A 72,089-nucleotide genomic window follows, 5' to 3' on the forward strand; every position below is an offset into this window, starting at 1 on the left:
AAAACAGCCCTTGATTGAAGTTTACGGTCTGTAAAGCCTTTTTTCGTATGTTGTTTCTCTTTATTTTCACAACCACCCCATGAGTACTGTATAATTGTTATGTCTAATCTCTTGGAAACTTGGTTCTCAGTAATATTAAACAAATTAACAGCATTGTGTAGCTGGCAAACGGTGGAAGAGGTTTTTTCAGGCATCGGACTCCTGTGTGCTTTTTTTTAAAAAATAATTATAACTTCTTTTTAAAAACTTTAAATTTATTTATTTATTTATTTTTACATTCTTTGGCTGTGCTGGGTCTTCACTGCTGCACAGGCTTTTCTCCAGCTGTGGCAAGTGGGGGCTACTCTCTAGGTGCGGTGTGCGGGCCTCTGACATGGTGGATTCTCTTGTTGTGGAGCACGGGCCGTAGGGCATGTGGGCTTCAGCTGTGGCTCCTGGTCTCTAGAGTACAGGCTCAGTAGTTGTGGCACACGGGCTTAGTTGCTCCGTGGCATGTAGAATCTTCCTGGACCAGGGCTCAAACCCTGCATTGGCAGGGAGGGATTTTTCACCACTGAGCCACCAGGGAAGCCCCCATACTTCTTATTTAAGGGGAATCTGTGATAAAATTCTTGCGGAAAACAAAGGAAAACAATTGGTCTTTTTTTTTTTTTTTTAATTCAGGATTCCCCTTTTTCTTTAAATTGTATTAATGTAACAGAAGTAAAATAGAGAACCTTGTATGGTAATAAGTAGAGAGTCATGTCAATCCCCTATTAAAATGAGTTTATAAGAACATTATTTAGAAACAGTAACTAATAAAAGCCAATTTTTACTTGCCATAAATATCTATAGCTCAGTAATTTATTCTTATGCTCACTAAACATACTTCCTGGAGTTTTTGAAGTTTCTTGCCTTAAAATATTTTATGGGATATGCTCTAGAATTTTAGCACAAACAAAGGAAGATGGAAACTTTTTGTTCAGGTGTGAGTTTTAATTTCATGAGCTATTTAACAGCTTCCAAATAGAATTTTCTCAGTGCCAGAATCCAATACAGAGGTTTTCTTTGTCATGTTTTCAGCTTAATCTGAACATGATTTGGATGATGGAGAGAAGGCCTTGTCTAAACAGTACTGTCTAGACCCTCTTGATGCATTTGCATCAGTTTTCTACATGTCTCCTTGTTCAGCACCAGCACCAGGGCACTCTGTACACAGTGTGGTCGTGGCCTGCACAGCCCTCCTCTAGTTTCTGTGTGGTGCATGCTGTCAGTTGAGATTTTCTACTCGTCCTTTATGCCCCTTCCTCCTCATTCTTCTCTTTTGAAATTTATTGCAGTTTTGATTTCCTGCCATGGTAATGGGTTATCTTTTATGATTGTGCAGATAAGTGCTTTCATGTGGAGAAACTCTTCAACATTCCTATCTCTCTCCAGATAATAGCTTAGAAGCGCTATTCATGGAGGTTCTTAACTGTGTTAATAGAGCAGGACATCCTGTCATCTATTTTACAGGGTCTCTCAGTGTTTTCAGTCCTTACAGTCCAGGTTTGGAACGTTATTGAGGCAAACAGCTCTACAAGCTTTACAGCTGGGTACAGAAGAGGATGATACCTACCATGACACAGGTTGGTTGGGAGGATGGGGCAGGCTCATTATGTACCGTATTCTGCTTTCATTTTGACTATAAACATTTGGAGCTGAAAGGTATCATCTAGTGGCTCCACTGCAGTGGTTCTCAACTGGGAGCGATTTCTCTCTCCCTCTAGGACACTTGGCAATGTTTTGAGTCACAACTGAAGGGGTGCATACCCCTGGCACGTAATATGTAGAAGTTAGGGATGCTGGAAAACCTCCCTCCATGCCCAAGAACCCCTCTGGCCACCAACAGAGAATTACCCAGTCCAAAGTGTCAAGTCCCAAGGTTTAGAAACCTTGCATGTCAGCTCTATTTTTTAAAAGAATTTGTTTATGGCTGCACTGGGTCTTCGCTGATGCTCGGGCTTTTCTCTAGTTGCATCAAGCAGGCTCCAGTGTGCGTGGGCTTCATAAGTTGCAAGTGAGGGTTCAGTAGTTGGGGTTTGTGGGCTCGGGAGTGTGGGCTTAGTTGTTATGGTGCCCAGGCTTTGTTGCTCTGTTGTATGTGGGATCTGCCTGGGTCAGAGATGGAACCCGTGTTTCCTGTATTGGCAGGTGGCTTCTTTACCACTGAGCCACCAGGGAAGCCCAGTCTATTTTTAATGGCTCTTAGTGGAAATGGCAATCCACTCCAGTACCCTTGCCTGGAAAATCCCATGGACAGAGGAGCCTGGTAATGTAAGCTATAGTCCATGGGGTTGCAAAGAGTCAGACACGACTGAGTGACTTCACTTTCAGTGGCTGAAGCTGTACTAAGACCAGTCAGTATTCCAAAGTGGGGGAATCTGTCAGAACCTAGATTCAGGCTGATTGGAAGCCAGAGGCTCAGGCAGCAGATTTTAAAACATGCAAATACAAACAGTCCTGTGGGACTGAAAGCAAAGGCCCCACCGGCCACGAGTCAAGTGATGTAGAGGTGTCCCTTGGAGGCAGTCTCAAACACCAGAGGACCAGATGTAAAACCAGAGCATCAAACAAGTCTGAAATATTAAATGAAAAATTTTCAGATATATGCAATTTATAAATTTTAAATTGGGCACCTTTCTGAGTCTCATGATGAAATTTTGTGCCCTCCTGCTCTAAATTGTAGAGCATCCGTTATTTAGTACCCATCTTGGTTATCAAATTGACTGTCACTGTGTTACTGAACCACACTTGAGTCCGCTGGCCCATGCACAGTAAGCCAATCCACTGGTACTGGATTGTGGTGAAGGAAAAGGCAGTGTTTATTGTAAGGCACCAGCCAATAAGTCCAGGACAGCTAATGTTCAAAAACACCTGAACACCCCAATGGGTTTCAGGGAGACATTTTAAAAAGCTAGTTGTAGGAGACCCAAGGTATGGGAGTGTCTCAGGGCACAGTTCTCTGACAGGTTGATGGTGAGGTAAGAGGGCAATGTTACAGGGGTTAACATGATCAATCCTGAGGCTCCAGTACATCTGGGGGTCTATGTGCTTATGGTCATCAAGTAGCTAACTTCTTCCATTCGGTGGTGGTTTTAGCATCTGTAAAGCAAAGCAGGAAAATGTGCATCAGATACTGTTGTCTAAGTACTTCAGAGAGGAGGCAAAGCCAAGGACTTATGGGGAGGATTCTCTCACTGAAGGCCTCATAGGTCCTGCTTAGTTACAATAGCATCACAATGCTTGTGTACTAGAAACACTTATTTTACTTAATAATGGCCCCAAAGTGCAAGAGTAGTGATGCTGGCAATTCAGATATATAAAGTTTTTCCTTTAAGTGAAAAGATGAAAATTCTTTACTTAATAAAGGAAAAAAAAATCATATGCTGAGGTTGCTAAGATCTAGAAATAACAAATGTTTCCTCACAATGAAATTGTGAAGAAAGAAAAAAGAAATTTGTATCAGTTCAGCTGTTGGACTTCAGACTTCAGAAGATACAGCCATTGTGTGGTAAGTGCTTAATTAAAAGATGGACAAGGCAATAAATTTGTACAATAAGATATTTAGAGGCCACATTTATAACTTTTATTACAATATAGTGTACAGTTCAGTTCAGTTGCTCAGTTGTATCCGACTCTTTGCGACCCCATGAACCAGCATGCCAGCCCTCCCTGTCCATCACCAACTGCCGGAATCTACCCAAACCCATGTCCATTGAGTCAGTGATGCCATCCGACCATCTCATCCTCTGTCATCCCCTTCTCCTCCTGCCTTCAATCTTTCCCAGAATCAGGGTCTTTTCAAATGAGTCAGCTCTTTGCATCAGGTGGCCAAAGTATTGGAGTGTCAGCTTCAGCATCAGTCCTTCCATTGAACACCCAAGACCAATCTCCTAAATGATGGACTGGTTGGATCTCCTTGCAGTCCAAGGGACTCTCAAGAGTCTTCTCTAACACCACAGTTCAAAAGCATCAATTCTTCTGCACTCAACTTTCTTTATAGTTCAACTCCCACATCCATACATGACTATTGGAAAAACCATAGCCTTGACTAGACAGACCTTTGTTGACAAAGTAATGTCACTGCTTTTTAATATGCTCTCTAGGTAGGAGAAGGCACTGGCGACCCACTCCAGTACGCTTCCCTGGAAAATCCATGGATGGAGGAGCCTGGTAGGCTGCAGTCCATGGGGTCGCTAAGAGTCGGACACGACTGAGCGACTTTACTTTCACTTTTATGCATTGGAGAAGGAAATGGCAACCCACTCCAGTGTTCTTGCCTGGTGAATCCCAGGGATGGGGGGAGCCTGGTGGGCTGCCATCTCTGGGGTCGCACAGAGTCAGACACGACTGACGTGGCTTAGCAGCAGCAGCAGCAGGTTGGTCATAACTTTCCTTCCAAGGAGTAAGTGTCTTTTAATTTCATGGCTGCAATCACCATCTGCAGTGATTTTGGAGCCCCCCAAAATAAAGTCAGCTACTGTTTCCCCATCTATTTCCCATGAAGTGATGGGACCGGATGCCATGATCTTAGTTTTCTAAATGTTGAGCTTTAAGCCAACTTTTTCACTCTCCTCTTTCACTTTCATCAAGAGTCTCTTTAGTTCTTCTTCACTTTCTGCCATAAGGGTGGTGTCATCTGCATATCTGAGATTATTGATATTTCTCCCAGCAATCTTGATTCCAGCTTGTGCTTTTTCCAGTCCAGCATTTCTCATGATGTACTCTGCATATAAGTTAAATAAACAGGGTGACAATATACAGTCTTGATGTACTCCTTTTCCTATTTGGAACCAGTCTGTTGTTCCGTGTCCAGTTCTAACTGTTGCTTCCTGACCTGCACACAGGTTTCTCAAGAGGCAGGTCAGGTGGTCTGGTATTCCCATCTCTTTCAGAATTTTCCACAGTTTATTGTGATCCACACAGTCAAAGGCTTTGGCATAGTCAATAGAGCAGAAATAGATGTTTTTCTGGAACTCTCTTGCTTTTTCAATGATTCAGCAGTTGTAGGCCATTTGATCTCTGGTTCCTCTGCCTTTTCTAAAACCAGCTTTAACATCTGGAAGTTCAGGGTTCACGTATTGCTGAAGCCTGGCTTGCAGAATTTTGAGCTTTACTAGCGTGTGAGGAGTGCAATTGTGCGGTAGTTTGAGCATTCTTTGGCATTGCCTTTCTTTGGGATTGGAATGAAAACTGACGGTTTCCAGTCCTGTGGCCACTGCTGAGTTTTCCAATAGTGTTTTAACTGTTCTATTTTATTATTAGTTATTGTTGTTAATCTCTTTCTGTGACTAATTTATAAGTTAAACATTATCACAGGTATGTATGTATATGAAAAACTTTATACACAAGGCCTGGTACTATCCTTAGTTTCAGGCATGGGAGGGAGGTTGGGGGGTGTCATAGAACACATCCTCCACAAATAAGGAGGACCTACTTCTTTAGGTATTTGGTATTTTTTTCATGCTGTACAATAGAATTCACTTTAAAACTCATTTGCAATTTTTTTTGTTGTTGGTATATGAAAATATAATTTTTGTTTATTGATCTATCCAGGGACCTACCTAGCTAAAATAATTTACTAATTCCATTAGTTTGTATTAGGTTCTACATATGTTGTATGTAGGTTCTACATATGTTAATCTTCATATTCTCATAAGCTGCAAATAATAAAAGTTTTACTTTACTTAAAAAAAAATATTGGGGCACAAGACAGAAAGCACCTGACACTAAACCCAGCACCAGATGTGAAACCATGTCACATGACTTATTATCTGGGACCTGACATAAAACTGAGACACTTGATGTAAACTCAGGGGCAACAGACGTAAAACCCCAAAGCTGACTTAAAACCGGGTTCCCCATGGAAAACTGGGGTACCAGACGCTAAACTGGGTGCCTAAGGTAGAACCTAGGCGCCTAACGGAAACCTCGGTGCCTGTAGAACCTGGGTGCCTGACGTAAAAACCAGGCACCGGACATAAATCTGGGTGCCTGATGTAAAAACCGGTGGCTTAATGCAGAACTTGGGGGCCTGATGTAAAATACGGCGCCTAATGTAGAACCTGGACGCTAACATAAACCTGGGCGCCTGATGTAAAAACCAGGCGCATTAAAAAACTGGGCTCCTGACGTAAACGTGGGCACCCGACATGGCCTCTGGTGTAAAAGCCCAGCACCTGATGTGGGCGCCTAATGCAGAACCCTGCCGTGTGACGTAGAAACTGGGCGCCTGACGTAAACCGGGGCGCCTGGCTAGAACCAGGCGTCTGACGTGGAACCGGCGCCTGACGTAAGTCTGGGCGCCTGATGTAAAACCGGGTGCCTGACATAGAAACTGGGTGTCTGACATACCTGGGCGTCTGAGGTAAAACTAGGCGCCTGATGTAAACCTGGGCGCCTGACGTAGAATCGAGTGCCTGATGTAAACCTGGGCGTCTGACGTAAAAGCCGGGTATCTGACGAGAACCTGGAACCTGACAGGAGACTGGGGTACTTGATGTAAACCTCGGGGCACCGGACATAGAAGCTGACTTTGTGCCTGAAACTGGGCACCTGACATAATAACGGGGCACGAAATATACAGCTGGGTGACCTGGCGTAAAACCCAGCACCTATATCAAACCACGCACCTGATGTTAAAACTGAGCACGAAACTGAAACCCAGGAACTTAGGTCGTACCAGGGCCTGACGTGTGAAAAGTCCCTCTTGGGAGATCCCGGCCTTGGAAGAAGGGCAGAGACGCCGCCTGCGGGTCTCCCTCTGAGCAAGCCCCAGCCGGCTCCGGCTCCCGGGTGTGTGACATCAGACACCGGCCGCTGAGCCGACGCTTCAGGACCAGCAGAGCCTCTGCCGCGCAGGCTGGGCGTCCCTGGAGGCGGCTTCTGCGCTGGCGCTGGCGGGTGAGTCAGCACCGGCCTTCCAGAGCTGTTTCCCAGATGGCCGCAGTGTGGGTCTGGTGAGGTGAGCCCCCTTGGTTTTCAAAGCTAGAGGTTTTGGAGGCTCATGTCAGATGTGGGTCATGAAGGTTGGGGGTGCCTCATGTAGGGTTCAAAGCCTTCACTCCTCAGGGAGAAGCTGAAGGTGTGAGTTCCCTCCTGACTGTGGGTTGCCGCTCGGGGGGTGAGGTTTGTGGGGATCCGTGTGCACCCTGTCCTGCCCGCTCCTTCTCTCCTCCTTGTCTCCTCCTCCCGAGACGTAGGCGCCGCTCAACCAACCAGTCTTAAGGTTTTATTCCTAAGAGGGGGTTGTTCCATACATAACTGTAGGTTTGGTGTGTAAGTCACTGTGTTGGATTGGAATCTCCTTAATAAGGTTTTCTCGAATGTTTAGTGTTCCACTGCTGTTGTTTATTTTGACAGAAAACTAAAGCCAAAAGTGGACCACAAGCTTGTAGTACAACTCAGGGGCATTGACATCAAGATACTGTCATCTTGATTTACAAGCCAGTGTGCCGTCCTGCTGCTGTTTTGAATCACTTAAAGCAGGAAAATTTCCTCCACTGGTTTGTGCTTAAATACAGAAATCAAGAGAAATGGGCATATTCTCTTCTGAATCCCTAATGTTTCAAGACAACCTTGTATTTCTTTGTGAGATTTTCCCCATAGTATTAAATCAGATGCCTGGTGCAAGTGAATTATGCCCAATTCTCCAGTTTATTTCTCTGAAGCATGTCATATCCTCTTAGTGGTGATAGAAAAAAATAACTTCAGGAAAATTGAGATTTTGTAGCAACCGTAGAGTATGTAAATATTTATTTTCATAGAGTCTAGGTAAATTGCTCTAAGAAATTTCAGAAATGGTTTATATTTATTTCACAATTTCGTTTGTCTTATTCACTTTAATTAGACATTATCTGTGCTAATAAACCTGAACTTAGATTTTCAGTGACCTACTTCACATAAAGCATCACTTTACCTTAGGAAGCATCACTACCTTAGGAAGCATCACTACAAGCAAAGCTAGTGGAGGTGAAGAATTCCAGTTGAGCTATTTCAAATCCTAAAGGATGATGCTGTGAAAGTGCTGCACTCAAAATGCCAACAAATTTGGAAAACTCAGCAGTGGCCACAGGAATGGGAAAGGTCAGTTTTCATTCCAGTCCCAAAGAAAGGCAATGCCAAAGAATGTTCAAAGTACCGTACACTTGCATTCATCTTAGTTTAGTTCAGTTCAGTTGCTCAGTCGTGTCCGACTCTTTGCCACCCCATGGACTGCAGCACGCCAGGCCTCCCTGTCCATCACCAACTCCCGGAGTTTACCCAAACTCATGTCCATTGAGTCGGTGATGCCATCCAACCATCTCATCCTCTGTCATCCCCTTCTCCTCCTGCCTTCAATCTTTTCCAGCATCAGGGTCTTTTCAAATGAGTCAGCTCTTCGCATCAGGTGGCTAAAGTATTGGAGTTTCAGCTTCAACATCAGTCCTTCCAATGAACACTCAGTACTGATCTCATTTAGGACGGACTGGTTGGATCTCCTTGCAGTCCAAGGGACTCTTGAGAGTCTTCTCCAACACCACAGTTCAAAAGCATCAATTCTTCGGTGCTCAGCTTTCTTTATAGTCCAGCTCTCACATCCATACATGACTACTGGAAAAACCATAGCCTTGACTAGATGGACCTTTGTTGGCAAAGTAATGTTTCTGCTTTTTAATATGCTGTCTAGGTTGGTCATAACTTTCCTTCCAAAGAGTAAGCGTCTTTTAATTTCATGGCTGCAATCACCATCTGCAGTGATTTTAGAGCCCCCCAAAATAAAGTCAGCCACTGTTTCCACTATTGCCCCATCTATTTGCCATAAAGTGATGGGACCAGATGCCACGATCTTAGCACTCATCTCATACACTAGCAAAGTAAGGCTCAAAGTTCTCCAAGCCAGGCTTCAACAGTATGTGAACTGTAAACTTCCAGATGTTCAAGCTGGATTTAGAAAAGGCAGAGGAACCAGAGATCAAATCGCCAACATCCGTTGGATCATCAAAAAAGCAAGAGAGTTCCGGAAAAAGCATCTACTTCTGCTTTATTGACTATGCTAAAGCCTTTGACTGCGTAGATCACAACAAACTGTGAAAATTCTTTAAGAGCTGGGAATACCAGACCACCTGACCTGCCTCCTGAGAAATCTATGTGCAGGTCAAGAAGCACCAGTTAGAACTGGACATGGAACAACAGACTGGTTCCAAATTGGGAAAGGAGTGTGTCAAAGCTGATATTGTCACCCTGCTTATTGCAGGCTGATGTGAAGAACTGACTCATTTGAAAAGACCCTGATGGTGGGAAAGATTGAAGGCAGGAGGAGAAGGGGACATCAGAGGCTAAGTTGGTTGGATGGCATCACTGACTCAATGGACATGAGTTTGAGTAAACTCCAAGAGTTGGTGATGGACAGGAAAGTCTGGCGTGCTGCAGTCCATTGGGGTTGCAAAGAATCGGACACGACTGAGCAACCTAACTGAACTGAACTTTAGGTGAATTCCTGGAATCTCACCAATGTCTATCTTGATTAGAATTCCTAGGAAACCTAGTTTTGTGTTTTCTTCTTGTGTGGTGTATGTAATCAGAAGGGGTTAATAATCAGCAATGGACTGTCTCTGTTGGACTCAGCCAGTAAAATATAACTTAATACTTTCCAAAACAGAGCAGAAATATCATGGGCTCCAGTCACCATTTTGGACAAAATCTTTGTTTTAATCTGCACATATTTTATATCACATTTGCTTGTGTTTTGTGAATTTTAAGGCATTTTCAAGCTTCGTATTTCTAGTACCCTTTTTAGGTATGCAAGGAAGTATATTCCTAATCCAATATGATTTCTTCTGCATCATACAAATTTATATCAAAATAGCCCCAACAAGATTGTAAGCTTCTGTAAGGCTGGAAGCATGTTGTACACTTATTTGTATCACATTAGTGCCCTTAATAAGAAAAAGTAAGTGTGTTTTTGTTGACTTCTCCATTGTAAAAAAATTAATACAAGGGAATTTAAAATACCTAGACAACATGCCAGATTCGGCAAACTCTTTTAGGAGTAAGAAAATTCTAAATTTAAGGACCCCAACCAGTCAATTCTCAATGTGTGATTAAAAATGTGAAATCCAGAGAGTTGTTATGAAATACAAGTCTTTCCATCCGTGGTTAAAATTCACTTTTATTTCATTTCCTGAAAATTGGTCTGTTCCTTATAATGGTGAGGGTAAAATTGCATAGAAATCATCTTGTTAGTTACAAATATAAAGAAATGCAAGGATTGGCTGTCATCTAGACTTTGCAAGAATTGCTTTATTATTTTTTTTAATTAAAAAAATACACAAATATATGGCGAGACAGTCCATCTGGAAATGTCAGGCAAAGGAACACTGCTGCTAGTTTTTTAATTACATAGCATTTTTTCATTATCTAGAATTTTTGAGTAGATAAATTTTTTAGCCATTTAAAATATATCACCTTGTTTGGGAGTCAGCACAACGTTGAAGGTCATTGGAATAAGATGACGTGGATCTGAATCCTAATTGTGATATTAATTGTTTGTTCTGGTCATTGCAGTGTGTGATTATTATACCTGTTTCACGTGATATTTATAAAAATTAATTGAGATGATGTGATTGCACTTTGTCAATTGAAAGACATTACTGAATGTTATTATTTGTTGGAAGTTTGGAGACTGGTTAGCAATGTTTCGCGTAACAAATGATCTCAAAACGTAATGGTGTGGGGAAAAAATCACCTTTTTGCTCATATTTTTGTGTCTCAGGAATTTGGAAATGGCTTGACAGGCAGCTCTTGTTTCGGGGTGTGTTGTGCTGTTGTGATCAGATGTTGGTTGTGGCAGTGGTCAGCGAATGGTTTGGCTGGCAGCAGATGGCTCATTCACGTGATTAGGAATTGAAGCTGATGAAGTGAAAGTTCCTCAGTCGTGTCCAACTCTTGGCTACCCCATGGACCATATGGTTCATGGAATTCTCCAGGCCAGGATACTGGAGTGGGTAGCCATTTCCTTCTCCAGGGGATCTTCCCAACCAAGGTATTGAACCCAAGTCTCCTGCATTGCAGGCCGATTCTTTACCAGCTGAGCCACGAGGGAAGCCCAAAAATACTGGAGCAGGTAGCCTATACCTTCTCCAACAGATCTTCCTGACTGTGGAATCAAACTGGGGTCTCCTGCATTGCAGGCGGATTCTTTACCAACTGAGCTATGAGGGAAGTGGTTAGCGAGAACCACAGCTGGGGCAGTAGGGAATTGCTTCATTGCTCACCTTCTTCAGCATGGTGGTCTCAGGGCAGCTATTTATTATATGGAGTCTGAGTTTTCCTAGAGCAAATGTTCCGAGAGAACCAGATGGAGTTGCATTGTCTTTTCTTGCCTAGTTTTGGAAGTGTTGTGGCATCACTTTCCCCCATCTCACTGGTTACAAGCAGGTCACTAATATTTAAGGAGGGGGCATGGACACCCATCTGTCTATGGGAGGAAGGGTAGTGATATCATCAACATGTTTTAAAACATGTCTTGTCATTAGAAAATCCAGGGTAGAGAGAGAAATTAAAGGGGCATGTTTTGGAAAGCAAGCTAGACCATGTATTTACAGATCCTTTTAAGATTATTTTCCTTTTCCTAATTATATTGTGTACCAGCATCATTATTTTGGTGGTTTGGTAGTTTCCCAATTTTTACAGAGAACCATCAGGCTCTTTATGTAATTTCTTTATGTTTTGTTACGTGAGGAGATGACGTGTCCCTCAGTCTTCTTTACCACATAACAGGATGCACAGTTTCTTCCTCTTCATATCAGGTCATCCATTTATTTTAACTGGTGGCTTTGCTATCTTCAGGAATGCTCTAATCAATAGGCACATATTTCTAACCTTTCGGCAGTTTAATAACCTTATGGCTCAATGCTATTATTAGCATGTATCCCTTTCAGAGGCCAATTATCCCAACAGATGATTAGGTTTTATCTAAAGTATCCCAGGTGGGGATTTTCCCAGCCTGCTTTGTGGCAGTCCCCCAGGTACCTCACAATCACACCTTCTCTGTCTGGCGCTTCTGTAAGGTACTGCCAGGTGCAGCTTACTCTTCCAGAGAAAGATTAGCTTATTTGCATCCATATGTGCTTCGTCATGTGGAAGGATTGGCAGGGAAAATTGCTGGTGGTACAGTTTCTTGCCCCAAGGTGAGGCCAAGCCTCCCACTGTGAAGTCCAGTGGGCATATTTTAAGTAACTGCCTGCCAAAGAGAGGGCTCTGCTGTTGCACTGTTCTCAGCAAAAAAAGTACATCTTTTCTGGAAGAGCCTCAGAATTTACAGAATTTGGTTAAGAAAATTGAAGAAAGTGATGGTTTTTGGGAGAAATATGTCACCATGTGTGTTTCATAGAAGACCCAGGTGAGTGCAGCCAGTATGTCTTCCAGTGACATATGTCTTGGGAATAACGTTTTTGTGATTGTTGTTGTTATTGTTGTTGCATTAGATCCATATCCTTTAGTCAGCCCCTTTGTTAGATCTTTTCTTGAGAGCCCATCCCATGGGGACCCACGTGGTACTAGGTTTTCACAGCATCTTGAAAGCCACACATCTACTGCTATGAGCTGGCTGGGAAGATTTCCACGGTATCTGGCAATATGGGAGAGATTTCAGAATGTAGATGCTGTTACAAAACAATGTATGGTGTTGGTTACCTTATATTAATTCCCAAAATGTTCATCGTGACCACTCTGTAATATCACATACTATGGTGAAAAGTCAGGGCCTGTGACAGAAAGGGCTCAGGTATGAGGCGGTATCCGGTTTGATTTCAGATTCATCTATTTCTGCATGTGGGACCTAAGACTGCCATATAGTTGGTGTCCTGCACTATTAATTGGAGATGGTATCAGTGATCTGAGGGGCCATTGCCGACTTTTAATGAAGGGCAGTACTTAGTGGTCAAATGAATGCAAGTCAGCCAACCACATGATAACATGATCCCAGATTATGTCAGAAGATGAAGTGTGGTTGGAAGTGACCATTGTTATCTGACTCGATAGAAATGTTAATTTTCTTTAAACCCTGGTTACTCGGACTATATGAAATTAACTATTTTACTTTTTAAATGTAAAAGTGGTCAGTCTGAGGGTAATTTGTATTCCTTATTGGATTAGCTAGGAGTTGGTCAGCAGAAAGGAAATTATTCTAGGTATTTCAAACTGGAAGGCAATTTATACGAGGAATTAGGAAATTTTAAAATGAATGGAAGGGTTGGTGGAGAAAATATCTTTAGTAAGTTCGGTAAGTTTAGTAAGATACTAAATATCTTGAGTAGGATACATCCTCCAAGGCATCCATTTGCCTTCATCCCTTAAGTTGGTGATATGTAGGAGAACACTCTGGAAGATTTGACAAACTGTCACAACTGCCATTTGCTGAAACCCTCACTCTGCCCACCACTGCTTCATGAAAATTATTAGTTGTTTCTTTTTCACTTCTCAGAGTTTTATGGAATATCCCTGGCTTTGGTTCAAAGAACAAAGAAGTTGGTAAACCTTCTTTGAAAAAAATTTCTGTGAGAATTATTATGTTTGAAAATAACTTCAACATTTTGTATAATGGATGTTTCTGTAAAAAAAAATAGCCCTTTGTACCATGAGGTTCAGCCTTTAGAATAATTCAACAAGGAAATAGTAAATTGATTAAAAAGAGTATATAGGTGGATACAAAATCAATTTTAATTACATACTCTCCAGATGACTGCTTTGCAGTTGACAGTGGCTACTGCCCAGAGCTTTGCTCTAGGTGGAGAGACGGGGTTCGCTGAGGGAGCACAGTGAGCTCACAAGGCCACGTTGCTGATCTCTTCTGAGGCGTGGATTCTCCAGATCTGTAGTTGCTGGGCTTCACTTTTATAGAAAAATAGTCAGATAATCAGCTTTGAGCTAATAACACAATCTAGCAGGCATGGGAACTACTTCTCAATCCATGTTGATAGTTTTATAAATTGACAATGTGGTGCATTTAATCTGTAATAAAGTGAGAACCTTCATTAAAGAATTCTACCACTTTAGGTCATTTTTCCCCAGGAAGTGCTCTGTATATAGGGAACCAGGGAGCAACATAAGGAATGGGTAGATATTTTCTTTTCAACTTTGGAGAAAAAGATTTTCTTTTGTTACTTGTGCTAAGCTTTGGGGGTTAGAAAGATGAACACTTTAAGGGTAGGAGCCCTTTGTGGAAAATTCTGTACCTGTGTTTAGACAAAGCGCCTTCCTTTCTAAGCAGCCCAGGGTACTTATTAAGGCATTACAGCTGTGTTCTCCCCTGTGCCTGTTCCCTTAAATATAATGACCAGATATATACTCCATTGTGTTCTACCCGATCCTCTGAGGACATTGTCCCTGTCTCCATTTCCTGATTTCTTTTCTGTAACTGCATATCCATAATTTATTGAAATAGCCTTGGGTTGCCCTTGAAGTGCCAAAAAACTAAAGGAAACAGGCTTTTGTCATTGGGAAACTGCCGTCCTGTATAATTTGGCTAAAGTAGTGATTATGAATGAAATTTTGAACCAGTGGAAAGATGTGGAATTCTTGGATATTGTATTTGCCTTAAGGCATCTGAAGCAGCCTGTAAAGCTCTATTAATCAGTGCTTCCTCCGTCCCATCCCTGACTGCTGATGCTGAGTGGCCAGTGGAAGTTAAACCCTCCTGTGAACATGACTTGGTGTTACTTCTGTACAGCTAAAGACCCCGACTCATGGATAGAGACAAAGAAATGGAGATCTGATGGCTCTCACAAAGCTGAAGTTAAAGGTTTTTAAATTATTAGTGGTAGATACTGTTTTGTGTGCATCTGTTTCCAGTCCTCTGTGTAATAGAGGTAGTTGGAGCTCTTGAGAAGGTAGATGGTTTTTTCTCATAAATATCTATGAGTGTTCTGAGAATGTTTAAGGTAAGCTAGGCTAAGCTATGATGATTGGTAGGGTAGGTGTATTAAATACATTTCAACGTAATATTTGCAATTTATAATGGTTTTATCAGGATGTATCCCTATTGTAAATTGAGGAAGATCTGTACAGTTGACCCTTGAACAAGATGGGTTTTACTGCAAGCATCCATTTGTACCCAGATTTTTAGATTAATTAATTAATTTCATTTTTGGTTGTGCTGGGTCTTTGTTGCTACGCGCGGACTTTCTCTAGCTGTGGCGAGTGGGGCTGCTTTCTAGCTGTGGTGCGTGGGCTTCTCTTGTTGAAGAGCACAGGCGCTAGGTCCACAGGCTTCAGCACTTGCCGGGCATGGACTCAGTAGCTGTGGCACACAGTCTTAGTTGCTCTGTGGCATAGGGCATCTTCCTGATCAGGGATCAAACCCGAATTGGATTCTCAATTGCAAGGTACATTCTTAACCACTGGACCACCAGGGAAGCCCCACAGGCTTTTAACAGTAAATACTACAGTGCTACATGATCTGCCATTGGCGAATCTGTGGATGCAGAACTGTGTGTGTGGTGGACCAGCTGTAATGTTACACACAGATTTTCGACTTCATGGTAGGTCAGTGCCCCTAACCACAGCATAGTTCAAGGGTCAGCTATATATTGTCTCTAGATGCTCACATTATTAAAGAAAATAAGTTTAAAACAATACTATAGCATATATATAGCTTTCACTTCAGAGTTTATTGGGTAGTTACTGTATTTTTTTAATGTAGCATATATATTCAGTGACAGGTTTATTTTCTTGGGCTCCAAAATCACTACAAATGGTGACTGCAGCCATGAAATTAAAAGACACTTGCTCCTTGGAAGAAAAGCTATGATACCTAGACAGTATATTAAAAAGCAGAGACATCACTTTGCCAACAAATGTCTGTCTGGTCAAAGCTATGGTTTTTCCAGTAGTCATGTATGGATGTGAGGGTTGGACTATAAAGAAAGCTGAGCACCAAAGAGATGATGCTTTTTAAGTGTGCTGTTGGAGAAGACTCTTGAGAGTCCCTTGGACTGCAAGGAGATCCAACCAGTCCATCCTAAAGGAAATCAATTCTGAATATCCACTGGACGGACTGATGCTGAAGCTGAAACTCCAATACTTTGGCCACCTGATGCGAAGCACTGACTCACTTGAAAAGACCCTGATGCTGGGAAAGATTGAAGGCAGGAGAAGGGGATGACAGAGGATGAGAGGGTTGAATGGCATCACCAATTTGATGGACATGAGTTTGAGCAAGCTCTGGGAGTTGGTGAAGATGGGCTGTTTGTGGTACATGTAAGCTGTTGAGCTCTTGTGAGAAAGAGTAATGTTGAGGACGAAATAGTGGAAAAAGGAGCAAGCAGCCTTTACTCTACCCCTAATCTTTGCAAAGCATTGCATTTTCACCTTTATTCAACTTCTCTGCACTTGTGTACATTTCCTGCTAAATTATGATATCTTTGAAAGCAGACTTAATTTATCTTGTTTCTGTTATATGATGGGGAGGGTTGAAGAGGATACTGTGCATCAAGGGCACCTGTGCCTCAGGTGGAGGTGCCCCTGTGGTTCGTTTGTATCCGCTGTGTGCTTAGGGGGCATGTGCAGGAGTCCGAAAGGTCTCTGTGGTTATTTTGTAGCCTATCTATGAACTCTCCTGGGCTGCATTGGGGCCTGTCTGGAGTGGGGTTTAGAGATCGGCTTGCATCCATTTTGGCTAGGCCACCCCTCCTCACGCATGCCTAACTTCCTGCCCAACATTTCCCTCAAAGCGGCTAGCAGTTCTTGAACAATTTCAGTAGCTCTGGAGCGGGAGGTGACTTAATGATTTGCTATACTTGAGAAAAGACCCTGATGCCGGGAAAGATTGAAGGCAGGAAGAGAAGGGGACGACAGAGGACGAGATGGTTGGATGGCATCACTGAATCAATGGACATGTGTTTGAGCAAATTCTGGAAGATGGTGAAGGACAGGGAAGCCTGGAGTGCTGTAGTCCATGGGGTCACAAAGAGTCAGACACAACTGAGCAACTGAAAAATGATACTAAGCTAAATGATGAGCATGCTTTGTAAACCACCAGGGTTAGTGAAAATATTAGGTTATCATGGTAATTACCGAGGTAAGTATGTTATGATACTCTCAGTGGGTTGAATGGTGGTGTACAAAAAGTTGTCCATGAACTAACTCTTAGAAACTGTGAACGTGGTCCTATTTGAAGAGTCTTTGCAGATGTAATTAAGTTAAGGATCCTGAGACCAGGAGGTCATTCCGGAGTATCCAAGTGGGTGCTAAATGCAATGATAAGTGTTTTGTAGGAAATACCCATGAGGGAGATTTGACAGAGAAACAGGGAAGAGAGGAGGAGGCCGTGTGACCACAGACAGGGGTTAGAACCACGCAGCCCCCTGCTGTGGAAGAACATGGTTGGTAGGCACCAGAAGCTAGGAGAGAGATGTGGACTGGATTATCAACCCAGAGTTTGTCTGGATTTCAGACTTTTGGGCTCTGAACTGTAAGGGAAGCTATTTCTGTTGTTACACAGTTTGTAGTAATCTGTTGGCACTACTCTAGGAAATGAACACACCTAGCTCTGGACAGCCCCCCCAGAGACCACCCTCCCTGAGTCTGGAGAACCTGGGCTGTTAGGCAGAGCCATGCACCTCCTGATGTCCTTCCTCCAGTGCTTCACGGCGGTGGCTGGAGGCTCCTCCCCAGTACAGGTTCTCAGGACAGAGGGAACGTGTCTTCACTTAAACCAGGAAGCCAATAGCGGCTGCATTTTCCAGAGAAGGTTCAGGATGAGTGAGGAGAGGTACTCCTCTCACAACCTGCTGCATTTTGAACAGTCACAGTCTTCTAGACCCTCCTTTCATTGCCTGTTGGAATTTAATCCCTGTAGAGAGACCAGGTGCTCTTGGTCATCTGAACACATTTAAGACAGTGCAGCAGACTAGAAAATCACAGAGAAGGAGGTATTTGTGTGTAGACAGATGCTTCATGCAAAAAGTAAGTTTTGAGCTGGACTGTGAAAAAAAATAGAGTGTTTGAATGAGTGGGAAGTAGAAAGGATTTTAGGTGGCAGCATAGAAGAAAGAATAAACAGAAGGGATGGAAACCAGTGTTGCTTGAGGGAAGAGCAACAGAACCGTGTTGAATGCTGACTGGGGTGTCCAGTTGCCACCAGAATTTGGGTTTATTACTCGAGAGGTCCACTGTGGTCTGGTGAGCAAGGTGGCGAGGCTGCAAGCCTTTCAGGAGGTGACACTGGTTGGGTAGAAGGCACTTAGGCCCCCCTCAAGTCTCCTCCCTTGGCAAATCTTTCTGACTTCTCCAGGCAATGATAAGTTCTCTTTTCTCCACTCGGTGCATAAGTGGACCACTGCTGTGGAGCGTCCCCACGTGTGGTCTGGATTCCTCCTAACTCCAGAAGGACCCCAAGGAAACTGTACTCCCAGTATCTAGCACTGGACCTGGCTTCCAGGCAGTATTTCAAATTTCTTCTAGACCCAGTGATTTTCAGGCATGGCTCCTGTAGAGGATTCAAGACCGGAATTCTGTCTCTTACAGCTGTCATCTGATCATAGCCAGGAGCTGCACAAAAGGGTTTTTAAAAAATGATTTTCATGCTTGGGCAACATGGCCATGGTACCTAGTTCAACGAACACTCCTTCACGTTTTCAGTCTCTGTACGTGGCTCTCCCAAGGAGATGGCATGTCTTCACTGGGTTAGTGTCAAGTGAGAGGAAAGGTGTGACCGAAGGTCAGGGAGTTGCCAGTGTTTATTGAGGATGGGATAGTGTACTGGACACAGCATTTGAGAGTGTGTTGGAAATTCATCAACCAGTACACCTTTTGTTTTTATTTTTGTATTTTCTTTCTTCTTTTATATTTATTTTTGGTCAATGTCCCAATGCACTTTTTATTTGTTGACATTTATATACATTTATTATACTTCAATGGAGCATCTCACTTAATGAAAATGAATATGGACCTGATGCTATATCTTTCCTAGTGTTACTGATCTCAAAATAATTGGACAAAATAGTTTACATTTCCTTATACTTGCATTACGTTACTTTTGTAATAGGATGAGAACAGTATTTGAAAGAAGTTGAAGGGCAAAGGGCAATATAATTTGATTTAATTACCTTTTAATAGAAATAATTGGTTAAGAATATTTCCAGATCAGGAGAGAGCTCTTTTCATGATAAGATTCCTACAAAGTGTTAATGACTACAAAAAATTACAAAGTGTTTAAGATAACATGGTTTTACAAGTTTTGAAGAGATGAAAAACATTCTTTCACAAAAGAGAAAAACAAATAATTTAGAATAATCTTAAGATAGTAGGGTTGCATCCTAGTTTGTAATGGCAATTTGATTTAGGTTGAGTATAATACTTATCAATGGAATAAATATTTGCTCTGCAAAAGAAAGCACATCAAATGGAAGTGAATGAGATATCAACTTTGTTTTAAATTAATCCTAAGATATTTGGGGGAAGATAATTAGCAGTTTGACTTGAAGATGTGGGAGCAATATGACAAAGCCAAAGTAAGTAAGCAATAAAATAAATGACAATAGAACATTTCCTGAAATAATTACCTGCATGTATTGCTTTCTGGAGAGGCAAAGCAAATAAAACCAAATCCCAGATGCCTTCATTCAGTATATATTCAAGTCTTAAAACCTTAAAATCTGGGTTAAAGGTTATAAACATGTATAAAGTATGGCTTAAGAAATGTTATTAAAAACCAAGCAATTGCTGAAAGAATTATATGGAAATTAAAAAAAAAACCCTTGAAAATTCCCTTTAGACCTCTCATAAATAAATAAATAAATATATATATATATAAATATATATGAAATGTGTCTGAAATAACAGAGAAGATGTTTAAAGGGCCATAACTATTTGTTAGAATGTAAATGTAACAAGCATTATAGATAGCTCAAATTACCTGTGTCTAGGACTACCTGAGCATGCCAAATCCCCCGTGTCTGCTTGTGATAAAACATTCACATGAAAACAGTCAAGGCTTTGCTTAGCATCTCTATAAAATAAAATTGTCAGGTTTTCTTGAGCCTTTTACATGTTTAGCCTGAATATTCCCAGTAACTAAGATATGTATGTATGAATTTATTAAAGTGTGTAAGTGCAGGACTGTTCTGACTTTCATATTCAAAGTCTTCACTTGTAAGATATTTTAGGAGAACACTACTTTTACCAAATTTTGTTTCTGTTATTTATTTATTTGAAGAAGAAAGAGGAAGATGAGGTGGAGGAGAAGTAAGTGGAGATAGAGGAAGGAGAGGAGGAGAAGAGGGAGGGAAAGAAGAGAAGGCAAGAGAACCAGTCAGATCTGGCTGGAAAATGCAGATTTCCGGTCTCCACGCCCAGCCTCCTGAATTAATAAAAATCTCTTTGGTGGTTTTAATCATCAGCAGAGTTGGGGTAACTGGGTTAGAGGACACTGAGATTGTCTATAGGTTGATCCTCCTGGGAATTGCTCTGCAAGGATCTTACAGGTGTTAATGAGATTGTGTACTGGTATCCTCAGAGTGCTGTCCATGGGAATCTCAGACCCCATGGTCAGGACGTTTGGAGGAACATAAGAATCTCAGACCCCACAGTCAGGACATTTGAAGGAATATTTTGCAATAGGGCTTCCTGGGATCCTAAATGTATAACAAGCTCATGGAGGACAAGAAATGTGTCTTTTCTAACTCTGTCTCTGGTGTTCACCAGGGACATAGTGTGAAATACGTAATGGTCTATGTACTGATTTTGATGTATTATACAGCCTTTGTGCTTGTCACTCAAGGCTGAATTCTAATAGAGAATTTGATGCGTTACTTTACCATTGCAAATAAGAAGCCTATGATGAGGGAAATCGATTCAAAATAAATCCATCTACACTGTAAGAGCATTGGTTGAAGGGAGTGGCTTTCTATTCTGCCATCACTGGAGCATACAAACTGAACCCCATTTGGGGTAGGGTAATGGTTTCATAAGGAGGAGAGAAGTGGAAATGTCAGATGTAGGAAAACAGGAAAACACATTTACCTTATCAGCTTTCCTAATCCTGATCCTGGGTGGGTAGCAAGAAATAGCTAATATCTCAAATCCAAGAGAAATGCAACCATATCTTTCAGCAGAATCAAATACAAGATATCTATATGGTCAGATATGTGGTTTAAAAGGAAAACCTTTTCTGTTCAACTTTAATTAAAAAAACACTTATCTGAGAGAGGGCTCTCCCAGAAACAATCAGAAAGTAAATTTCTCAAGGAAATGTGGTACTCTTAGAATGTCTTATTTATTCAAGAAAGAATTGAATTTTACAGTCTACCTCTACTAGAAATTACAATATGATTCAAGTGTTTTAATATGCTTCAATTAAAGGATTCTTATTGCAGTGACCAGCTTTTATTTGGGACTTTATTAAATACTCTGTAATGTAAACAGGGAATAATTTCAGTTTAAGAGTATTTTGGTTGCCATAAAGATATAGCAAAAGGATTCATAGAAATTTTTGTATTTCAAGAAAGTAATTTTGGGACCCCATACCTTTGTGCAAAAAATGATAGGTACCAGCCTGTACAGTGTTCTTTGTACTTTGTAACATATGGCAATACATCTGATTTGGAGTCCAGGAGTGTTACATTTGAGATAAGGTAGCCAAGTGTATAAACACATTGTTTCCGTAAATTTCACACTGCCTTGTTATTCTGGCACCTGCTGTTCAAAGAAAGAGGAAAGCTGAAGGAAATAAAACATCACAAAATAGAGCAGCCCTTGAATGGCGACTGCTGGGATGTACAAAGAGGAGACAGAAAATGGAGAGACAAGATGTGTTTTTTAAAGGTGGGGTAAGAGCTTCTTTTCAATAGAATGTTATTATATTTAATTGAGAAATAGTGCATAAGGTGAAGTGGAATTTGAGAGGAAAAACAAAAGGGTTTTAATTGATTTTAGCTCACAGACTCTTAGAGCTGGACCAGATTTTATAGAATCCCAATCTTGTCATTTTACAACTAAGGAAAATACGGCTCAGGGAGGTTGGTGTCTGAAATTTGCACAATTCACGTGATTTCTGGAGGATTCTTCCTAGAACTATCATCTCTTTTGTAAACTAAATACTCATTTTATGAATAAAATGCCCACTTCGTTTATTTATTTATGTATTTTTTTCATTCGTGGAAGAAAGATAACAGCATACATCCAAAAACTGTTTGAGGGAGTTTGGAAGAGTGACATGCTGGAAATCATCACTGTTTCTTGAGCAGCAAGTGGTTTGTCTAAGTGGACACCGGGCCTCCAAGCCTTAGCCCTGTGGGGAGAGGGCTGTGTCCTGTGGCTGTAGCCTTTGTGGCAGGGACAAGGGAAACTGCTGGGCTCTTTAAAGACTTCACTCTCTTACTCCTCTGTCAACTCACAGATGTAGAACCTAAGGGCTTCCCTGGGATGTTGGAGATTCCTGCAGTGTAAGCTGGTAGTAGAACCCCTTCTGAAGATGTTCTTGAAAGTTAGAGATTGCAGATTTGACTAGGCGCCAGCATCTACCTGTGGAACTTGGATTGAGTCCCTAGAGTCCTGAGGCTTCTGTCCCCAGGGGGCTGGGTTACTGGGAACACCGGAGTTTGAATTTTGACTCTGCAAAAGGGTCATCCTTGTGACCATAGACAGACACTGAAATCTCTGGATCTCTGTTTATTGTGAGAGAAAAGACATATGGCTTATAAAATTCCCAGTAAGAGCCTTCTCTGCCAAATGCCAAGGAGTCAAACAGTAAATTTGAATAAGTTTCCCTCTGAATTCCTGAAGATGTTCCTTTGACTGAGTGCAGAATGTGATAGCACCGAGTTTTTCTGGATTATCTAATTTGTAGACTTGGAGTTAAGAGAATTAAAAATTCTCCTGGATCACTCACATAATGAGGTGAAGAGTAATTTCCTTGAAAACAAAGAACATTAGCTATCAATCACTATGTAGATACATTTTTAACACTGGCTCCACTGATTTTCCCCTCCTTCTTTGTAAATACCAATTCTGGCTTGAATGCTGTTTTTAAGACATATAATGGGCTGTAATAATTCACAGTGCTCAGATGAAGAGAGAGGTGGTGGTTCTTGGGCAGAGCTGTGGTTCAGCTGGCATGGAGGTCATGGGTCTGTGGAGGAATGGGGTTTACTGAATTTTTAAGACTTTATTGAGATATACTCAATATACAGAGAGTTGCATATGTTTAAATGTATACATTTTGATGAGTTTGGACATATGCATACACCTGTGGTAGCCATCACCATAAACAAGGTAATAGACGTCTCCATTAGCTCTGAAAGCACTCCTGTATTCCCTTGCTTTATTATTCTTTGGAAAGAACACTTGGTGAGAGATTACCCTGTTGACAAGTTTTGAAGTGCATAGCACTATATTGTTAACTATACACTCTAGAGTTTTATATGAGATGAACGTTCTAGAGAGCTGCTGTATAACTTCGAGTTGTATGATTTTTAAAGGTGTGATTTTTCAGTGTAGGCTCTTTTGGTTAGGTGAATTGATCCAAGCATAACATCCTAGGAGGAAAACAACATTGAATGTTGTGACCTCAAATAAAAAAAAACCTACTTAAAAAAGAATTGGCAACCTTAGATAAAGACAAAAACCAACCATAACTAAAAGGAATGTAGTATGGAGTATAAATCATAGCAAAAAAGTAATATCATTTACAGTTTCATTTACTTCATTAAAGTTTAAAACGTGATATTAATGTTTTCTGATATTTGGTCCCTTTCTGCAAATGGATTAAAAAAATGTACTTTCACGATGTTCTTCATTCATTCAGCTTCGTTCACTGAATACCTGCAATATGGCAGAAACTATTTGACCATATGATGAGTAAAAGGAGAACTCTAAATGTTTAAATAAAGCACTCTAGTGGGGCAGAGGAAAAGAGTAAACAAGTGTGTAATACGCTTCCAGGCACTGGCAAGTATTATGAAGGCGGAGGGAGAGACGGGGCTTGGTATGTTTGAGACAGGCGGGCCAGCAAAGGCCTCCACGAGGAGAAGGTGCGGGGCAGAGACCTCAGTCAAGTGAAGGAGGGAGCCACATGGGATTCTAGGGGAAGAGCAGTCCATGTGCAAGGAATAGCAATGACCACAAAAGGAAGCACTTTTTCTCAGATATGAAGGAACATATCAGGTGCCCAGAATAGAAGGAAAGCCAGCTGATCCAAAAAAATGGAGAAGGTGAAAGAGGAAGGATAAAAGGAAAAGTAGGCCATGGGTTTTGGTTAATTTTCTGTGTCAACTTTGCTAGTCTGTGGTGCTGAACTGTTTGGTTAAACACTAGTCTAGATGTTGCTGTGAAGGTATTCTTTAGATGGGGTTAACATTTAAACCAGTAGACTCTGAGCAAAGCAGATTGCTCTCCATAATGTGGTGGGCTTCATTCCGTCAGTTGAAGGCCTTAAAAAGAAAGCTCGAGGTTCCCTGAAGAGGAAGGGGCTCTTCTTCCAGACTGAAACATAGAAATTCTGCCTGAGCTTCTAGCCTTCAGACTCAAGACTACAAAAGCAATTCTTGCTGGAAATTCAAGCCTGCTAGTCTATACACACACACATGCACACCCCCCCACACACACACCCACACCCACACCCCACACCCACACCCCACATCCACCCACACACCCACACCCATACACATACACACACACACACACACACACACATACCCCCACCCTTATTGGTTCTGTTTCTCTGGAGAACCCTGATATAGAAGCCATCTGACTTACTTGAGCAGGTTCAGCAGTATGATGTGATTTACATTTCAGAAATCACTGCTACTTCAGGGAGCGAGAACTGAGTCTTGGCAGCGAGAGGAAAGCAGAGAGACCAGAAAGGCTGTCCTGGTCCTGTAGGTGCAACCTGACAGTGGCCTGGCAGTGATTGGAGGTCACTGGTTTTGAAAAATATTTTGCAGGATTTTCAGACAGCTCAGATGAAGCGTGTGAGAGAAACAGATAAATCAAGGGCTTATGTGTTGGGTCTGAGCAGCTTTGTGAAGGGTGTGCTATTTATAAAGACAGTTCAGGAGACCTGGGTGAGGAACAGGTGGCCAGAGATGGAAGAGGAGGGAAGGGAAGATGTATTAAGGATCCAGAGTTTTATTTTGAGCACATTAATTTCATATTGCCTGTTTGCTGTCCAAAAGGAAGCAGAGTATTAGGTGCAGCCACATGCTGCTGTACAGTGGTAGTAAAGAGCGCAGTCTTTGGAGCCAGAATGTAAACCTCACTGCCTTTTAATAGAAAAAATGGGATGATAAGCATACCTTATTGATTTGACATGAGGATTTAATTAATCAACAAGTATGAACTCTTAGAATATGACTGATGATCATAGAAAAAGTTCCGTAGATGTTGGCTGTTATTATAGTCAGGGTTTTATCTTTCTGGTCCATCAGATAAATTCCTAGATTGAGGTAAGGGCTTGGGGAATGTTGCCCAAGCATCCTGCTTTCTGTAGTTTTCGGTTACTGGCTCAAAGAGGTCAAAACACAAACAGGAATTGGGTGAAGCCAGGTGGTTGTCTTCCCTTTGCCTGGACAACAAGCACTTTTGGAATGATGGTGTTGGAAAACTGTGTTTAATTAAAGCACACTTTTCTAGCTGGTTGCAACAGCAGTTTGTCTGATGTAGCCCCACTCCCCCCGCCCCCAAATACCTCCTTCTCTGCTTTGTTTTCTCCATTTTGTACATCACCTTCTTGTATACTGTACATGACACACTTCTTTGTTATTTTCTGTCTCCTCTCGGTAGAATGTAAGCTCTAGCTTAGGGATTTTCTTTTCTTTCTTTCTTTCTTTTTTTTTTTTTCTTTTTTTACTATTTTTGTTTACTGTTAGCACCTGCAAGAGTGCTTAGCTCAGTCAACACAGGAGGAATGAGTGGAATGGCATTTCCTAGTGTTTATTGTTCCCTTTGTTTCTTGCTCTGTTTCTTCAAATATTTCCCCATGAGAGAGCACATCAAAAATAAAGTTGCACATTAATGATTCTTTGGACCTTTCTGATTTGTGCAGTACATTAATTTTCATCGATACAAACATCATCTATGAAATGGAATTTCAGAGGAAGCCTCTGACAGAAGTTTCAGTTTTGACTTTGGAAATTAATTCTGGAATTGATGTATGAGCTCCCAAAAGTGATGATCCTTTTTTGCTGTTGACTGTCCACTTGGTTTCCCTGCCAGCCCAAGTGAGGGCAGATTCCGATCACAGATTTTTGCTCAGCAACGCTCGTCGATGAGAGGCATTGAGAGCTGTGCTGAGTGGAGGTTGATACATGACCAAGTCAATCTATGACTTATGAGTCTTATTGTAAGTCCAGGACACCGTATTGATTCTGTAGAACGGACTAGAAACTGACTTTCATCTCACAGTATCCTCTAACTTGCTTCTTGCCTGTTTATTCCCAAGGGAGCATTTGCATCAGTCTTCCAAAGTCATTAACTTTTATTTCCCTTTAATTTTATTTCCTTTTACAGTCCATCATGATTTTACCATATGTATGAAGAGTGGACAAATGGATGTCTTTATTTAGCACAAAAACATCAGTCCTGTTTCAGTGTCAGCTTTTTAGAGGCAGTTAATTTTATCTTCTCTCACTGCATGGGTTTAGTACATAGATACTATTTCCTTGGACAAACAGGCGTTGTGTCAAAATAAATTTCATTTGACCTTATACTATTTGTGCCAGCACTTATTAACTATAACCATTAGCATATTGTATTGCAAGTAGTCTTTAGAAAATATTTTAAAATTATCCTGATCAGATTAATCTTAATATTACAGCTGTTGTCTTACTTCTTACTGTGGTTGTGCCAACCAGCACATCATGCCACATAGTTGGAGTTCAAAAAATGATGGTTGAAGTGAGTTAAATATTAATTCCTGAGGCTACCTGGGAAGGGGCATTGCCAGTCTGCTGCTTTCAGGTTTCCCTTTTATCTACAGAAGGAACGATAGGCTGAAATAGGACTCCTCATCAGCTATTCTCTTTGTTCTTGGAAGTGGGTGTAGACTGGACCTCAAGGGAAAAAACCTATTTCTGAATTAGGTTATGATCCTTTTGAGCCTCTGAATTCCAAGCATGTTTTATATCATTGGAGGATGGTTATTCCAGTGAATGACTAAAATTATAGAAGGTCTCTTCTAGCTGGAAGGAAGCCTATAATTCTCCTGGAGAATGTTCATTATACAGATGAGTAGTGGGGACTGAGAATTTAGGGACTTACTCCAGGCCTCAGAGCTGTCAGCTCAACCAGGAAAGAAATGGATAGCTCCTGTGCTCTACCATGATATCGGAGCTGGATTCAGAGGCAGTTACTTGATTTCCTGCACTTACCCTAATGCAGAGCGTTCTGAACAAAGCCTGCCTTCTTTTTCAGAGATGACTAGATGCTCCCCCTGAAGCCAGCCAGGCAGAGATGTTAGTCTGTGAGTTTGGTTTCAGCAGAACACATGCTGAAACACTTTTCCCATTGCTGTTGGTACTCGGAATTGTCCTGTCATTTACCCAGGTCTTTGCTGTTGCTGTTTTTAGTTCACCTGAGGGGAAAAGAATTGAACTGAGCAACAAAAGATATGTGGACAATAAAAAAAAATCAAACATTTTCCTCCCCTAAGGCTAAACAGAAAGAGAAGGATTCAGATAAAGCCCTCTAAGAATATTCATTCATAATAAATGTCATATCGCTTGCCTTGGCTCTATGATGTTGTTACTGTTATTTATATAACATTCTGGACTGTGCAACCCACACTGCTGATGCTGCGCCAAACGGTGGGGTGCCTCACAGCTACTGTTGTATGTCAATATAGCCATTTCATTTATACACAAATAAATGAGCTTATTATATAGTATGTTAAATGATAAGTGCAAAGAAGAAAAATGAAGGAAAGGAGAGGTAATCTTGATGATAGGTAAGCAGCCTTAGACAGCCATTGGGATATCTTATTTTAAATACACCTGCCAGGTTTGCAAGTTGTGTTCTAAACAGCATTGTATGGAGCAGATGCTGGCAAAGCCATCAACACTAAGAAAATGGGATTTCACCCATGGAGACAAGACATTTGCCCCTTTTACATGCACTTGTTCTTATGCAGATTGTGCTAAAGTAAAGTAAATGAATACATAATCAGACCCTATTTTCTTTAAGTGAATTATCACAGTTTTATTTGTATGTAGAAAGGGTTCAGACATAAGAAAGAATATCTATCAGCTTTATTTTTCAATACAAAAGGCAAATCTTTGTATATGATTTTAATAGTGATTCAAATGGTAGATCAATTAACAAATTGTTTAATTTAAATCTATTTAACTTTAAAGAGGAATCTTTCCTTCCCCTTGTTTTTTTTCCATTAGTCATTCATGTATTTTTTTGGTCTTCAATTGAAGTCATTTTGAAGCACCTTTCCTGAAAGTAATCAACACCAAGAGTTATTTCTATGTTCTCTCACCTTTTTCATTTTATGATGGCATTAATGGTTCACAGAAGGGCTGTGTTCTGTTCATGCGCCAGGTAATGGGCATGAATACTGGAGAATATAAGTATAGAATTGGACCCTTTGCAGTGCCTCTGCAGCTGGAGTGATGACAAGGCTGGTCTTTACTGAGGAACAGAGTCTAAATCCCAACATTCAGGTGTCCACCAAGTCTAAGAGGCTAAAAATCCAGTTCAAGTGAAAATGATAACCCTTGTGCATTTGGCAGTGATATTCTCTGCATGATAGTGGGGAAGGAGAGCAGAGATCCTGAAAATATTGCAGCAATGAGATTGCACAATATGTGGACCTAGAGGTCTTCTTGTGATGGTGTGGAAGGCAGTATAATGGCCCCCTTAAAGATATCCATGCCTTAATCCCTCAGACCAGTGAACATGTTACCTTCTCTGGCAAAAGGAAGTTTGAAGATATAATTAAGGGTATGCACCTTCAGATGGGGACTTTATCCTGGATTTTTCAGGTGGACTCAGTCTAATCTGTCTTGGTCACAGAAAGAAGCAATGGAAGAAGAGGGAAAGATTCAGAGTATGAAGAGGACTTGCCATTGCTGCCTTTAAAGATGGAGGAAGTGGGCAATGAGCCAAGGACTGTGGACATCCTGTGTGGCTGGGAATGGCCCTCAGCTGATTGCCAGGAAGGAAACAGATCTTGGTTCTGCAAATACAGGAACTAAAACACTGGTAACCTTTATGGCCATGGGAAAGGATCTTCCACTAGAGCCTCCAGAAAGGAACACAGTCCTTCTAACACCCTAATTGTAGCTGAATGAGACCCATATCTGATGTCCAACCTGAACAACCATAAACCACTGTGTTTGTGTTATTTGTTAGAGTGGTGATAGGAAACTGACACAAATGTTATGGAGTGACTGAAAGAGATCAAGAGCAGGGTCTTTGTTGGGTCCATGAGTTTCAGCACTTGGAACAAGCTGCCATGTGGAACAAGACAAAGCTGTATTTGCTCTTTCATTTTGAAAACATCTATTATTGACAACTCAGGCAACCATTCAGGTCAATTAAAATAATGAATAAAGGGTACATCCATACAAGAGGACGTACCTCTTACATCCTTGTTATATGTTATCACAGTGCTGTGTGCTTAGTCGCTCAGTCATGTCCAACTCTTTGCGACCCCATGGACTGTAACCCGCCGGGCTCTTCTGTCCATGCGATCTCCAGGCAGGAATACTGGAGTGGATTGCCATTCCCTCCTCCAGGGGATCTTCCCAACCCAGGGATCGAACCCAGGTCTCCCACAGTGCAGGGGGAGTGTGGGAGGTCTGAGCCACCAGGGAAGTCTAAGAATACTGGAAGTGGGTAGCCTATTGCTTCTCCAGGGGATCTTCCCAACCTAAGAATTGAATCAGGGTCTTGTGGATTGCAGGCAGATTCTTTACCAGCTGAGCTACCAGAGAAGCCCAAAACATATCTAGAAATCTTTTGGAGAAAGATGTTTTCATACAGTTTGGGGGCAAATGAAGCCATCCAACTGAACTGTGCCATGAACACCGCTGACAGGTGCAGATTTCCAGGCTAGAATCTTTCCCAAGCAAACAGTTCCCACTCGTCTCCGTCCGGTCCAGGCCCCCAGCCACACTCTGCATCACACGGTCACCACTGGGTACATCTTCTGTTCGCGGTTAGTGAGAGGGAAGGCAGCCTGGAACTGCCTGTAGCCCATCTGCAGCCTGTCCAGGAACGGGGGCACAGGGATCATGGCACCGAGTCTGGTTGCATGGTATACCCCTCGATGGGGGATACAGGTACTGCTCCTGATGAGGCACAGTCTGGGTGGCCTGCTGGCAATCAGGCCTGGAGAAATTCATGGGCATGTTCACGTACATGTTGTTCATGGTGTCCTTCGGCCTGCAGCAGTTGGTCTGGGACCTGGTCAGGGGTACCCAGGCCCCTGAACTGGTGCTGGAGCTGCAGCTGGACTGGTGGGCAGAGGAGCCCCAGGAGGCGCTGGCACTCGGGTTCGTGGGGACGGTCTCTGCCTCCGGGGCCCGGCTCTGCTGCGGCTCTTGCTTGGGCTGGGTTATCACAGAAGATGACCGTCAATTTTCACACAGGCCTGGGAGACAGCAGACATACCCTTTTTGTTGAGGTATTAAAAAGTAATTTTCATTTTATTTTAGTGAATTATTTTATTTTTCTTCTTGTTTCTGGGTAAGAGTCAATTGAAATTGCTCAAGCTTCTTATAACAGCCAATCATTTGTCATGGAAAAATGATGTAGCCAGCAATTAGGTCAAGTTTGGTGCCAACTTCTTTGCTTTTTCTCTGCAATTAATTGAACCTTCTACAATATCAGTATTTGAGTATATAGCTGACCTATGTTTAAATTGTATTGCAATTCCACTTGTTTAAAATATGATTTCTTTTTTTTTCAGAATTGGAATTGCTCTGAGAGGCAGGGTCTGAGTTTATAAAAGTTATGCATACACAGATGGGCCTTGTGAGGTCCATCCTGCAGTGACACAGATGCCTTATTAGGGTTAAGCTGTTGTGTTTGTGTCTCTGTCTTGTTTTGGGATGTGTACAAGTGAGTCAGATCTTTTCCTCCTTAGGCTCAGGGAGAGCATTTCGGGCCTGTATGGACTGAATTGTTCCCCTGCTCCGATTCATATATGGATGCCCTCACCACCAATGAGACTGTGTTTGGAGACATGGTCCATAAGGAGGTAATTAAGGTTAAATGAGTTCATAGAAGTGGGGTCTTATATGATAGGACTAATGTCCTATAAAGAAGAAGAGACTCTAGAGTTCTCTTTCTTCCTGTGCTCATAGAGGAGAGACCAGATGAAAACATAGCAAGAATGAGGCTTTCTACAAGTCAGGAAGAGAGATCTCACTGGAAACCGAATTTACCAGCGCTTTGATCATGGGCTTCTAGCCTCCAGAATTGTGAAAAAATAAATTTCCTTTGTTTAAGCCATCCAGTCTCTGGTATTTTATTGTAGAAGCCCTGGCAGATTAATACAAGACCACTTCATGAGTCTGCATTTCATCCTCGGAAGTCCTTGAGGCAAATTAAACTCAGGATGAGGCGTTGTCCATTTTACACTTGAAAGCAAATATTGCTGGCTGTTGTATAAAAAAATGACATGAAAAAAGAGGGAAAGAATGGAATCAGGAAGTAGCTGAGAGGCTACTGTACTGGTCCACGAGAGAGAGACAATGACAGTCTTTAAGATTTGACCATTTAAAGCAAAAATGATAGCTCTAAATTGTGCTGCTGCTGCTGCTAAGTCGCTTCAGTCGTGTCCGACTCTGTGTGACCCCATAGATGGCAGCCCACCAGGCTCCCCCGTCCCTGGGATTCTCCAGGCAACAACACTGGAGTGGGTTGCCATTTCCTTCTCCAATGCATGAAAGTGAAAAGGGAAAGTGAAGTTGCTCAGTCGTGTCTGACTCTTAGTGACCCCATGGACTGCAGCCCACCAGGCTCCTCTGTCCATGGGGTTTTCCAGGCAAGAGTACCGGAGTGGGTTGCCATTGCCTTCTCCCCTAAATTGTACAGTTTATAGCATATTCTACTTGTGCAGTTTATGTAACATATGAAGATAGAATATGTATCACAACAATAGCCAGAGAGGGGGATTGAAGGTAGTAGGCGTGTATTGTTGAAAACTGATGCATTTCATATAAAATGGCACATTATTAACACTAAGTTGATTGTGATCATTTTTTCATAATGTTACCTCTAAGATAACATGAAAAAGATGCAAAGATATATAGCCAAAAAGCCAATAGAGGAACTTAAATGAAATATTAAGGGTTTTTTCATTAACTAAAAATGAGACAGAGAAGAAGGTATAGAGAAAAGAAAAACAGAGGAGACAATTAGAAATCAAGCAGAAAAATGGTAAACCAAAAATCAAGCTATACCTAAAATTATATGCAATGTAAGTGGAATGAATATGCCAGTTAAATGACAGAGATTGTCAGGCAGGAGGAAAAAGAGAAGTAAGATCCAATTAAATCCTATCTACAGAAACATACTTTGATTATAAAAGCCAATAAAGAGTGACAGCAAAAAGATGGGAGAAGCTGTGCCATGCAGACAGTAAACATGAGGAAGATGCGATGACTATACTAATATTAGACAAGATAGACCTCAAAACAGGAATATAGTCCAAGAGGGACGTTATATCACCAAAAAAATGCCAACCCATCACAAAGACATAACAATTATTAATATATATGTGCCTAATAATGGAACTTCAAAGTACATGAAGCAAAAGCAGACAAAGGAAAGATAGATAATCGCACAATCATAGTTGGAGATATTCACATGTCATCTCAATAATTAATACAACAATTAGGCCAAAAAATCAGTAGAATGGATGACATGAACAACACTACAACCTCCTTAATCTAATTGATGTTTAATAAAACACAATGTTCCATAACTAGAATACACATTCTTTTCAAGTGGCATGGAACTTCCAAGGCATATGATATACTGAGCTGTAAAACAAATCTAGGGAATGTAAATTGGTATCACTATTTGGAAGTGTCTATTAAGGCTAACAGAGAAGGCAATGGCACCCCACTCCAGTACTCTTGCCTGGAAAACCCCATGGACAGAGGAGCCTGGTGGGCTGCAGTCCACTGGGTCGCTAAGAGTCGGACACGACTGAGCAACTTCACTTTCCCTTTTCACTTTCATGCATTGGAGAAGGAAATGGCAACCCACTCCAGTGTTGTTGCCTGGAGAATCCCAGGGATGGGGGAGCCTGGTGGGCTGCCGTCTATGGGGTCGCACAGAGTCGGACACGACTGAAGTGACTTAGCAGCATTAAGGCGAAACTTATATCTACCCCATGGACCTGTATACCCCCTCATGGTTTTATACCACAGCGAACTGAATTCACCAAAAGACAAGTACACGATTATCCACAGCAATGTTATTCAAAATATCCCAGTTTGGGACTTCCAACGGTTAAGACTTCTGCTAATGCAGGAGACATGGCTTTGATCCCTAGTTCAGGAAGATCCCACATGCCATGGGGCAATTAAGCCCATGTTCCACAATTACTGAGCCTGTGCTCTAGAGCCCACGAGCCATAACCACTGAACCTGCACATCCAGAGCCAGCGCTCCACAGCAAGAGAAGCCACCACGATGAGAGGCATGCGCACTGCAGTGAAGAGTAGGCCCCCACGCTCGGCGACTAGAGAAAGCCTGGTGCATCAACAAAGACCCAGTGCAGCCAAAAATAAATAAATACATAACATTTAAAAAAATCCCTATTTTAAAAAGCAGCTAAACGCTCATTGACAGGAGAATGGTGACAATGTGGTATATTCATAAAAAAATATAACCCAGAAAGAAAAATAAACTTTTGCTTCATGGGACAATATTGATGAATCTGAAAAACTCAAGAATCCAGTTGTAAATCTAGTCATTATGTATGATTTCATTTGTATGAAATTCAAGAACAGGCAAAACTAATTAACAGTTATAGAAGGCAGAGAAGAATTGGAGTTGCTGTTACTTCTTGGTGTGGGAAACATTGCCTGGGAAGGGCATATGGATCATTCTACAGGCTGACAATGTGCGTCTTATACAGGTGGGAGTTAAGTCCACGTTAAAACAACTGACTGGCCTGGTTCAAGAAGCGCAGCTTTCACCCAGCAAAACCAGCTATATAAACAGTGTGAGTCATAAAGACCTTGGTTTTCCAGTCAACATTCCTGGGAGCTCCCAGATGATCCCCCAAAATAGAATTGGTAGGTCATCTCCACCCTTCTCCCAATGCACCATTTCCAAGTTGGATGACTTAAACTTTGTGCTCCTTTGGAAAGAAGCTTACAAACAAGTGGTTGTTGTACCAACTATATAAAGAGATTTTCTTGAGCAGATTACTGATTGAATCAGTCCCACAATGAAGACCTTTTGGTTGACTTAAAAATACAATTTGTTTAGAACGCTTTAGAAACACTTACCACAAACTGATATACTGATTATATTAACTGGATTCTTGAGTTTTTCATTACATCTGTGATTAACCTTTGAAGTTTGGCTAGTTGAAGTCACTGTGAACTTGTGAAAAAATGTTTGTCTTTGGAAGCATTTCCTACTTTTCATACCATTTCCTTCCATTAGCTGCCTCTTTCTGACTTTCCTCCCTGTTATTGCAGTAGGAAGCATCTCTTCATAGCAGCCCAGACATGCTTGGGCAGCTCTGCCTAAGAACTTTTGATAGGAAGAAATTTTACATTGTGAGTTTTCCTGGGTGCCATAGCTTTAGGGGCATCAGGTAAGTCTCATATACATGGACCTGTATTAGAGCAGCTAGTATAAGAAATGTTGGAGTCAGACCTCAGTTTAAACAGTGGTTTTGGGACTTCCCTGGTGATATAGTGGCTTCCCAGGTGGCTCAGTGGTAAAGAATACGTCTGCCGATGCAGGAGATGCAGGTTCAATCCCTTGGTTGGGAAGATCCCCTGGAGGAGAAATGGCAACCCACTCTAGTATTCTTGCCTGGACAATCCCATGGACAGAGGAGCCTGGTGGACTACAGTCCATGGGGTGGCAAAGAGTTGGTGACACCTGAGCAGCTAGTCCATGGGGTTGCAAAGAGTCAGACATGACTGAGCAACTGAACTGAACTGAGCAGCTGAGTGTGCACAGTGGATAAGAGTCTGCCTGCCAGTGCATAGGAGGTGGGTTTGATCCCTTGTCCGGGAGAATTTTACATGCTGAGAAGCAGCTCAGCCCATGTGCCACAACTGCCGAGTCTGTGTGCTGCAGTTACTGAAGCCCACGTGCCTAGAGCCTGTGTTCCACAGCAGGAGAGGCCGTCGCAACGAGAAGCGCACGCACCACAACAAGAGTAGCCCTGCTCTCCGCAACTAGAGAAAGCCTGCGAGCAGCAATGAAAGGCCCAGCACAACTAATGGTAAATAATAAAAAACTAAGTAAACAGTGGCTTTGGAACTCAGCAGCAGTGTGATGTTAGACAAGTTACTAAAATTCTCTGAGCTTCAGTTTCCTCATCTGGAAAATGCACTTAATAAAGGTGTCTCATAGGATTATTCTGAGATTAAACCTCTGGGCTTCCCTGGTGGGGAAGCTGGTAAAGAATCTGCCTGCAGTGAGGGAGACCTGGGTTTGATCCCTGGGCTGGGAAGATTCGCTGGAGAAGGGAATGGTTGCCCACTCTATTATTCTGGTCTGGAGAATTCCATGGAGTATACAGTTGCAAAGAGTTGGACACAAAGGAGTGAGTTTCACTTTCATTTTGGGATTCCCTGGTAGCTCAGCTGGTAAACAATCTGCCTGCAGTGCAGGACACCCCAGTTCAATTCCTGGGTCAGGAAGATCCCCTGGAGAAGGGATACGCTACTCACTCCAGTATTCTTGGGCTTCCCTAGTGGCTTAGCTGGTAAAAAGTCAGCCTGTCATGCGGGAGACTTGCGTTCGATCCCTGGGTTGGGAATATCTCCTGGAGAAGAGAACAGCTACCCATTCCAGTATTCTGGCCTGGAAAACTCCATGAACTGTATAGTCCATATTGGGGTCCCAAAGAGACATGACCGAGAAACTTTTACAGAGGATTATTCTGAGATTAAACATCTACAGTGGTGTCTGGCATATTGTAAGGGCTCAATAAACAATGATATTATTGTTTTATGATGATGATGATGCTTCCGCTGACATTAAATTTAGTGGAATACTGACCTCTTCCCTCCATAAATATAGGCAAAAACATCAGCATACAGTTATGCACAATTAAATGAGTTCTTTTACTCCTTACTTTCAGGATAATTGGTCTTATCAATTCTTCATAAAGCACTTTGGATTCTGGAGCTAAAACTCTAAAGAAGTCTAATGACTAAATAAAATTTAAATACCATTAGTACTTTACGTAATTATCACAGAGTGCCAGAGGGATATTTGAAAAGTAAATAAATTGAGTTGATTATTTTGTTCTCTTTAAAATCTCTACCAAGATGTTAACAGACAGAAAACTAGTAGAAATACTATATGAAATTTGTTTTAATTTTTTCAAATCCCATGTTGCTTAGCAAAGGAGGATGTGACTATAACAGAGTTTCAGTGTAGTTCATTAGCTTTTAGAATAAGAGCTTTATGAATTACTGAATTACACTCAACCTTGGTGCTCTTGACATTCTGTGTGATCACCGTAGAGCAGTTCATGTGTGCCATGTGAACCCTATAGTTTAATCTGACACAGTCATTCTTAATGTCTGGGGAATTTAGGAACTGTTGTACAAATAATTGGCATGGAAATGCAAAGCATTTTTCTCTTCTTAAATAACAATATTGCACTTACACAGTATATATTGAGAAGGAGCTGTGAAGAGAGTACAGGAAACTACTGTCAAACAATGAAATGATTAATATATAGTTGTTACTAACTTTTCATTATTAATGTCATCAGTGAGAGAAGACGAGATGACAAAGAGAAAATGCTATGGAATACTTAGGTCTCTTTGAAAGAAGCAAGAATTTGATTCAAGTGAAAAAAGGACTATGGTTTTTTATTATTATTTAATTTGTGCAGGAAACTAAGTGTTTTGCATATATTCTGTGGTGTAATGTTTCGATGCTCCTGTGAGAAGGTACTTGATGAAAAGTACCATATTTTTTTCATCAAGTATTTATTGACCACTTATCATGTGCCAGACATTGTGCAGGACATTCAGAATTCAGCAATGGTTTAAGACATGTTTTCTGCTTTCTGCAGTCTGATAGTGGGGAGCACCAACCTATACATGGGAAAAATATAATTTGTAGTAAGTAGGGAGAGTAAGTATAAACAAAAAGTATCAGTGTTGATTTCTAAGCATAATTGAATTGTAGATAGGCATTCTTAAAGCAGTCACTGTATAGCTCTGGAATTGGAAGATTTCCCAGGATTTAAGGAGTGTAGGGCAGGAATGCCCTAGACCTCATTTACTAACAGCTATGGTGTCTGGAAAAGGCATTGTGCTGCGGCAGGCAGAGTGCACTGCCAAGCTCAGAGGGATCCGGGAGGTGCTGGCCTGTTGTGCACGTCTGACTCCCGTTTCCTCACAGCCCCTGTGCAGGGTCCACCCAGTGCATGCAGACGGTGCCTCAAGGTTGTGTTTCTGGTGCTAAGACTTGCCGAGTTGTCCCTGAAAGAGGGCAGGTGCAGGAGACTCAGTTATCTGCAGTGATGGCCACCGGATGGGACAGATCTTCTCAGAAAGAGCTGCTGATGTTTGCTTCCTGTGGCCTCTGGTCCTTGGCATGGGCCTCCTCATTGTTTAAATCTGCACAAAGCTCTGGAGCGCCTGGCTTGGGGGCTGAAGGACAGTATTTTCCCCTGCCTAGAGGGGCCATCTGTGTCCTAATGGCTCCAGGGAGTCTATCTGTCTTTGGATAACTTCCCAAAAGACTTAGGGCTGAATGCTGTACAGACCATGAAATCAGAATAGTGGGGGCTGTGGCCTGGATACCAGTATGTCTTAAAATCTTTTCAGGTGCTTCTAAGATTTGGCTATATTAGATTGCAGATGACTAATATGACTCAGGATGAGCACACTCACTAGTTCAAAGAGGTGATTGATTTTGAGGGGAAACCAGTGGAGACCTAACATGAGGCATTAACACAGAAAAAAAGAATTAAACTTTCAAGAAAATTAGATGAATCAGAACAGCAACAAAAAAACTACTTTCTGAAAGAAAAAATTCTGGATCTCACAGTCCAGTTAAAGACAAAAGGGAACCCTTGTACACTGTTGGTGGGAATGTAAATTGGTGTAGCCACTGTGGAAAACAGTATGGAGGTTTCTCAAAAAACTTACCATCAGATCAGATCACATCAGTCACTCAGTTGTGTCCGACTCTTTGCGACCCCATGAATCGCAGCACGCCAGGCCTCCCTGTCCATCACCAACTCCCAGAGTTCACTCAGACTCATGTCCATCGAGTCAGTGATGCCATCCAGCCATCTCATCCTCTGTCGTCCCCTTCTCCTCCTGCCCCCAATCCCTCCCAGCATCCGAGTCTTTTCCAATGAGTCAACTCTTCGCATGAGGTGGCCAAAGTACTGGAGTTTCAGCTTTAGCATCATTCCAGTAATTCTACTTTTGCCTATATATAGCCCAAAAGTACAAAAACATTAATTTGAAAAGACACATGCACCCCAATATTCATAGCAGCATTATTTACAATTGCCAAGATATGGAAGCAACCTAAGTGCTCATCAACAAATGAGCAGGTAAAGAAGATGTGGTATATATACACAATGGAATACTACTCAGCCATAAAAAAAAAAGAAATTTTGCTATTTGCAGCAACATGGATGAACTTGGAGGGCATTATGTTAAGTGAAATAAGTCAGACAAAGACAAATACTGTATAATATATGTGGAATTTAAAAAAATGTAATAAACTAGTAAATACAATAAATGAGAAGTAGACTTATAGCAAACCCGTGGGGAGAAGGAAGCAGAGAGGGGGCAATATTGGGGTGGAGAATTAAGAGGTACAGACTATTATGTATAAAATAAGCTACAAGATATATTGTGCAACATGAAGAATATAGCCAATATTTTATTGAATATAACCTTTAAAAATTGTGAATCACTATATTGTACATCTGGTAATATATATATTATATATCAATAATACTTCAATAAGAATGTGCAGTTTTGGTATACTTGAAAGTATTTTTTTCCATTTTCCCCTACATTTTCCCACTCACTATGGCTATCTAGGCCTCCAGTGCTGGAACCAGTACTTTGGTTTAAATAGGCATGCAACACAAACTGCCTTTCCATTGGCTTGCCCACATAGAGCTTTATATGCACACTGAAAGCAAGCTTTGATAAAGTACTTTGGCTTGTGTTCAAAACAAGGAAAGAAAATGTAGCATCAACACTTTCTAATTAAAGTGTGATTTACTTCCACTACTCTCTACAGTTTGACTAATGTTAATATATATTAATATATTAGTATTGTATTAAGATTATAATACTTTGTTTACAAAAATATTATAAAACTCAAACTTTTAAAAATTGTAATATGATTAATTCACAATATTATTTTAATTTCAGATGTACTACTTCTCAGGTTAGGACCCACAAAACACAGAAATAGCTTTTAAGATTGTGAGTTTTAATACTTCTATTCTACAAGACCTATTTCCAATGGATCTTACTTTGTGTTTTTTTCCTTTTTCTCCAGAGCAAGGAATTAGGTAAAATGAGTAAGTGACTGAGTGTATGATTTTAGTTCATCTGTTGTGTCTTATTCTAAGTTAAATGTTTGAATTTTGTATCCTGTTTGTGTATTTATTCTTACATACTTACAAAGAGACAAGCTTTGTTCTGTTGAAAATCCTTGAATTTGTAACTTAAGCCTTGAATTATGACAGATAAAATTATCTGAATTGCTGTAATGCACTTATCACAAAGCTCCATTTTTCTGTGTAGCAGAATGGAGATGATACAAAATGATATTTATTATTTTAGAGATGATGTACCAAGCCAAAAAATATTTAAACCCATGCATATATTTTCAGGTGCTTAAATAAAAAAAACAACAAACACTAAGCTAAAGTGTTTAAAAGTCCTAGAAACAATTTATGATGAATATATTTAATGTCATAAACTTTACTCCTACTTTACATCACTAAAGTCCTTGTAGCTTGATTTTAAATTTTGTGGAAAGGTTTGTAACCATTTAAGCTGTTCTTTTCTCATCTTGATCCTTCCCAAGGAAAGGAAATTAGGTTGTTCAGTGTCTTTATAAAATTGTCATACATTTATGTATTTTTTCTTCAAAGCAATAGCAATGATAGTTTATAGAATGCTTTCATGTACACATAATCCTGAGAATTATTCTGATTTAATGACTTGATAAGAACATATATCTACCCAGTAACAGAGCTGGAAACTCTGAAGTACTGCTTTGGGATTTAGGATAAATAGTGTATATAATTTCATATTTTCATGAATAAAATAGATGAGCTGTCACAAGGGTTATTATGCACATATGGGAATGTTTGTTATTTCTATCAGTCCCTTATTGCTTTGCTGTCTTTCATACCCAACTCCAACTTCTTCTTCAGCTCAATTTCAGTTCTTCCTAGAAATATTGTTCATTTTTTGATCCAGTTGTCCTTTCATCATGTTTGCCTGGAAAAATCCCATCGATGCATGCTTTAATCTAATCGTTCATCTTATTTAAACCTAGGTTGCCTAACACTTCTGGCCACAGATGTTAGTATCTATCAATTCATAATCTCTATCCTTACCAAGGATGAAGAACTGTATCGTGGAAATTCCCTGGATTACATTTCTCTCCTCCTTGACTGTTGTTTTCCACTCATAGATCTTTGTTTTTCAGAGTTTGATACTGGCATGACATAAATCTAGAAATGTATTTTAATTTATATGTATGATGTATCCTACCTGAATCTGAAGCTTTAATACTTTGGCCGCCTGATGTGAAGAGCTGACTCATTAGAAAAGACCCTGATTCTGGGAAAGATTGAAGGCAAAAGGAGAAGGGGATGACGGAGGCCTAGATGGTTGGATGGCGTCACCGATTCAATGGACAGGAGTTTGAGCAAGCTTCGGGAGATGATGAAGTACAGGGAAGCCTGGTGTGCTGCAGTCCATAGGGTCTCAAAGAGTCAGACATGACTGAAAAACAACAATGATAAATCTTTAACATAATTTTGAAGCTAATAATTTGAAAAGTACAAGCTTTCTAAAAGGGGTACAAAATACAGATAAACCATTATGTAAAACTTCTATCACTAAATAATATAGAACACACTTCAACTTATCTCTAAATTGACAAATGAGATAGTTCCACAGACTGTGTCCCCTGAACATTATTGCCTAGATAAATATTCTAACATACCAGATGTTTCATTACTTGAGCATATTTTTATAAAATGGAAATTCATTGATTGCCATCAGATGTAGATTGGAAAGAAAATCAACTATTTAAAATCATCTCAATTTATTTTATTTGATAATGTAAGTATATATACTCCTCAGTTTAAATATAAATACATATGTATATATGTATGATTTTGCTAACTCACTCTGCAATACAATTTACTAAAATTTTTATAATATTTTTATAAATGTGTTTTTAATTTTCTTGAAAAAAATCTACCACTTGTGTGCATGCCAAATGTTGTAAAGGTAGTGTAATTAATTCTACAAAAGTAAGAAAAATATGCATTTAGAAAATCATAATGACATCACCAAAAAACTACTACTAGAGCTCACTGATGAATTTGATAAAGTTCGGGATACAGAATCAATATGCAGAAATCTATTGCATTTCTATACAGTAAAAATGAACTGTTACGAGAAAGAGAAATTAAGGAAATAATTCCATTTACCATTGCATCAAAAAGAATAAGATACCTAGAAATAAACCTGCCTAGGGTGGTAAAAGACCTGTACTCAGAAAACTATAAGACATTGATAAAAGAAATTGAAGATGACACAAACAGATATAAAGATATTCCGTGTTCATGGATGAAAGAATTAATATTGTTAAAATGACTGTATTATCCAAGGTAATTTACAGATTCAGTGCAGTCCCTATCAAAATACCAATGGCATTTTTCACAGAAATAGAAAAAATAATTAAAAAATTTTTAATAGTATGGAAACATAAATGACCAAGAATAGCTAAAACAATCTTGAGAAAAAAGAACAGAGCTGGGGGAGTCATGCTCCACGGCTTCAGACTATACTTCAAGGCTGCATTAATCAAAACAGACGGGTACTGCCACAAAAACAGGCATACAGATCAATGGAGCAGGATGGAGAGTTGGAATAAACCATACGCTTATGGTCAGTGGTGAAAAGACAGTCTTCAGTTAGTGGTTCTGGGAAAATTGGAGACCTACATGTAAAAGGATGGAGCTAGAATATTTTCTAGCACCATACACGAAACAAACTCAAAGTAGATTAAAGACTTAAATGTAAGACAAGAAGCCATAAAAATCCTAGAACAAAACAGGCAGAACGCTCTGCAGCCTAAATTGCAACAACATTTTTTTGGATCTGTCTCATAAGGCAAAGGCTACAAAAGCAAAAATAAACAAATCAGACTTTAATTAAATTTTAAAGCTTTTTCACAGGAAAGGAAACCATCAAGAGGAAAAGGCAACCTATTAAATGGGAGACAATATTTGCAAATGATATGACCAGAAAGGGGTTAATGTCCAAAATATATAACGAGCTAATACAACTCAATATCAAGTTCAGTTCAGTTGCTCAGTCTTGTCCGACTCTTTGCGACCCCATGAACCGCAGCACACCAGGCCTCCCTGTCCATCACCAACTTCCGGAGTCCACCCAAACCCATGTCCATTGTGTCTGTGATGCCATCCAATCATCTCATCCTCTGTCGTCCCCTTCTCCTCCTGCCCTCAATCTTTCCCAGCATCATGGTCTTTTCAAATGAGTCAGCTCTTCGCATCAGGAGGCCAAAGTATTGGAGTTTCAGCTTCAACATCAGTCCTTCCAATGAACACCCAGGACTGATCTCCTTTAGTATGGACTGGTTGGATCTAAAAACTCAATTAAAAGTGAGCAGAAGACCAGAAGAGACATTTTTCCAAAGAAGAATACATATTGCCAACAGGCATATGAAAAGATGCTCAACATTGCTAATCATCAGAGAAATGCAAGTCAAAATTACAGTATCACCTCATACCTGTTAGGATGGCTGTCATCAAAAAGGCCACAAAAAGCAAATGTTGACAAGGATGTGGAGGATGTGGAGGAAAGCCCGGTACACTGTTGGTGGGGATGTAAATTGGTATAGCCCCTGTAGAAAACAATATGGAGATTTCTCAAAAAACTAAAATCAGAACTACCATATGATCCAGAAATTTCACTCCTGGATATATATCCAAAGAAAACAAAGCTATTAATTCAAGAGATACATGCACCCCAATTTTCATAGCATATTTTTTTGCAAGAGCCAGGGATGTGGAAATAATCTAAGTCTCCATCAGCAGATAAATGAATAGAGATTGGGTGTGTGTGTGTGTTAAAAATGGAATACTACTCAGCCACAAAAATAATGAAATTTTGCCATTTCCAACAACATGGATGGACTTGGATGGTATTATGCTAAGTGAAATGGGTCAGTCAGAAAACACAAATACTGTATGATATCACTTGTAAGTAGAAACTAAAATATAAAGCAAACTAGTGAATGTAACAGTGCAGAAACAGACTCCCAGATAGAACAAACTAGTGCTTTTACCAGTGGGGAGAAGGAAGGAGAGAGGGGCAAGATAGGGGCAGGAAATTAAGAGGCACAAGCTACTAAGTATAAAATAAATAAGCTACAAGGATATATTGTATAGCACAGGGAATATAATCAATATTTTATAATATTGATTTTATACAATATAAATATACAATATTTATATTGTTTATTTATACAATATAATATTTATATTGTATAATATAATACACTCCTACATTTATAGGATTGTAACCTATAAAAATTGTGAATGACTTGTACACTTGAAACTTATATATCAACTATACCTTAATAAAAAATAAAAGGGAAAATACATATGAATTTCTTTTTAAAATATTATAAATATCCTTATGTCAGCTGTGAGTTGTCAAATGGCAGGTGACTGAAACTCTTGAGTAGATTTAAGGCATCACTGGTGCTCTGTGATGGAGGGGTAATCTGGGGGTTGGGAGGGAGGCTTGGGAGGGAGTGGACATATGTATACTTAGGACTGATTCACGTTGTATGGCAGAAACCAACACAATATTGTAAAGCACTTATCCTCCAGTTAAAAAAAAAAAGCATCACTGATAATACCTCTGCTCTTGATTTTTTCATACTGATTTGAATTATATTCATTCATTTCAGTCTGAGAAACTCCATTTAGTATTTCTTGTGGACAAGAATTGCCAGTTCTACTGGCAATGAACTCTCTATTTTGTTTATCAGGGAGTGTCTTAAGGCACGACATCAACACTCAGTAATCATTTTATTATAATGCTACCTAGCATTCACTGCTTGCTTGCGTGGCATCAGGTTAATCAGAAGTGAAAACTTACGATGTTCTCAAGTCTTTCGAGAGCACGTGTGAACCCTGTGTCTGTGTATGGCCTTCTAGATTTCTGGGAATGTGTTGGAACTTTTCAACCTGTGACCCCCTTTGGACATTTCATTCCCCAACTTTTCCTTTTAAGCTTAATGATTAACCTATTGTCTGAATGTTACCCACTACCTCAGGCATCCATGCTATTAAATAGTTGGCTCTAATTGTCTTTGACAAATATCTCTACTCCCAAGTCCCCTTTATGAAGAGTCTGTTTGCACTGAGTGAGCTCTGAGTCAGTGCTGCAGACTGTCTGTGTCCCCTATCCCCACACCCAAATTTGTGTGTTGAAACCTAATCCCAAAAGTGATGGTATTTGGAAGTGGAACCTTTGGGATATAATTAGGCCAAGGGGGAAAAGACTTCATGAATGGGTTTTGCCAAGAGAATGCACTGGTCATAGCAAACACCCTTTTCCAACAGTACAAGAGACAATTCTACACATGGACATCACCAGAAGGTCAATTCCGAAATCAGATTGATAATACTCTTTGCAGCCAAAGATGGAGAAGCTCTCTACAATCAGCAAAAACAAGACTGGGAGCTGACTGTGGCTCAGATTATGAACTACTTATTAAAAAATTCAGACTTCAATTGAAGAAAGTAGGGAAAACCACTAGGTCATTCAGGTATAACCTAAATCAGATCCCTTAAGATTATACAATGGAAGTGACAAGCAGATTCCAGGGATTAGATCTGATAGATACGAGTGCCTGATGAACTATGGACAGAGGTTCATGGCATTGTACAGGAGGAAGTAATAAAAACCATCCCTAAGAAGAAGAAATGCAAAAAGGCAAAATGGTTTTCTGAAGAGGCCTTACAAATAGCTGAGAAAAGAAGAGAAGCAAAAGGCAAGGGAGAAAAGGAAAGATATACCCATCTGAATGCAGACTTCCAAAGAATAGCAAGGAGAGACAAGAAAGCCTTCCTCAGTGATCAATGAAAAGAAATAGAGGAAAACAATAGAATGGGAAAGACTAGATATCTCTTCAAGAAAATTAAAGATACCAAGGGAACATTTCATGCAAAGAAGGGCACAATAAAGGACAAAAATGGTATGGACCTAACAGAAGCAGAAGATATTAAGAAGAGGTGGCTAGAATACATAGAAGAACTATACAAAAAAGATCTTCATGACCCAGATAACCACGATGGTGTGATCACTCACCTAGAGCTGGACATCCTGGAGTGTGAGCTCAAGTGGGCCTTAGGAAGCATCACTATGAACAAAGCTAGTGGAGGCGATGGAATTCCAGCTGAGTTATTTCAAATCCTAAAAGACGATGCTGTGAAAGCACTGCACACAACATGCCAGCAAATTTGGAAAACTCAGCAGTGGCCACAGGAATGGAAAAGGTCCGTTTTCATTCCAATCCCTAGGAAAGGCAATGCCAAAGAATGTTCAAACTACCGCACAATTGCACTCATCTCACATGCTAGCAAAGTAATGCTCAAAATTCTCCAAGCCAGGCTTCCACAGTATATGAATCGAGAGCTTCTAGATGTTCAAGCTGGATTTAGAAAAGGCAGAGGAACCAGAGATCAAATAGCCAACATCCGCTGGGTCATCGAAAAAGCAAGAGAGTTCCAGAAAAACATCCACTTCTGCTTTATTGACTATGCCAAAGCCTTTGACTGTGTGGATCACAACAAACTGTGGAAATTCTTCAAGAGATGGGAATACCAGACCACCTGATCTGCCTCTTGAGAAATCTGTATGCAGGTCAAGAAACAACAGTTAAAACTGGACATGGAGCAACAGACTGGTTCCAAATAGGGAAAGGAGTATGTCAAGGCTGTATATTGTCACCCTGCTTATTTAACTTACATACAGAGTATATGTGATATGCCATATTGGTTGCACCACAAGCTGGAATCAAGATTTCTGGGAGAAATATCAATAACCTCAAATATGCAGATGACACCACCCTTATGGCAGAAAGCGAAGAGGAATTAAAGAGACTCTGGGTGAAAGTGAAAGAGGAGAGTAAAAAGCTGGCTTAAAACTCAGCATTCAGAAAACCAAGATCATTGCATTTGGTCCCATCACTTCATGGCAGATAGATGGGGAAACAATGGAAATAGTGGCAGACTTTATTTTCTTGGGCTCCAAAATCATTGCAGATGGTGACTGCAGCCTTGAAATTAAAAGACTCTTGCTCCTTTGAAGAAAAGCTATGACCAACCTAGACAGCATATTAAAAAGCAGAGACATTACTTTGCTGACAAAGATCCATCTAGTCAAAGCTATGGCTTTTCCAGTAGTCATGTACAGATGTGAGAGTTGGACTATAAAGAAGGCTGAGCACGAAAGAATTGATGCTTTTGAAATGTAGTGTTGGAGAAGACTCTTGAGAGTCCCTTGGACTGCAAAGAGATCCAACCAGTCCATCCTAAAGTGGAGAAAGATCAGTCCTGAATATTCATTGGACGGACTGATGCTGAAGCTGAAACTCCAATACTTTGGGCACCTGATGTGAAGAACTGACTCGTCGGAAAAGACCCTGATGCTGGGAAAGATTGAAGGCAGGAGGAGAAGGGGATGACAGAGAATGAGGTGATTGGATGGCATCACTTACTCAATGGACATGAGTTTAAGCAAGCTCTGGGAGTTGGTGATGGACAGGGAAGCCTGGCGCATTGCAGTTCTTGGGGTCGCAAAGAGTCAGACACAACTGAGGAACTGAACTGAACTGACTCCAGGGAATGTTCTGACCCGGGGTTGAACCCGCATCCCTTGTGTCTCCTGCGTTGGCAGGCAGATTTTTTTTTTTTTTTTTCTTACCACTAGCACCACTTGGGAAGCCTCAACCAAAAATAGAGGAGGCTTAAAATCAAGTGTGGCCACAATGTAGACTTTTTAAAATGGCATTACAAAGTTGGTGCCATGGTGAATAAAGAACTATGACACTGATGGTGTCAATATCAGGCATTCCTGAGTGGGAGGTGCAGTTTTACAGACGATTCATTGGCCTGATTTCCTAATCTGTAAAGTGGTACTGCCGGAGAAGGCGATGGCACCCCACTCCAGTACTCTTGCCTGGAAAATCCCATGGACGGAGGAGCCTGGTGGGCTGTAGTCCATGGGGTCGCTAAGAGTCGGACACGACTGAGTGACTTCACTTTCACTTTTCACTTTCGTGCATTGGAGAAGGAAATGGCAACCCACTCCAGTGTTCTTGCCTGGAGAATCCCAGGGACGGGAGAGCCTGGTGGGCTGCTGTCTATGGGGTTGCACAGAGTCGGACACAACTGCAGTGACTTAGCAGCAGCAGCAGCAGCAGCAAAATGATACTGCAGACTCCCAGGACTGCTCTCTTAGCTACAGCAGTGGTCCCCAACCTTTTTGGCACCAGGGACCGACTTCATAGAAGACAATTTTTCCATGGACAAGTCTGTGGTAGGTGGATGCTTTCAGGATGATAAAGCACGTTACATCTATTATGCCACTGCTGATTTGACAGGAGGTGAATTCTGGCACTCACGTGAGTGATGAGGAGTGGCTATAAATACAGATGAAGCTTCTCTGGCTAGCCCAGCGATTACCTCCTGCTGTGCAACCGGGTTCCTAAAGGCTGTGGACTGGTGCTGGTCTGTGGCCTGAGGGGTTGGAGACTCCTGAGCCATAGCATAAATCTGTGTGTGTCACATGATGGGTATTCAGCCAAAAGCAACTATTTTCAACAGAAAGAGTACTCATTAATAATAACTATTGTTATTATTTCTATGTCATGCCTTATAGGGCTATAACTCAGCACTTTTCCAAACTATTAATGGATTAAAAAACTCAGAGATGCTTATAAGTTTTGTCCTCCAACATGTGTGTAGATTGTGTTGACTTCTCGAAGTTCATATTGGGGATGCTGACAGTGAAAGTGTTACTTGCTCAGTCGTGCCCAACTCTTTGAGACCCCAGTGGACTGTAGCCTGCCCAGCTTCTCTGTCCATGGAATTCTCCAGGCAAGAATACTGGAATGGGTAGCCATTCTCTTCTCCAGGGGATCTTCCCAACCGAAGGATGGAACCCCAGTCTCCCACATTGCAGGCAGATTCTTTACTATCTGAGCCACCAGGGGAAGCCCATTGTGGGGTGGTAATTCAGTGGGAAAAAACCAACTTCATGAAGATAATGTTCTTGAATTTAAACACATGAGTGTGGGTGAATAGGAAGGGTTGGTGTGATTTATGAGTAATAATGTGAGTGAGTTCATGCATCCTGGTGTGCAAGAGATGAATGGTTGGGCCCAGGTATTTAAATTGGATAGGCTAAGCCACAAAGAGGAAAAGGCAGATATGAAATAGGTGGTGAGGACAAGGAGAGATGAATAGCAATGGTGAGAGAAGAGTTGATCATAATATGTAGAAGGAGATAGGAAAGAGCAGATAAACTAAAGAAGTAAAGAGAACTTAATGGCTCATTAACAAAATAAGAAGCAAAGGAGGTAGATACTGAGATTCCTGGTGGAAAGAAGATAGGCTCGCTTGTATTTCTGGCCTCAGAATGTACTCTTTATTTCTCCTCTCAATTTAAATTGAACTTTTCCTCTCCCTTTAGAGATGGCAGAGTAACCGTAGCAAAACTGTTGTAAACATATGGTGTGTGTTAATGTGATCGTTCGCCTCCTCATTATGGGTTTAGTGTGACCATTAACATCTAACTGCCTAATTTCTCGATAACCATTGAAAAATTAGAGCTGCATCATTGCCACCCTACTACTTACCATAATAATTTTGTCATTTCTAAAAGCATTTAATCTTTGCAAAATGATGCAAATCACTTGCCTCTTGTATTACTTTGACTTCTGCCTACACTTATAGGATTTATTTGTGAATTATATGTCTGTATAAAATAAAAATCACACAGTTAATAATTGTTTACCTAAAAGTAAAGTTATATTATCTAATTTTTAGGATTTTTTTTTCTTTTTAAGATTAGTGTTTATTTACCCTTTGTATTTCTAGGTTCATATCAAAGCTTTTAAAGAATTACCATCTACCTGTATATGGTCAAATACCCAAATATTTTCATGCTTTGTTTAAATTACTTCCATAAATCACCAAGAATAAATTCTTACTGTGTGCTCAGGCATAATTCATTATTCATATTCATAGAGGAAAATTTTTATGAAGCCAAAGACTTTTGTGTGCTACTGGTTATAAAAGGATATGTGACCTTTGAGTGATTTCCACATTGAATAAAAACACATTAAGAAATGCACACACAGTCATGGTAACATGCAAGATCATCTATTCTCTCTCTCTTTCTCATGCGCTCATACATCCACCTTAGTCCACAAACTCACATGCATTCACACTCAACTGCCCAGTATACACACTCCCAAATGCGTATGGAGGTATGGTTAGTTATTTAAAATACATTGTGAAACATTTCTAGTCACAATAGAAAAAAATTTTTATTATTTGAAACATGGAAACTCTTCTTTTTATACTTTTTATTTTCAATAATATTGAGGGGTAAAACGTCTGCGATTTAGTTCCCTTTCAACTTGGATGTGAATAAACAGAATTATTTATGTATTTAATTTTTATTTAGTTTTTGTTTTCTCTTTTTTAAAAATATTTTTAATTGAAGGATAATTGTTTTACAGTATTGTGTTGGTTTCTACCAAACATCAACATGAATCAGCCATCAGATCAGATTAGTCGCTCAGTTGTGTCTGACTCTTTGCGACCCCATGAATTGCAGCACGCCAGGCCTCCCTGTCCATCACAAACCCCCAGAGTTCACTGAGACTCACGTCCATCGAGTCAGTGATGCCATCCAGCCATCTCATCCTCTGTCGTCCCCTTCTCCTCCTGCCCCCAATCCCTCCCAGTATCAGGGTCTTTTCCAATGAATCAACTCTTCGCGTGAGGTGGCCAAAGTACTGGAGTTTCAGCTTTAGCATCATTTCTTCCAAAGAAATCCCAGGGCTGATCTCTTTCAGAATGGACTGGTTGGATCTCCTTGCAGTCCAAGGGACTCTCAAGAGTCTTCTCCAACACCACACTTCAAAAGCATCAATTCTTCGGCGCTCAGCCTTCTTCACAGTCCAACTCTCACATCCATACATGACCACAGGAAAAACCATAGCCTTGACTAGACGAACCTTTGTTGGCAAAGTAATGTCTCTGCTTTTGAATATGCTATCTAGGTTGGTCATAACCTTCCTTCCAAGGAGTAAGTGTCCTTTAATTTCATGGCTGCAATCATAGGTTTTGTTGTTTTCTTAATTGAAGTAGAGTCGGGATACATCATGTTGGTTCATATGAAATACTGTTGCTGCTGCTAAGTCACTGCAGTCGTGTCCGACTCTGTGTGACCCCATAGATGGCAGCCCACCAGGCTCCTCTGTCCCTGGGATTCTCCAGGCAAGAATACTGGGATGGGTTGCCATTTCCTTCTCCAGTGCATGAAAGTGAAAAGTGAAAGTGAAATTGCTCAGTTGTGTCCAATTCTTAGTGACCTCATGGACTGCAGCCTACCAGGCTCCTCCACCCATGGGATTCTCCAGGCAAGAATCCCCACTGGAGTGGGGTGCCATTGCCTTCTCCTCATATGAAATGATCATCATGATAAGTCTAATAACCATCTGTTATCATACAAATATATTGCAATATTGTTGCTTGGTTTCCTGTGCTGTACTTTACATCCCCATGACTTATTCATTGTGTGACTACAAGTTTGTACCTCTTAATTCCCTTCACCTTTTTCACCCAACACCTCTCCTCTCCCCTCTGGCCACTGCCCATTTGTTCTCTGTATCTTTGAGTATGTTTTAACTTTGTTGTGTTTGTGCATTTGTTGTCTTTCAGATTTCACATATAAGTGAAATCATAAAGCCTTTGTCTTTCTCTGTATGATATTTCACTTAGCCTAAAACAATCTAGATCTATCCATATTGTAGCAAATGGCAAAATTTTAGTCTTTTTTTTTAATGACTGAGTAACATTCTGTCATGCCACGACTTCTTTTTCCATTGATCCAGGGACACTTAGGTATCTCCCATGTATTGACTATTGTAAATAATGGTTCAGTGAACTCAGAGGTGCATATATCTCTTTGAATTAATGTTTTCATTTTCTTTGGATAGATACCTAGGAGTGGAATTGCTGAATCATATTGTAGTTCTATTTTTAATTTTTTGAGGAAATTCTATACCGTTTTTCAAATGGCTGTACCAGTTTACATTGCCACTGACAGTGTACAAGCATTCTTTTTTCTCTACAATCTTGTGAACGCTTGTTATTTGCTGGCTTTTTGATAATAGCCATTCTTAGAAGTGTGAGCTGATACCTCATTGTGATTTTGATTTGCATTTCCCTGGGAGTCAGTGATGTTGAGCATCTTCATTTGTCTGTTGGCCATCTGTATGTCTTCTTTTGAAAAATGTCTATTCATGTCCTCTGTACATTTTTTTTTTTAAATAAAGGTGACTTCTTTTTTTAAAAAATTAAAAAAATTTATTTACAGCTGTGTAGGGTCTTCGTTGCTGCCCATGGCTTGCTATGGGTTACTCCTTGGTGCAGTGTGCTGGCTTCTCTTTGCAGTGGCTTCTCTTGTTGTGGAGCATAGGCTCTAGGCACGCTGGCTGCAGCAGTTACGGCACATGGGCTCAGTAGTTGCGGCTTGCAGGCTTTAGAGCACAGGCTCAGTAATTGTGGCATGAGGGCTTATTTGCTCTGCAGCATGTGAGATCTTCCTGGATCAGGGATCAAACACTGGTCCCCCTGTGTTGGCAGGTGGATTCTTAACCACTGGACCACCAGGAAAGTCTCTTCTGTACATTTTAAAATATCATTGGTTTTAATTTTTTCTATTGAGTTGTATGAATTATTTGTATCCTTGGATATTAACCCCTTATTGGATATTACATTTGGAAATATCTTTTCCCATTCAGTAAGTTGCCTTTTTTGTTTTATTGATGGTTTCCCTTACTGTGAAAAACTTTTAAGGTTGATGTAGTTCCATTTATTTATTTTTGCTTTTGTTTCCTTTTCCTGAAGAGACAGATCCAAAAATATATTGCCAAGATTGATGTCAGAGAGTTTACTGTGTATGTTTTCTTCAAGGACTTTTATAGTTTCAGGTCTTACATTTAAGTCTCTATCCACTCAGAGTTTATTTTTGTATGTGGTGTGAGAAAGTGGTCCACTTTTGGGCATGTGTCTGTCCAATTTTCTTAACACCATTTATTAAAAAGATCTTCTCTCCTCCACTTTATATTATTGCCTCTTTGGTTATAGATTAATTGACCATAAAACATGGTTTCTTCCCCCTAGGCTCTCTGTTCTGTTCCATTGATCTATGTATCTGTTTTCATGTCAGCACCATACTGTTTTGATTATTATAGTTTTGTACTACAGTTTGAAATCAGAAGCATGGTACCTCAGCTTTGTTCTTCTTTCTCAAGATTGTTTTGCTCTTTGAGGTCTTCTGTGGTTCCATATAAATTTTAGGATTATTTGTTATAGCTGTGTGAAAAATACTATTGGTATTTTGATAGAAATTGCATTAAATCTGTAGATGCTTTGGGTTGTATGAACATTTTAACAATATTAATTCTTCCAGTCCACGACCATTGTATATTTTTCCATTTGTTTGTTTCATCTTCTGTTTCTTTCATCAATGTCTTAAGAAGACAAGGAAAAAAATAAGTCAAAATCTTCAGGCAAAGAAAAAGGCAGAGACTCATTTAAATCTGAAAAGATAGATAAAATCTCCTCTGGTGGCAAAAAGGAGTCCAGGCATGATAAAGAAAAGATAGAAAAGAAAGAGAAACGGGACAATTCAGGAGGAAAGGAAGAGAAGAAACGTCATGAACCCTCGGACAAGCACAGATAATGAAGACTTTCAATCAAGGGTGTGGACAGACCCTAAGCTGAAGGTCTCCCAGAGGAGGATGCCAAAGCTCCATGCATCACTCTCAGAATGATATCTCCCATAATTGAGAGCTTCTGGTGCTGTCCATTTAATGGGAATCTGCTTTAAATCGGAAGATGAATACACACCACCATCCTCTTGACGAGACATTCCAAAGTCACTGGTTTTCAGAACATTATTTTCACCTCCAGGCAGTTTCTTGCAGCAAGGTCCCTGTGTATACAATTTTTACCTGAGATCTGCCATCCAGAAGCAGCATCTAATAAAAATGTCACTGTTTTAGGTCATCCTTCTTTCTCAGAAAGGAGAGGAAATCATGTCCTGGAACAAGTCCCTTAATTTTTTAGATAGGCTGTATTTGTGTGCTAACTTTTATGAATTTTACAATATTGGTATGATTATATTGCTTGAGGATTTTGGCTTCTTGTAAAAATTTTAATTTCAGTTCCTGGGAAAGATCATCTTCACATGTTCTAACAGTGATACCAATTTTATGTTTTAATGTACCCCTAAATGTGTCATCAAAATTTCCCTTGCCCAGTAATTATGACAGCTTTATGATTGGGATGGAGAAGGCAGTGGCAACCTACTCCAGTACTCTTGCCTGGAAAATCCCATGGACAGAGGAGCCTGGGGGGCTGCAGTCCATAGGGTTGCTAAGAGTCGGACATGACAGCGACTTCACTTTCTTCTGTTTCTTTAATCAATGTCTTAATAGTTTTTAGAGTACAGGTTTCTCATTTCCTTGATAAAACTTATTAATTAATAAAATTAATAAGGAATTTAATTCTTTTTGATGCAGTTGTAAATGGGATTGTTTTCTTACTTTATCTTTCTGATAATTTGTTATTAGTGTATAGAAACAGTGAATTTCTGTATGTTAGTTTTGTATCCTGTAACTTTACTGAGTTCATTTATTAACTCTAGTGGTTTTTTGGTGACATTTGTAAGGTTTTCTCTGTATAGTATCATGTCATCTGCAAATCGTGACTGTTTTAACTTTTCCTTTCCGTTTGGATGCCTTTTATTTATTGTTCTTGTGTGATTTTTGTGGCTAGTCTTCCAATACTATGTTGAATAAAATTGATAAGAATGGATAATCCTTATCTTGTTCCTGAACTTAGAGGAAAAGCTTTCAGCTTTGAATACTATGGCTTTGTTAACTGTGTTAACTGTGGCTTTGTCATCTATGACCTTTATTGTGTTGAGCTATGCATCACTGACTCGATGGACTTGAGTCTCAGTGAACTCCGGGAGTTGGTGATGGACAGGGAGGCCTGGCGTGCTGCGATTCATGGGGTCGCAAAGAGTCGGACACGACTGAGTGACTGATCTGATTTGATCTGATGTCCCCTCTGTGGCCACTTCATTGAGAGTTTTATCATAAAACTGATGAAGTTTTATCAGCTTTATCATAAGCTGATGTTGGTTTTTATAAAATGTTGTTTCTGCATCTTTTGAGATGATCACATGACTTGTGTTCTTCAGTTTGCTATTGTGGTGTATCACATCAATTGATTTGCAGATATTCTCACTTGATCATGATGTATGATCATTTTGTTGAATTTAGTTGGCTAGTGTTTAGATGAGTACTTTTGCATCTTCTTTATTAGGGATATTGGCCTATAATTTTCTTTTTTTGCAGTGTCTTTGGTTTTGGTATTAGGGCAATGTTGGCTTTATAGAACACATTTGGTAGTGATCCTTCCTCTTGAATTTTTGGAATAGTTTGAGGAGGATATGTATGAAGTCTTTAAATGTTTGGTAGAATTCACCTGTGAAGTTGTCTGGTCCTGGACTTTTTTTTGTTGGAAATTTTTTGATTGCTGCTTCAATTTCACTACTAATAATTGGTCTGTTCAGATTTTCTATTTCTTCCTGATTTAGTCTTTGAAAATTATATGTTTCTAAGAATTTATAAAATTAAATTCTATCCATTTACTTTTGAAATATTCTAAATGTTCCTATTCATACCAACCCTAAATTTTCTCTCTACGTGTTTGATTAATCTTAAAAGTATTTGGGGGCAGAAATGCACGTATAAAAAGTTATAATTTTAATCTTTCATTTCAAGACATGGTAATTCATAAATTAGAAAAAAGAGTTAATAGTCATTAGTGAAATATGGTTCCCATTAGGATTATAGCTAAATGCACAGTGATTCCACATGATGATTTTCTTTCTGGTCCTTATGTAATATATTTTTATTTCATGAACATTCATTCCACATCTAATTTAGACAAGTACATGGCGCGTTCCAGCTGCATCTGGTCCAGGACAGCAGAGCAACTGCACAGGCACAAGGTTTTGCGGCAGCTGTGTTCACGTAACTCGTATAGCCCTCCCATCTTTATGTTGGGGAGAGCAGTCCATAAATGTGAAGGAATGTGTAGAAGTAACAGGAGCCCTCTCTTGGCCTCTCTGTTGAGAAATAAAGGTCTGAACAGATTCAGCCACTGTAATGAGGTGGTGATATTCCACCATGCTTTTGCACCCAGGCACTTGAAACTTGGGCTGAAGCAAAGAGCTCATGGAAACAACTTATTCTGCTATCTGACATTTGGGAATTTCAAAACTTTAACTTCATGGAGCCCTAAACCTAATGTATCAGTCTACCTTTCTCTGAATATCCCTTTACAGATGATAAAATTGAAGCCTAAAGAAGGCTCACAAAAATAGTTTGTGTCAAAGCCAAGACAATTAAAAAATCTAGTTCCTAATCCAGAGTGTCTTCCATTACCCCTTGAGGGCTTCTGATTGCCCATTACTCGGGTAATTCGCCTGCTGTTGCCTCTTTTCTACTAAGTTGCAAGTTCCTGAAGAGAGTGCATCTAGTCAAGCACATTTTGTAGACCTGCATTTTTCTTTTCTCCAACCTCTTGTCTCTTGTTTATTATCTTGTGCCCAAATGTGAGTTATTTGTCAATACCCAGGCCTGAAGTAATCTTATCAGATTCCTTTTACTTTTAATTACTAGTGATTCACCTCTGTTAGAAACATCCTTTGAAATTGTGTCCAGAAGCTCTTCTGTTATCCTACTTTAAATTGTAAAAAGTGGACATTAAGGAAAAGGGCCCCTTCAGTTTCAAAAGTATGCAAATGATAATATTGATCCAAAATCAATATGAGATGAGAACCTGGTTCACACTGTATATTTTTAGAAGAGAGTATATGCTCAGTGTTTTTATAATTGGTATGAGCTTTATAAGTAACTTTATGGGATTATGTTACTTGAGACATTCAAGCAAAAGGATTATCTGAGCAGTGGCACGACTGAAGCGACTTAGCAGCAGCAGCAGCAGCATCCATGGTAAGGATGTTGTCAACCTGTTAGCTGACTGGAATTCAACCAGTTCACTGATAGAGCAATTAAATACCCTTGATTTGATCTGTTGTTCTCCTTGCAGACTCTTTGTTTATAGGCATGGAGTGTGTCTGGTGGTTTAGAAGATTTTTATGAAGATATGTATAGTACGAAGTAGTCAAATTCATACTTTTTATTCAGAATAGGAGTTTTTGGTTTTAATTTAATTGTGCAGGTAGCTGTTTTATACTTTATTTTTCCTTCTGTTTTTTTCCTGTATGTTATAGGATATGAGAGGGAGGTAAAAAAAATTCCTGAGATCAAAGAGTTTCTAGGTGGCTTCTTCCTTTGCTATGAATTTACTGCTAATCTTCTTAGTCATAATCTCTTCAATTGAATATAGAGCACCATTCTCCTAGTTGAGAATGCCAAATATCATTTCAAAGTGATTAAAAACCTGGTGATAAAAAAGTTCCAATAACGTTCTCATTTTATGACTATTTCCTTGGATGATTTCCTAAAGATGTAGAAGCAATAATAATGTGTGAACATTTAATATTAAGTATTTAGAGACTTTAATAATTTGAGATTAATATTTATAAAACTTTATGGGCAACAGCTAATATTTAATGAAAATATCTCATTACATTTGTATTATTAGATTGGTATAGTAGTAAAATATCAATTATGCATTTTTCCATCCATCCTTGACAAGTTTTTGTATAGAAACATGATTGATGGGATGGATATTTATGGACTCTGGAATTGTTCCAGTATGTAATTTAATAGAGGTTTTGGGGCTTATTAGCAATAAGAGCTTCAGAAAGTTAATTATACTCAGAAACTTTTTTCTTACCTAGGAAGTGACCATGGTAACTCCTGTCCTGTCCAGTTTTTTTCGAGTATTAATGATACATTGTATAAGAGCATAGCATAATGATTTGACTGCAGTGATAATAATAGTGAAAATAGTAACAACAAGATAATTACTATAAGGAACAAGCTAAATACAATATGAAATAGGTAATATTGTCCTTTTAAAAACGTTTCTATTTCCAGGATTTCCGAGTATTTTATTTATCATCTTTCAGTAAAAACCAGGGTGTGTAAGTAGACTTCCTTTATATTCTAGGCATTAAGATGAGGCAGGAGATGATGTTCAATTCAAACAAAAGTCCTAATGAATGTTTCTCAAAACCTGTGTAAAAATTGCACAGTTAATAAGGTGGCTTAATTTCATTGCTTAGAGTCCCTGATGCATATTTCATTCCTTTTCAGCTTTTTCTTTCTCAGAGTCAGAATGAAAATATAATAATTGCATAGTCCATGATTTGTCAGCTGCTTTGCAATTCTCTTGAATATTTTCTGCTGTATCTTTTTGCCAGGGATGGATAACAAATAGATAACATTAGTTGAGAATAGATAATATGTTTTTGTTTTGACATAATTGCTGCCCTTTAAATAGAGTAGGAGGGTTATCGGCAGTGTTCACCACCTGGGTAGTTGCAAAAATGTAAGATGACAAAAAGTCACATCCTTAGTCCTTTTCATGAAGATGCAATAAGTTTCACCACATTGATTTTGTAACTCCCTCCTGCTTTGATTCTGAAGCCCTTGCTGGTGGGGGAGCAGTGGATGCTTATCAGACATCGCTGCCTCTGTGCCAGGTTCTTTACCCTCACAGCGGGTGTCACTCAAGGGGCCTCATACCTACCTGCTTCCTACCCTCGCCCCAGTAGAGCAGCAGGAACTATCAGATAGAGGAATGTTCCAGAGAGAGATTAAACCTATATTCAACAGTACAGTCTGAGGCTGATAGTCATCATGGATTCCTGTAAAGAAACATCTCAGGCATCCAGAGTACCTTGTCACCCCTCCTCATGACTGTCTGACACACGTCATGTGTGTCACTGAGAGCAAGGCAAATGTTTACATTAGATGACTGGGGGAGAAGGATTGCATTAGTTTGGTTTCCTGCTTTTCCACTCTTGACAGATTATAGTCTTTCCTCACTGTTGAGAGTTTACACTATTCCATAACATCCCTGCCTTGACCTTCATTCTGCATGGCCAAGTGACCTGAAAGGGCCCTGGACTGACACTCGTCCCTGCCTCAAGCAGTGCCACAGATAACAGCTCGCAGGGTTGCAAGGAAATATGAATTCCTGATAGGACTCTCAATGGCCCTGGTGATAAGCATTCTCCCCTGCCTCCCAGGATCTTCCCCTTGTGTGCCCCCTAGGTAAGACCTCCTGAGAAGCTTACCAAAACTTTGCTCTTTTTGGTTTGAATTGGCCAATGTGGCCTTAGCCCAGGAACCCCAAAGCACTCCACCTCTGGACCCTAATAAAGGCATGTGCCTTAGGTCCTGCACCACTCTCTGCCTGCATCCTGCCTTGGGACCTGCATCCTGTCTTTCTTCTAGCACCTGTGAGTCGTAAACTCCTCTATTTCAATCCCCTAATAGTCTTTTTGTTAGGATTCTCTCTGTTCAGCTCAGCATCTGATATCCCAAGGCTGTACTTAACACACATTAATTTAATAGTCATAAAACTGATGAATCCTAAATATCTGCAGTAATTACCCAAGTGATCCCCTAACCAAGGCCAGAACAGTCTAGCCAAAAAGGTGTTTAGGACTCCTTTCCTGCACCAGGAGACCATGCAGCCCAGACTGTTGTCCCGGCAGCAGAACCCTTACATGTTTGGTGCTGCATCCTCTGGCAGCAGCTTCTGGTAACTTTTCAAGTCTCCCTACTCCCTCCCACTCCAGCTGCACCCTCTCTTATGAGCTGGTTCATGTGTGTACACTCACACCAAGTCCACCCCTCCTACACAAGCACATACGAAGAGACGTTTGTCTGCGTATTAAATTACCCCCTCTACCTCTTATGTTTTCCTGTCTCTTGAGTCTTAATGGTATCTCTAGTCCATGGATTGATGCTGTTAGCATTTCCCAGGACTCCACTCTGAACCATTCTTCTGGTTAGGAATCAAGTTTGATTTTGATGCCTGCAACACCTCTGCTCCATACGATTAACTAGGTAAACTTTCCTCTCGTTCACTGTGATCCAGTCATCTTCAAGGTTCATGTTTCTGGATTGGATTTAGTTCTGTTGCAAACCTCAGATTTTGTGGGATCATTAAAAATATTTCTCATCTTTTCCCCTGTGGGTTCCCCCCTCATATTTATAAAGGGGAGTGACATCTAAGAAGAGGCTTTTAAGATCCTCTTGCAAGATGGAACAAATCTAGTAAAATATTCCTCTTCAAAGCTCCCAGAAATGAATAAAAATGTACAATATATGGACATGGATAGCCTCAATAAGACCAACAAATTCAGATAACTTTTCTTGAATCACTGATCACAACCATCATTTCTTCAACTGAGTATCAGATGAGGTTTTCACTTGTGTTTTGACTTCATGCTATGTGGAAAAATATGTATATTTAACCCCAGAATCATGCTTAGGGAGCTGAGATTTCACAGTATTGGAGGCAGATGGGTTGACTGAAGAAACAGCAGCTTCTGTTCCTGGGGTCCCACTTGCTCTGTGGCATCTGTTCAGTGAGAGGAAGTGAGAGTGCATTGCCAACACTTGCTCCTGTTCTCCTCTTCAGACAGCTCACTTGAATTTGAGTAAGTCAGAAGTACAAGTGACAGCAATCAACTGTTCTTTTGCATGGCTCAAATCTTACCCTTAGCATTTCACAGCCTGTGCGTGGCATTGGGAGTTGATGGTGAAAGTACTGACTCCCATTTATCGTTTACTAAGTGTGTCTTGAATGTCAGCTTACAGAATATAACATTTTAAACAGCTGGAAGTTTTTTAAGAAGGTAATAAAAATGGTTTTCTATTATATTTACAATGAAATGAGTGAAGATTGGAGGGTTAACAAATCTTTCCATGTCATACAGCATTTTGAACCACACTGCTTGTCATTCTTTGTATGAAGAGTATATTTTTTTCACTTGTTTCTATCATCTGTTTTCTAGTTTCCAGCTTTCTCAAGGGCTCGGACTTTGGTAATACTGTGAACTGCAAGATATTGTTACACTACCTGTTTTCTTCATGTAGCTGCTTAGTTTCTGAGCTGTTTTTTAAAAGTAAGTGGACTGTACTCGCAGCTCTGGGACCTTCACATAGAGAGTATCTTGAAGATTTACCCGTTTGCTAGTGTAATACTATTTCCTCTTACAAAAATAAAGGTTTATTTTTTTGTTGGGGCTAATGTGAATTGTTCTCGGTATAATTATTAAGGGTTTCTTTCAATAACGATCTTAATTTTAAGCTGCCTGGATGGTGCTTGCTTTGGCAGCACATACACTAAGCTGCCTGGATGGGCAGAGTAACACTTGGTGTTACCTGTTTCTCAGTCAGATGTTTAATAGAGAATTTATCTTATTTCCATTTACTGTGATAGATCACTTATTCTGCCTTTTAGTTTTATATACAGTATAATTTCTGTTTTAATGTTTCCTTTGATATCTTATGCTGTATGACTTTGTCTTATTTGTTCATTCGTTTATAATAATTTTGAAGATTTAGGGAATATATTTTAATTATTTCAATGTTAATTGTCATAATGTTAAATTATGATCACACATACTTATACACTTATCTCTATATCTTTATTTATTGATGTTTGTTTTAACTTTAAATCAAAAGAAGTTATATGGCAGAACTTACATGATGGCCTCCAATGTATCATTTTGAAGGCAGACAAGTTACTCTAGGCAAACTGAAGACTTAACAGCCTACTCTCTACCAGAATAACTGGCACCAACAGAATTGATTTTTGTAATGACCTCTTAAAACACACTTTTGGAATTTCATGTATATTTTTATTTCTATCAGGCTCAGGCTTAAAAGTAGACAGTTTTTAGTTGAATTGATTTCCAAATAATAGATGCTTTTCTAAATATGGTTAGTAAACAACCTTTAAGCCAAGAGCACAGTTTTAGAATAAACCATTGACTGTTATATACTTTGAGTAATTAATTTACACTATGATTCTCTAAGTACTAAAAGTGCATATTCACCTTTTATTTTTTTTTATTTTTTTTATTTTTCTCATTTCATACATGATATTTTACATGTTTCACCTTTTAAAAATAACCGTCAGGGGGACTATTTCGCCTCTTGTGGCAATAGTGTATTAAATACCGTAAATGAGAATGTTCCAGAAAGACATAGGAAAATAGTATCACAGTCACCTTTGCAGAGACACAGGATGTATATGTCAGTGAATTTCATGAGAGCTGGCAACTGAATGTAGGGTGTGGAAACTGGCTTTAAATTCAAAATACATGTTTCCATATGTGTGTATGTATGTATGTGTATATATGTGTTGTATGTAGGTTTATACACATATATATTTAGAGCAAGAGCATATGTGGACTATAATAATGTGGGAATTATTATATAATCATATGATAATAGTAAGCAGTTGCTCAGAAGATTTTAATATTTGCATAATAAAGGGACATAATCTGCTAAGAAAATGAGTCTCAACCTAAGTCAGAGAGAATATCCTGAATTTTAAAGGACAGTGTTACTATCAGATCTTGAAAGGAAGCATCTCACCTTCTTTTCAATTATGTCAGTCACTTTCCCAGGAATAGATAGTAATTAAGTGTATAGCTTTCTTCTCTCCATAGCATAGGAAGTCCATGAATGTGTGGTCTTTGTGTTTTAATTAAGAACACAGATCTGCCAAGAAAATGTAAATAATAATTTCTTGACATTTTCTCCTGATGTTTAACTCCTTGCCATGCTGCTGCTTATTACCAGCACTGGTTCTTTATGCCAGGCAGTGCTGAAAAGCTGACATTTTGTATTAGAGTTCTCTTGCAGTTTCTCCTTCATCTTTCCATAAATACAGTTCTGCTTCGATCTTTTCCCTCAGCAGCATGATGGTTTGCCCTCTGAACCTAGCATCTAATCTGCAAAAGACATAAGATTCTTTTTTGTGGACAAAAGTTCAGCTTTCAAAGAACTCATAGGAGAGGTAAAAAAATATATATACAAAAATATCTATTATGGTAAGTTAAATGTAGTACGTGTAGCAATATCCAGGAAACCCAAGGAAGAAATAAAAAATTTACTGATGCAGTAAAAGAAGTCTTCATGGGATATTTGTGATTAATCTTAAAGACTGAGTAAGATTTTATCCAAAGAGATGCACAGTGGATATACAAGAAAGTGGAAATGCTAATTGGTGGAGGCTGAAATGCCTGGTGGTTATTGCAGAGTCTAATTTGAATAATGCCAAGGGAATGTGAAGAAGAGTTATGGGAGAATAGGCCAGAAAATTAAGGCAGGTCCATATTGTTTTCTTGGAATTAGTCTTTCCCAACTGGAGTTCCACAAGAGAATTAAGCCTTACATAAAGTAAATTGAGTGATTATTTTCTCAATCCTCCCAAAGTTACTACATAGCTATCACCAGTCAAAATGCATAGAGTGAGTGAAGTCGCTCAGTCGTGTCCGACTCTTTGCAACCCCATGGGCTGTAGTCTATCAGGCTCCTCCGTCCACGGGATGTTCCAGGCAATATAGTACTGGAGTGGGTTGCCATTTCCTTCTCCAGGGGATCTTCCCGACCCAGGGATCTAACCCAGATCTCCCTCATTGTAGACAGATGCTTTACCTTCTAAGCCACCAGGAAAGTCCTTATCACCAGTCAAAATGCATAGAAGAGAAGTTAATTCATTACATACAATAGGTGCCCAGAGCATTTAGGTTTAATTCTCTCTGGGAACCTCCATTGAGAAAGGCTGGCATAGACTCTAGATAGTAAGGAACCATGGAAAAGTAAGCGAATTAAACTGTTGTGATACAGCTGTGTTTTGAGAAAACTTAGCTGACAATAGTGTTCAGAAAAGTTTGAGGAGTGTGAAACTAAAGATTAGTGGAGCTTTTGTAACATGAAAAATAATGAAGCAATGAAAATAGTAATAAAAAAAGTGATGATGTGAAAGATTTGTTTCATTCATTGAAAGCAAATACAGGGGCTTTTCTGGTGGTCCAGTGGTTAGGGGTCCACCTTCCAGTTCAGGGGGTGCAGGTTCAAGCCCTGGTTGAGGAACGAAGATCCCACATGCCGTGGGGCAACTAAACCCATGAGCTGCAACCACTGAGCCTATGTACTCTGGAACCTGTGTGCCACAGCTAAAGAGCCGTGTACTGCAACTGCTGTGGCCATGTGGACTGCTCCTGAGAGCCCCATGCGCTGCAACAGATGATTCCGAATGCCGCAACTGAGGCCTGGCAAAGCCAAAAAACCCCAAAACCCAAATTTATGTATTAGGTACCTACTGAATGTCAGGTATTGTGGCTACTGTGATGCGTAAAAATAGACCTAGCCCTTACCACCTAATGGGAGTCAGATATTAAGTAAATGAGTACAAATCCACATAAGTTCTTTTTTTTAAATTTTATTTATTTATTTATTTTTACTTTACAATATTGTATTGGTTTAACAGAGAGAAATGCTAAAAGAAGGGAGGTTTCTCAGTACATATAACAGATATATAAACTACTGTAGCAATGTTTATGTACTTGGGAAGAGTGGATAACAGTATGATAGAAGGATGCTTTTTTGTGTGTGGCCATTTTGGAATTTATTTTTATCATTAGTGAGAGATGAATGGATACTTTGGGAACTAAAATCATAATCTTGTAGCCTGTGCCTAATGATCATTAACTGCTCCTAACTGCTAAGTCACTTCAGTTGTGTCCGACTCTGTGCGACCCCATAGACGGCAGCCCAACAGGCTCCACCGTCCCTGGGATTCTCCAGGCAAGAACACTGGAGTGGGTTGCCATTTCCTTCTCCAATGCATGAAAGTGAAAAGTGAAAGTGAAGTCGCTCAGTCGTATCCGACTCTTAGCGACCCCATGGACTGCAGCCTACCAGGCTGCTCCGTCCATGGGATTTTCCAGGCAAGAGTACTGGAGTGGGGTGCCATTGCCTTCTCCAAATGATCATTAAAGCTACTGCTTTATTCTTTCATTCTAGTCCTTACTAAAGAATACTTTTGTGAAAATGGTAATGATTTTTGCATAAAGGTGTAAACACAAATACAAACAGTATTTTCCTACTTTGTAGGTTGTACCTATGTAATCCCTGCATTTATCTACTCTGTCTATATTCTGTTGTTTCTGTAAAGCAGGCTTTACCCAGGCATGCCTCAATGAATTTCTCCAAGTTGACAAAGAAGGAAAACTAGTCTGGGACCTCAAATAAAAATAAATGAATAGAAGCTAAAATGAAAAGAAACATGTTTTTTAAAATGTTTAAATGATTATCATGAATCTGCTATTAAAGATATTGTCAGGAACGTTACTCATTCTCCAATACATTTAGATCCTATGTGAACATTTCCATTAAAATATGGTACCAGGTCTTATTAAGGAGTTTCTGTGGTTTCCTGGTTTTATTTTATTTTTTTTAAATTTTATTTTATTTTTAAACTTTACATAATTGTATTAGTTTCCTGGTTTTAAAATTGAGACTTCTGGGAGGGAGGTGCAAGAGGGAGGAGACATATGTATACCTGTGACTGATTCATGTTGATGTATGGCAGAAACCAGCACAACATTGTAAAGCAATTATCCTCTAATTAAAAATAAAGAAATTAAAAAAATTGAGACTTCTCTGCTGAATTGAGAGAAGTTAAGGCATGATTTTGATGATAAAGAATAGTTAGTTATACTTGCTTCCTTGGATTGGTGGTTTAGTTGCTAAGTTGTGCCCCACTCTTGAGACTCCATGGACTGTAGCCCGCCAGGTTCCTCTGTCCATGGGATTCTCCAGCCAAGAATACTGGAGTGGGTTGCCATGCCCTCCTCTGGGGGGATTTTCCCAACCCAGGAATCGAACCCTGGTCTCCTGCACTGCAGGCAGATTCTTTACCAACTGAGCTACAAGGGAAGAGATCCTACTTTTATTTTATTGGTCATATTGTATCCTTGTCTCATTCAGTTTGCTATTTCAAATAAAGAAGTAAGTTAATGAGTCATTATGATTAATCAGACATTTCCCATTCTTAGTATCTAGTTACTCGAGTCTCTGTATGACACTTCAGCCTGACACTGTGTGGATTAAGCAACGATGTTGGCCTTGCCTCCTTTTCACTAAGCAGGCCATAGTGTGAATAGGCTTTATGGGAGTGATATTTATTGTGAAGAACAATGAGCATTCCAATCTTATTCTTGCTATTTATATTTTCTATTAAAACACAAGTATCTTCTGGGAAGAATCAGCAAAGCAGACTTGGAGTTTTTGAAAATGTGAAAGTCAGGTGAAAAATGTGTAGGTAAATCTATATGTCAAGATAGGAAATAAACTGTAATTTTAGCTTTTATGGTTGTAAGTGTTATGAAATAAATGTCCATAAAAGTCTAGAATAACACAGAGGGATTTGGAAAAACAAACGGCTGAGCTGCTTTTAGTAAATCCTGGTGAAAGTGACAAAACTGCTGAAGAAAGTGTAAACAAAAATCTGTAAAAGATAAAGATTTATATGGGACTATAGGATTTAATTAGATCCAGACACACAAAAGCTATGTTATCCTCTATGGTAGCTAATAGCCAACTTCTGTATTTAATTGTTGTTCAGACTTTCTCTGTGACTGTCATATTGTGATTTAGAAGCATTGTTTTATATCTGTCTTACCCATGCTCTACACCCTTGGCCTTAACTGTCTCCTGACTCACTGCCAGCAGAGTGCAAAGGCAGACAGTCAGAATCTCAGGAAGGGAAATAACCTAAGGCTTACATCATCTGGTGCCATACCTTCCATTAAAGAAAACTGTTGAGTTCTATAATCATTCATTCCATTCTTAAGAAAATACAAAGTTTTCTTTTACTCAAGTAAAATCAGTTTGTTAACAGTGTTCCTAATTCTGCCCTCCAGAGCCATCATGGGACATGTCTTATCTTTCTTCCTTTTTAAATTAATTTTTATTTATAGTATAGTTGATTTACAATGTTGGGTTAGTTTCTGCTGTACAGCAGAGTGAGTCAGTTATACATATACATATATCCACTGTTTTTAGATTCCATTCTTATATAGGTTATTATGGAGTATTGGATAGAGTTCCCAGTGCTATACAGTAGGTTCTTACTGGTCATCTGTTTTATATATAGTATTGTGTGTATGTCAGTCCCAGTTTCCCGATTTTTCCCTCCCCTTTTTTCCCCCTGGGTAACTGTAAGTTTGTTTTACAGCTATAATTCTATTTCTGTTTTGTAAATAGTTTCATTAAAAAAAAGATCCTGCATATAAGCAATATATGATATTTGTCTTGCTTTGTCTGACTTACTTCAGTCATTAAGACAATTTCTAGATCCATCCATGTCACTGCAAATGGCAGTATTTTGTTCTTTTTTATGCCCGGGCGATATTCCATTTTAATGGGCTGTACGTATTCAATATGTACCACATCTTCTTTATCCATTTTTCTGGGGAGGGACATTTAGGTTGTGTCTATGTTTTGGCTGTTGTAAATATTGCTGCAGTGGACAATGGGGTGCATGTATCCTTTTGAATTATGGTTTTCTCTGGATATAAGCCCAGAGTGGAATTGCTAGATCATATGGTAGCTCTATTTGTAATTTTTAAGGAATCTTCATGCTGTTGGACATATCTAGTCTTTCTTCTGCTCAACAGTTCTTAAGTATTTAATATAAATACAAGTAAAATGTCATCAGCTTTAACCTCGATGGGGAGACATAGTCTAGGATAAACTATTAGACACCATCCCGTACATAAATAGTTATTGTTTAATAATAATAGTAGTAACTACCCTATATTGAGTCAATAATCACAAGATCGTGAACTATTTTACCTACATTATTTCTAGTACATACAAGGGTAATGTATATCTGCCCCAAACGAAATTATTACTGATGTTTTCCAAGTTTGGCAATTGACAGGAGCTGTCACCTTATTTAAGGGGTGCAAGCTGACCCAGATTCAGGTCTGACTATAGATCCTTTGTTCTACATTCTTTTATATAAATTGCAAGCACATATCCTATTATCAGTTATATATTATTCTGGGTAAATTAAATTGCACTATTCTTCAGATCTGTTTGTCCTTTTAAAACAGTTGATTTTGGGGTGGTGGAAGTAACCAATATTATCCTCCCTTGGAGAATGTAGTTTTAGGGAACAGTTTTAAATCAGATTTAAGAAGCAGATTACTAGAAGAGGTAGGCTCCTCTAAACCTCATCTAGCATGGAACAGAATGGCTGTGTCAGCACTAAGGAAGAGTGCACCACAGCATCTTCACACTCACCAAAACTTCAGTTGAGTCCAAGGAGCATTTAATTATGAAGTTTCTTATGACCATATATTTCTGTGATCCCAGAACTGTAAACTAATGAACTAATGATATTTAGTACTTTTCAAATATATATATGTATACATGCATTATATATACATATATGGCACACATGATATATACAATCTATGCAAGATGCATGTGTATATATGTATGTATATTTTTAACCACAAAGAAAAAAGTACAAATTTGTAGTTATAAATAAAAAATACAGAAATGTTTAAAAGTAAATTTAATATCACCTTTTCAGTTCCTGTTCCCCCCCAACACAGCCTTTTAACAATTGGAAGACTATTTCTCTAAATCTTCTTTGGAGTTTACACATATTTTTTTTCTTATTCTATCTTTCATGCTCTTATTTTTCAAGGAAAAAGTTTAAAGTCTGAAACTCCTGGAATTGGTTGCTACAGTGTATGATAGCTTGTTCAAATAATAGGTGCCTTTTAAATTTATGGAAATTGTTTATTTTGCAAGAAAATTTAATAATCCACAATTTCAAAATAGTGATGGGTATGCCCTTTTCTCCCCAAATTCTCTCCATCACAGAGTATCATAAATTTTTAAAATTTTGGCTAATCTGATGAGTAAAAAAATATGTCTTTCATAATGTGTAGTTTGGATGCCTAGTGATACTGAGAATCTTTTTGTGTCTAATGACCATTTGTGTGTCCTTTATTGTGGCTTGCCTGCTAATGTACATTGCTAAATTTTCTATTGCTTTTTCCCCATTGTTTTTATTTAAAATATTATTATTTTATTTGTCATGTTCTTTTTAAATGCTTTTCCTAGCCTATTGTTTATCCTTTACTTTTGTTTAAAGAGGTTTTGGCAAATGGTTATTTTATGTCATAAAATAGGGTTATTATAAGATCCCCTCGGGTACCTGTGATGCTTAATTTTATGTGTCAGCTTGACAGGGCTAAAGGATGTCCAGATAACTGGTACAGCGTTACTTCTGGGTGTGCCTGGAAGATATTAACATTTGAGTTGGTGGATGGACTAAAGATTGCCCTCACCAATGCAGATGGGCCTGAATAGAACAAAAAGATGGAAGGGTAGGATTTCTGTGATGGTTAAGGCTCCATGCTTCCAAGACAGGGGGCGCTGGTTCGATTCCTGATCAGGCAACTAGGATCCCACATGCCGCTGGGCACCTGAGAGGATGCACACAACTGCTGAGTCTGCACGTCGCAACCCCAGAGTCCTTGCACCGCAGCAGGAAGGACCCCACATGCTGCAACTAAGACCCAGCATAGCCAAAACTAAGTCAATAATAAAATTCAGTAGAATCAGCTATCGACATCTGGAGTGAGGTCATCTTAAAGGTAGAAGTTTAACTAATGGTCTGTTTTAGGATTGTGTGTCTGTGGAGATTGTCTCTTGGATCAAATTTCATAGTTTTCCTCAGGATTTTAATTGGTGTTTCACAATTGCTTTTAAATCTTAAATTCCTTATGAGAGTGTATATTTTTCATAAACTCACCTTTACATATCTTCAGTTTCTTTTTCCTTCTTAAGTCATATGGTGGAAGATTATCTATGCATTTCCTAAACCTAGTCATGGTTGTGTGTCCCATTAACTGTATACCTTGACATGCCATATTCTCTTCTACTGTGGCAAGTTAGCTGGTGACGGAAGGCATAGGAGTTCCCGCGTGGGCTCAGACTGGGTGAGCTGTAGCCTCCAACCCTTCTGCTGCGGTTGGGGGAGGATGCCACTCTGCTTTCTTTTTCTGAGAGGCCACTGCCATTTCCCAGATGCAGGCTTTGATCGTAAGTGCTACTTCCTTCCACTGGGGACCACTAGGGTTTACCAGCAGCTGTTCTAAGGAACACAGGAAGTAGACAGATCTCTGCTGCCCTTCCTCCAGAGGTGCCAAGGCTTCAGCCACTTGGGACCACTCATGAAGTTTCCCAAGATTGAGGAGAGACAAACCTTTGTCTTTCACTCCAGGTCCCTTGAAGAGGGACTGGTTTCCTTCCTTAGAGATCCCAGCAGGACATGTGGCCTCTGATGCACCCTCCAAGGTCTACCAGAAGCATGCTTGCCTGGGTCTATTATCTTCTCTGGAGAAAGTGTTGGGAAGGAAAGTACAGTGAATGGCATTCCATTATCCCAGAATCCCACAGGAATGACCTCAGCATTTAGATGCATCTTGGTGAGATAAAGAAATCTTTTTGTGGTGGTTGTTTCCCTTTATTTGTCTCCCTTTAACATGCCTTGGAATCAAATGCAACCAAATTTTAAGTGTTTGCCTCTTACAAGTATAGTAAATGTGAACTGAGAGAAAAGTGAACATTCTTCTATAAGGAACTTTAGGATTTCAAGGCTAACGCACTTGAATTTTATTCTTAATAAGCTAAATCATGTTTTGCCCCCTGCTACATGTCTAATCGACGTTCACTCTTGACATCTCCTGTTTGACCACTTCCAATTTGCTTTGATTCATTGACCGAACATTCCAGGTTCCTATGCAATATTGCTCTTTATAGCATCAGACCTTGCTTCCTTCACCAGTCCCATCCGCAACTGGGTGTTGTTTTTGCTTTGGTTCTGTCTCTTCATTCTTTCTGGAGTTATTTCTCCATTGATCTCCAGTAGCATATTGGGCACCTACCAACCTGGGGAGTTCATCTTTCAGTATGAACTGAAAGATCATCGAAAAAGCAAGGGATTTCCAGAAAAACATTTAATTCTGCTTTATTGACTATGCCAAAGCCCTTGACTGTGTGGATCACAATAAACTGTGGAAAATTCTGAAAGAGATGGGAATACCAGACCATCTGACCTGCCTCCTGAGAAATCTGTATGCAGGTCAGGAAGCAACAGTTAGAACTGGACATGGAACAACAGACTGGTTCCAAATAGGAAAAGGAGTACATCAAGGCTGTATATTATAACCCTGCTTATTTAACTTCTATGCAGAGTACATCATGAGAAATGCTGGGTTGGATGAAGCACAAGCTGGAATCAAGATTGCTGGGAGAAATACAATAACTTCAGATATGCAGATGATACCACCCTTATGGCAGAAAGCGAAGAAGAATTAAAGAGCCTCTTGATGAAAGTGAAAGAGGAGAGTGAAAAAGTTGCCTTAAAGCTCAACATTCAGAAAACTAAGATTATGGCATCTGGTCCCATCACTTCATGGCAAATAGATGGGGAAACAGTGGAAACAGTGGCAGACTTTATTTTGGGGGGCTCCAATATCATTGCAGATAGTGATTGCAGCCATGAAATTAAAAGATGCTTACTCTTTGGAAGGCAAGTTATGACCAAGCTAGACAGCATATTGAAAAGCAGAGACATTACTTTGTCAACAAAGGTCTGTCTAGTCAAGGCTATGGTTTTCCCAGTAGTCATGTATGGATGTGAGAGTTGGACTATAAAGAAAGATGAGCGCCGAAGAATTGATGCTTTTGAACTGTGGTGTTGGAGAAGACTCTTGAGAGTCCCTTGCACTGAAAGGAGATCCAATCAGTCCATCCTAAAGGAGATCAGTCCTAGGTGTTCATTGGAAGGACTGGTGTTGAAGCTGAAACTCCAATACTTTGGCCACCTGATGCAAAGAACTGACTCATTTGAAAAGACCCTGATGCTGGGAGGGATTGAGGGCAGGAGAAGGGGACGACAGAGGATGAGATGGTTGGATGGCATCACTGACTCAATGGACATGAGTTTGTGTAAACTCCGGGTGTTAGTGATGGACAGGGAGGCCTGGCGTGCTGCAGTCCAGGGGGTCGCAAAGAGTGGGACATGACTGAGCAACTGAACTGAATTGAACATGTCTAATCATAATCATATGAGTATTTTGCTACTATTCTAGATGCAGATTGCCCTGTGTGAATCCTCCCTCCATCTGAGGCTCCGCACATGTTCTATTACCCTCTTGCCGAAAT

This window comes from Bubalus bubalis, chromosome 18 (genome assembly GCF_019923935.1).
Source record: "Bubalus bubalis isolate 160015118507 breed Murrah chromosome 18, NDDB_SH_1, whole genome shotgun sequence".
Lineage (NCBI taxonomy): Eukaryota > Metazoa > Chordata > Mammalia > Artiodactyla > Bovidae > Bubalus > Bubalus bubalis.